This window comes from Rhinoderma darwinii, chromosome 4 (genome assembly GCF_050947455.1).
Source record: "Rhinoderma darwinii isolate aRhiDar2 chromosome 4, aRhiDar2.hap1, whole genome shotgun sequence".
Taxonomy (NCBI): Eukaryota; Metazoa; Chordata; class Amphibia; order Anura; family Rhinodermatidae; genus Rhinoderma; species Rhinoderma darwinii.
Window position 1 is genome coordinate 245,519,712 of NC_134690.1, and position 72,089 is coordinate 245,591,800.

Genomic DNA, 72,089 nt, shown 5'->3' on the forward strand with positions numbered 1-72,089 from the left:
GTGTATTGTATTGTAACGTAACTATATTCATATGTATGTTTAGGTAAGTCTGTGGTGGTATAACGTAGGATTGTGATACCGTGTTTATACTGTACTACGTATAGTGTGAGTATACTCAGTATATATTAACTTGTTATATGTATTGGGGTATAATGATACTATACTGTGATCAGTTACTGTGTTCTGTGTTTGGTGTGTTTGATATGTAAGTGTGATTATTGTTAGTAATAAATATTACTCTTTATTTACTATACAATTGTATTTATTGTACGTTCTTATTCCCTTGAGTAGCAGCAAAGCAAGTAGATTAACGTTAGTATAAGGAAAAGGGAGGGGAACTAGGCATAACCCTAGTGACCCTGAATATAAAGTAGGTAGCAATGGTGGGTGACACAAGCAAGTGAAATCCACCATTATACCAGCCCTTTAACAATTTGCGATTATTTTTTTTAATATTTCTATATTGCGCCATGTTGGCGCATTTGCACTTTCGTTTTTGTTAACTTGTTGAATAAAAATGTTTTAATCTAACAGAAACTTTGTCTGTGTTTTTGAAATTATAGTTAAACGGGAGTGTGAGGTTATTTTCTTAACACAGAGGAGTTTGGAGAACATACTCTTAAAATTTCTCTGTGGCGAGATAACCTAGTAGTAGCAAGCCACTCATAACCTGTTTGAATTTTTTTTTTGAAATAATTTTAATTATCGTGTGTTACTTGTGAAGTATTTAGAGACAGAAGGACTACTCAAAGTCCTTTACAAATACCATCATAGAAATATAAATTGCTATTTATGGTTACACAGAAGTTTAGACAGAGGAATTTGAGTCAATCCTCTGGATGAATATCCTGCAAATTCCTGTGTGTGACCATAAAACAATGTATGTGTCTATGGAATAGTTGACAGACTTTGGGACACACAGTTTAGTCGTTAAGAAAACACTTCACCAATATTATTTCTATGCACACAATTCTGAAATGGGGTATTGGTTTATCTATGCCCAAGTTTTCGATATTATGTCAACAAATAAAAAAAAATTAATCAAAATGTAGTCCACTATGGATTTTAATTCTAATATTTATTACATATAAAAATAAAATTACAAAATTTGGGCAGAAATAATTAAGCTCACAAGCCCATGTCAAGGGTCCCCATTATCTTGTGAGTCCCTAAACTAGCTAACAACATTAAACTAACTAAATAACTAATTGAACATATAGCAGAAAAGGTAATGACCCAAACATTACACGACCGAATCAGATGTGTTCCTGCTGCCAGGAAACAGAACCCTCCTGGCTCAAGAAATATTCTGCATACATGTCCCGAATTGCCAGGCCAGACGACCCTGGTCTTCCATTAGGCATGTGGTCGAAAGGTACATTAAGAGGGGGAAACTGATGCTCCATGTCTATGTCAAAGGTGGCATCGTGAATGCGGACGAAGTTGTGGAGCATGACACAGGCTTGGATAATCAAGTCCACATTCTCTGGATTTATCTGAATAGGAGAAAGAAACACCCTCCACTTGTTGGCAAGGATCCCAAAAGCGCATTCTACATAACGACGGGCCCTGGTGAGACGGTAATTGAAGATACGCCTTCGGGTGTCCAACCCTCGTCTGGGAAAAGGACGCATCACATGCCGTGAAAGTCCAAATCCCTCTTCTGCCACAATGACAAAGGGGACAGGTGGTCCAGAAGACCCGGGAAGGGGGCGTGCTTCAGGTAAGGGACAACTGGTTGTTAAGAAGCCACTGACCCATTCTGGAAGCCCTGAAAACGGCAGCATCCGCAGTGCTCCCATAGGCTCCAATATCCACAATCACAAACCGGTAATTGTTGTCAGCCAAGGCCAACAACACCACCGAGAAAAACTGCTTATATTTATAGAAACGCGAGCCAGAGTTCGGCGGTTTCTTAACACGGATGTGTTTTCCATCCAGTGCCTCTATACAGTTAGGAAACTGCGCAGCTTCCTGAAAACCATCAGCGATCTGTAGCCAGACTTCTTGGGAGGGTGCAGGCATCACAATGTCCTTGAGGGTAATCTAGATGAGCCAGCAGGTGGAACGGATGATCCCTGCTATGGTGGAAATTCCCAAAATGAATTCAAAGTGCAGGGAAGCAAAAGTGTTGCTGGAATCTGTTAGCAAAACCCCAAAAAAATACAAGGATATAAGCCGTTACAAAATACTGTCTGGTCTGTGAGGGGCACTTGGCGGACATTATACTGTGTGTGAGGCACTAAAGGGGCCATTACACTGCATGGTGTGCACTAAAGGGGACAATGTACTGTGAAGGGGGAGTAAAGGTAGCATTATAGCATGTGGTGGGCACTAAAGGGGCATTATGCTGTGGGGGACATTATAGTGTGTGGTGGCATTATGTGTGGCTTACTAAGGAAGACATTATACTGTGGAGAAGGGAAATAAGGGGCATTATTTACAGCAAGAATAGGGTTATTTGCTTACCTCAAAGTCACGATGAGTCATTCTTCTGCAGAAATAGAATGCCTCATTTTGGTCTCCTGGAGAGTGAGACCAGCCCGCAACAACTCCAGTAGACTGTCAAACGTAGGAATGGACATCCGGCAGAATGCGTGAAATTTCTCAGGGTGCTGTCGCAAATCCTGGTAAAGAGTGTGGAAGTGTCCCTTCCAGGAACGCTGAGACACAATGGGGTGAACCCAGTACCGCCGACGCTTCCACCTCGGTTCTTCCGTCAACATTTCCGATTGCTGTCCAAATGGCTAAGAAATCAGCCAAAGCTGCAGCGCACAGTTTAAAGGTTGTGAGGACATGTTAGCAACTCCAAAATAGTAGAGAAAAAGCGAGAAACCAATGCAATGAAGCTGAGGGATCAGACAAACGTCTCTATAATCTGAAAGAAAGTAAAAATGGTGACTGGCAATCATGTGACCTTCCTGGGTGTGTTTTTAGTGGGTTGGCTAAAAAAAAATTGACAAATCAAATGCATCCAATTTTAAAATGGACAGGGAAAAAAACGGATACAAAACAGGTCGAAATCTGCCGTTAAAAACTGCAACACGGCCCGGAACGGAATCGGAACGGATGCAAAACGGCTGGGAAAAACGTCCGTTTTTATTTGCCGACACTCGGACACTATCGTGTGAATAAGGCCTTAATCTAAAACGTAACATTTATTGGATTTGTTTAAAAAGATACAAAAAATAAATAAGCACCCTAGTGTGAAAGTGTTTAACCCCTTCCCTCTTTAGCCACTTTTGACCTTCCTGACAGAGCCTCATTTTTCAAATCTGACATGTTTCACTTTATGTGGTAATAACCTCGGAATGCTTTAACCTATCCAAGCGATTCTGAGATTGTTTTCTCGTGACACATTGGACTTTATGTTACTGGCAAAATTTGCTCGATACGTTCAGTATTTAAATGTGAAAAACACCAAAATGTAGCGAAAAATTGCAAAAATTTGCATTTTTCTAAATTTAAATGTAAGACAGGCAGTTATACCACACAAAATAGTCACTAATTAACATCCCCCATATGTCTACATTACATTGACATTGTTTTTTGAACATCCTTTTATTTTTCTATGTCGTTATAAGGCTTAGAACTTTAGCAGCAATTTCTCAAATTTTCAAGAAAATTTCAAAAGGCTATTTTTACAGGGGCCACTTCAGTTGTGAAGTGGCTTTTAGGGCCTTAAATATTAGAAACCTCCAAAAAGTCACCCCATTTTAAAAACTTCACCCCTCAAAGTATTCAAAACAGCATTTAGAAAGTTTCTTAACCCTTTAGACGTTTCACAGGAATTAAACCAAAGTGGAGGTAAAATTTACAAATAAATTTTTTTGTTGTTGCAGAAATTCATTTTTAATAAAAAAAAATTGTAACACAAAGTTTTACCAGAGAAACGCAACTCAATATTTATTGCCCAGGTTCTGCAGATTTAGGAAATATCCCACATGTGGCCCTAGTGTGCTAATGGACTGAAGCACCGTCCTCAAAAGCAAAAGAGTACCTATAGGATTTTGGGCATCCTTTTTATTAGAATATATTTTAGGCCTCATGTCGGGTATGAAGGGCTCTTGTGGTGCCAAAACAGTGGAAATCCCCCAAAAGTGACCCCATTTGGGAAACTACACCCCTTAAGGAAATTATCTAGGGGTATAGTGAGCATTTTGACCCTACAGGTTTATTGCAGAAATTATGGGAACTAGGCCGTGAAAATGGAAATCTACATTCTTTCAAAGAAAATGTAGGTTTAGCTAATTTTTTCTCATTTCCACAAAGACTAAAGGAGAAAAAGCACCACAAAATTTGTAAAGCAATTTCTCCCGAGTAAAACAATACCCCATATGTGGTAATAAACGGCTGTTTGGACACACGGCAGGGCTTAGAAGGGAAAGATCGCCATTTGGCTTTTGTAGCTCAAATTTAGCAGGAATGGTTTGCGGAGGCTATGTCACATTTCCAGAGCCCCTGAGAGGACAAAACAATGAAAACACCAAAAATTTGACTCCATTTAGGAAACTACACCCCTTGAGGAATTCATCTATGGGTGTAGTGATCATTTTGACCCCACAGGTGTTTCATAGAATTTATTAGAATTGGGCAGTGAAAATAAAAACAATCCTTTTTCTTCAATAAGACGTAGCTTTAGCGCAAAATTTTTCATTTTCTCAACAAATAAGGAAAAAAAAGAACCCCAACATTTGTAAAGCAACTTCTACGGAGTATGGAAATACCCCATATGTGGTCATAAACTGCTGTTTGGGCACATGGCAAGAAACAGAAGAGAAGGAGTGGCATTTGGCTTTTGGAGCACAGATTTTGCTGGATTGGTTTCTTGACACCATGTCGCTTTTGCAAAGCCCCTAAGGTACCAGTACAGTGGAAACTACCCAAAAGGGACTCCATTTCTGATGCTAAACCCCTTGTGGAATTAATCTAGGGGTAAAGTGAGCATTTTGACCCCACAGCTGTTTCATAAATTTTATGTGAATTGGGCAGTGAAAATAAAAAATATTTTTTTTCCAATAAGACGTAGATTTAGCGCAAAATTTTTCATTTTCTCAAAAAATAAAGCAGAAAAAGAACCCCAGCATTTATTAGACAATTTCTCCCGAGTATGGCAATACCTCATATGTGGTTATAAACTAATTTTTGGGCACACGGCAGGGCTCAGAAGGGAAGGAGTGCCATTTGGCTTTCGGAGTACAGATTTTGCTGGATTGGTTTCTGGTCTGGTCTATGTAGCATTTGCAAAACCCCTATGGGACCAAAACAGTGGAAACTCCCCAAAAGTGACACCCATTTTATAAACTACACCCCTCACAAGGTATTCACTTAGGGGTGTAGTGAGCATGTTAACCCCGCAGGTGTTTTGCATAAATTAGTGTGCACTCGATATTGCAGAGTGAAAATGGGATTTTTCAATAGATATGCCAATATGTAGTGCCCAGCTTGTACCACAATAACAAGACAGCTCTCTAATTATTATGCTGTGTTTCCCGGTTTTAGAATCACCCTACATGGGGCCCTAATCTTTTGCCTGGACATTTGACAGGGCTCAGAAGTGAGAGAATACCAATGCGAAATTAAGGCCTAATTTGGCGATTTACACAGAATTGGTTCACAATTGCAGAGGCTCAGATGGGAAATAATAAGGGAAACCCCCCAGAAGTGACCCCATTTTAGAAACTACACCCTCAAGGCATTTATTAACGGGTGTAGTGAGCATTTTCACCCCACAGGTCTTTTACATAAATAAATGCGCCTTGTATGGTGCAAAGTAAAAATGTAAATTTCCCCCAGATATACCAATTCAGTGCCAAGTATGTCGTGCCCAAGGGTTAAAAGGGTTCTCCCGGGTATGGCGGTGCCATATATGTGGAAGTAAACTGCTGTTTGGGCACACTGTAGGGCTCAGATGGGTGGGAGCGCCATTTGGCTTTTGAAGTGTAGATTTTGCTTGGTAATAGTTTTGTTTGAGTATTACTGGTGTTTCCGTTTATAATGTGGGGGCATATGTAAGCTAGGCAGAATATATCAGGGACATAGTCAGGTGGTATAATAATGGGGTAAACAATAAAATAATCCATAGATGTGTGTTAGGCTGTGGAGCAATCCTTTCTGCACAGTCCGGTGTCGCACTGATAAATGGTGATTTTACTTATTCCCCTTTTAGTCCACACTCCGCACCTTTGCAGTTTGGGAAATTTTGCTAGGAAGTGTTGTCCTGGTATAATACGGGCACCCTCGCTTCCAGCAGATATGTTTGGGCCCTCCCCTTCCTGGTTCCCTAATTCTAGGGCCCCGATAAATCGCCTCTTGAAACAGAAGAAATGTTCCCCTCGGAGCCTATACTAGCGCTTTGCACGGGACTCCGACTCTAGGGAAGCCCCAGACATCGCTGTCAATATGAGGACAGCGATGTCAGGGGATTTCCCAGAGTCCCGGAGCAGAGCCTATACTAGCGCTCTGCACAGGACTCCGGCTCTGGAGAAGCCCCAGACATCGCTGTCAATATGAGGACAGCGATGTCAGGGGATTCCCCATAGTCCCGGAGCAGAGCCTATACTAGCGCTCTCCACATTGGAATTAGGACTCTGGGGAAGCCCCAGACATCGCTGTCAATATGAGGACAGAGATGTCAGGGGATTCCCCAGAGTCCCGGAGCAGAGCCTATACTAGCAATCTGCCCAGGACTCCAGCTCTGGGGAAGCCCCAGAAATCGCTGTCCATATATGGACAGCGATGTCAGGGAATTCCAGAGAGACCCAGAGCAGAGCCTGTACTAGCGTCTCTGTGTCCCGCGGGACGCAGATGACAGCCCCAGGGGCCGCATGCTTGAGTCTCCTGGTCGAGACATTCTACTCAGAATTCATACTCCAGGGGAGTGTGACTACTTATCCATAAAAGCTTGAGATGGGAGATGACATGGGTTTCTATTGACCCTGACATGCAATATATTTGTACACGCCTATATTAATTGCTCCTCATATGTCATACTAGGTTTATACATACCCCCAGCGTCAGGCATTTCTATACCGCACCAGGCTGCACTCTTTGCGGTCCAATTCCCTGATGCCCGAGTGGTGTGCATGGGAGATTGTAACATGGTGCTGGACCCAGTGATGGATAGGTTACAGGCGTTGCAGAGTATAAATGCTGCCCCTCCTGAACACACGGCTTTACAGAAATTCCTAGATGAAGTGGGGTGGGTGGACTTATGGAGGAGTAGGTATGTTTCTGAGAGGCAATACTCCTGTTATACACCAGGGAAGGGAGCTTTGTCACGTATAGACTATATTTTTGACACACCATCGGTCTCTGTGGCAGTGGCAGATGTACGTTATGCTGTTAGAGGATTATCAGATCATTTTCCTTTATGCTTAGACATACAATACCCAGGTGCAGATTGTAGATCTGGGTGGAGAGTACACCTCTTTTGGCTTACCTTGATGAGGGATCAGGGTAGGATACCTGACCAATTGCACGTTTTTATAGGCTGTAATATTGGTACTGCCAACTCCCTTAAACAATATTATGAGTCTCTTTACAATCTTAGAGACCAGGAATCCGGGGAATGCTCTGGGCGAAGAGCGACATTAATTCACGACTTCCTAAAAAATCTCCAGCTACCTTCTCTCCGGGTTTCCCTAAAGGAATCTTTGTCTCAACCTTTCTCCTTGTCAGAACTAGAGGCAGCAATGACAGAAATAAAGACAGGGAAGAGCCCTGGACCAGATGTTTTACCAGCTTTATATTATAAGTCCTTTAAAAACCATATTATACAAAATATGCTCAGCACGTTCAATTCTTTAACCACTTCTACGGAATTCACTCCACAAACCTTAGAAGGCCATATCACGGTCCTTCCCAAAGAAGGTAAATATAGCACACACTGTGGTATTATCGCCCTATATCGCTTCTAAATGTTGGCGTAAAGTTGTACGCAAAACTTATAAAATATTTAGGCTTGAAAACCTCACCTTCGCCAGACACCTGGTTTTCTATCAGTTATATTCCTTTGCATAACAATATTTAGAAAATTATGGACAATTGGAAAATACCATACATCTCTTGGATGGGGAGATGCAATCTAATCAAGATGCTGATAATTCCTAAGTTGACATATATGCTTCAAACACTGCCCTTCTTCCTTCCACAAAGATTTTTCCAAAGGGCACATAGTAAAATGCTCAACTATATTTGGAATAAAAAAAGGTAATCGTCTGGCATTTAGGATTTTGACTCGCCCGAAATGTCTTGGTGGGCTCAATCTTACTAATGTTAGAACCTTTTATCAGGCCTTTCAACTGAACAAAGTTATAGATTGGCAGGACAACTTCCATCCCAAACTGTAACTACCTATCGAAGAGGAAATATGTGACTAACACAAAACCGGTTGCGATTTGCTACAGGGTTTGGGACTGTGTCCCACACTAACCTTATGACAAAGGCATCAATGGAAGTGTAGAAATCTCTATCACATAACCAAGAAATATATTCTTGCCCATCTCAATTGACTAAACTAGGAGATTTGTTGGGATTGAGAGATCTAAAGGGTAACAATAAATCTGTTACACAACATGACTTGAGAGGGAGGGTTGTGGGTGACCTACTGCAAGGAGGCCTGTTGCCATTTCTGACACAACTTCAGTTGTTATTTCCCCAGGCTCGCTTGACCCATTTACACTATATGCAGATACAATATGACTTCAAATTATTAGTGAAACGAGGAGACATTAATAGACCTCTGACATGGACCAAATCTTTACTCTCATCCAAACAGTTCATCCCAAAAACGACGTAAAAAATTTATAAGAAATTAGTTACTCTGGTTACAGAGGATCCTCTACCGTATATCAGATCCTGGGAAAAGGAATTTGATTTTAATCTCGTGCCTTCTGATATTCTACAAAGTTATAAAATCAGTTGTAGACCCTCTAGATGTATAAATCTAGAAGAAACAAGTTATAAACTTGTAAGTAGATGGTACAAAACACCAGTGGTACTTCATAGGATGGACAGCACAATACCGTCAGAGTGCTGGAGCTGCCATAGACACGTAGGTTCATATTTGTTGGGAATGCAATTTGCCAAAGTGTAGAACAGGTTCTTAAAACTCTCTGTCCACAAGCACCCTCCCTGTCACCGTCTATCATGTTCCTAAATATTTTGCAAGAAAACAAGTCCTTTTCCCATAGAACTTTATCGTCCCATCTACGATTAGCTGCTAAAGCTTTGATACCTTTACATTGGCGAAAAGAAGAGGCTCCCCCAATAGCACATTGGCTCAAAAGGATAGCCCACATTGCAAGGTTAGAGGAATTGAGCTTAATTGCTCAAAGGAATCTGAGAAAATATACTAAAGTTTGACTTCCTTGGCTCAATTTTCGTTCAGACCCTTCAGGCTATAGTAGCCATTTGCCTCCTTAATGCTTTTGGCTACAAAACACACCCTTCTAGATCTCATAATCCATTCCATATATTGGTTCTATAGAGTCCCTTTCAACACTCATAACATGCAGCTATATATTTTTAATAGATGTGTAAGTAATATTCCACCCTATTTTCATACTTCATATCTTGATTTTATATCTGGATGTTATATACTTGTAATCTAGTTGATTTGTTAAATGAATCAGTAATTTCTCTGATGAAAAAGAGAAGTACTGATTTGGTGGGTTGCTCCCTCTGCAGGAGCGGTGATGCGGTGGTAGTGGCCACCATGCGGTGCTGCAACCAATAGAGTAGGGACCCACTTTGAAAGAGATCGCCTTGAAGTGGCAAGTGAGCTTACACAGTTTGAACAAAATGTTAAAAAATAACCGCATGTTCATGTTTATAAATTATGCCCAGCGGCTCAGATCAACATATATATTGTGGATGTGCGGTCCATGTCTAGTTTCTCGCAATACTAATAAAGTTCTTCATGTCTGTTGCTTTTAAAAAAGTTATATTTTAATGAGGGTTAGACGGTGAGTTAGGCCAAAGGCACAAAGAGCGACAGCTTCACGCGGCTAAAATCATGCCCACATGCGGCGGCTACACAAATTTGCTGGCAATCGTGCAGCCATTCGATACTGAATGTTGCCATGGTTTTGGCCACGTACAGCTGCCTCTCGGTGTGTTCTCATCCTCAGCACTACAGTCAATTGCTGACATAAATACTGTTGATTATCAACCCATCCCTGATTTTTTTTATTTAGGTGTTGTTTGTCTTAGACTCTGCTTGACTCAGACTTTTAGCCAGAATTTTTATGCAACTTTTACACATAGCAGTTAAGCGCAGTTATGGAAGCAGTGTAGCATGCGAGCTATGCTGTTTCCTAACTTCCGACCATGAAGAAGAAAACAGCGTGTAAGTCCCATAGAACTGAATGGTAATCACGAGCTTCAGCCGCAACACAGAGAGGCAGAACGGGTTTTGGGGGCTCCGTTCTAGACATAGGTGCGGGTCCCAGAGGTGGGACCTGCATCTATCTGACATATCCTGTGGATATGTCATAAATGTCTCTAAAACCCTTTTTAAGTTAACTTGTGACCTGACGGACCAGCGGTCAGGTCACTTACAGGGCAGTGGGGAGGTACGCTTCACCAGCGCTCCTCAGACTGACACTCCCTCTGTTAATTGATTGGCCAGAACGGCTCACATGAGCAGCTGTGGCCAATCCATGAACAGTGGGCGTGTCATAGGCTCAGTCTAAGATGCGCTATGGGGGACGGACTGCAGAGTAAGACAGGAGGGCACCGCAGCGGGTCAGGTAAGTAAATTTCTAATGTAATGTACTGTTTTAAATTGTATCCGCGTCCTTAGGAAGTGGGTGCAATTGAAAGCGGCAGTGAGGCAAAGGATCCATCAGTTCCCTTCCTCATCATTTGCCGTTCTTCCGCTGTAGCAGGCCTGATCAGAAAAGAACGTGCCTGCATCAACGGAAACTTTATTCCTGAGCCCGCCGACGCTAGTAACTTCTAGCGCGGGGACTGCTTTCAATCTGAAGGAGTTCCCGCACTAGGCTTATAGTGGTGCACACACCGGAGATTCGCCAAAATTCTGGTGCATTTCGGTGATCCTGCACCACTTACAAGGCTCAGTAAACTAAGCAGTGACAGTTCTAAGCTATTATTGGTTAGTTTACATCACATGGTCCCATACTTTTAAAAGTAGGCCAATGAACTGAGGTAACCTGGGACCATGTGATATAAACTGACCAATGACAGCTCAGAGCTGTCACTGCTTAGTTAACTGTCACAGACCTAGAAAGGTAAGTATGATAATGGTTTTGCTTTTTTTTTTACTTATTAGTGTTACTAGTGTCTTTTGTGTGTTGTTTTACAAGTTCAGTTGGACAATGTCGGATTCGAGGGCTACTTCGATGATGGCGTTTTTAGTTTCAATAAATTGGTTAACGAGGGTTGTGTGTGGGGGGTTTTATTTCAATAAAATATTTTTCTGTGTGTCTGTGTTTATTTTAACTTTATTACTACTGCCTTAGTAATGGTGGAGGTCTGATTGACAGTGTCTACTACTAAGGCAGGGCTTAGTGTTAGCCGGTGAACAGGCTAGCACTAACCCCCCTTTATTAACCCGGTACCCACTGCCACCAGGAAAACCCGGGTACAATCCAGTACCCGACCATCTGCAGTGATGGTCTGCTACTGGGGTGACTGCAGGCTGGTATTATTAGGCTGAGAAAGCCCAAAAACAATGGGCCTGGTAATGCTAGGCTGCTGCTGCTATGTTGTACCTGGCTGGTTATGAAAAATGGGACCCCACGTCGTTTTTCTTTTTTTTTAAATAATTGAAGAAAACAACAAGCCCCCCCCCCCCCCCCATTTTTTATAACCATTCGAGTCAGTGCCGTAGTGAGACCGTTAGAATGGATTTGCTGTATGGAGGACCTCCCTATAACAACCACAGTCTATACTGAGAACATGAACCTCCCTATAACACCACAGTTTATACTGAGACCATGAACCTCCATATAACAATTACAGTCTATACTGAGACCATGAACCTCCATATAACAACTACAGTCTATACTGAGACCATGAACCTCCCTATAACAACTACAGTTTATTCTGAGACCATGAACCTCCCTATAACAACTAGTTTATTCTGAGACCATGAACCTCCCTATAACAACTACAGTCTATACTGAGAACATAAACCTCCATAAAACAATTACAGTTTATACTGAGACCATGAACCACTTGTGGGGGGTTTCCACTGTTTTGTCCCCTCAGGGGCTTTGTAAATGTGACATAGCCTCCGCAAACCATTCGTGCTAAATTTGAGCTCCAAAAGCCAAATAGCGCTCTTTCCCTTCTAAGTCCTGCCGTGTGTCCAAACAGCCGTTTATTACCACATATGGGGTATTGTTTTACTCGGGAGAAATTATTTTACAAATGTTGTGGTGCTTTTTCTCCTTTAGTCCTTGTGGAAATGAGAAAAACGTAGCTAAACCTAAATTTTCTTTGAAAAAATGTAGATTTTCATTTTCACGCCCTACTTCCAATAATTTCTGCAAAAAACCTGTGTGGTCAAAATGCTCACTATACCTCTAGATAATTTCCTCAATGGGTGTAGTTTCCAAAATGGGGTCACTTGTGGGGGGGTTTCCACTAAGAGCCCTTCAAACCTAACATGGTGCCTAAACCCTGGCACACGCCTCAATCCCGCTTTCTTCAGCGGTGCTTGAGATGTGCCGAACGACTGTGGAGAAAATCGCATTTGGATGCAGATTTCCTCCATTACAAATTTATGCTCAAAACTTACAACTCTGCCCTTCACCGCGCCAAACAAGTCTACTTCACTTCTCTCATCTCCACACTATCTAATAATCCAAAACGCCTCTTTGATACTTTTCACTCCCTCCTTAGTCCTAAAGTGCAGACGCCAATCACAGATCTCAGTGCTGAAGACCTGGCCAATTATTTTAAAGTTAAAATTGACAACATCCGCCATGATATTATCTCCCAGTCCCCTAGTAACATCGATCCCCTTCCCCCCCGCTCCCCCTCTTCTTCACTCTCAGCATTTGACCCAATAACTGAAGAAGAAGTCTCGAGGCTCCTCTCTTCTTCTCGTCCTACTACCTGCCCTAGTGATCCTGTCCCCTCACACCTCCTCCAGTCCCTCTCCCCACCTGTCACTGGTCACCTCACTAAAATATTTAACCTCTCTCTTTCCTCTGGTATCTTTCCCTCCGCTTTTAAACATGCCATTATAAACCTATTATTGAAAAAACCAACTCTTGACCCATCCAGCGCTGCCAACTACCGACCAGTCTCTAATCTGCCCTTCATCTCCAAACTCCTGGAACGCTTGGTCTACTCTCGCCTTATCCGCTATCTCTCTGCTAACTCCATTCTTGACCCCTTACAATCTGGTTTCCGCACTCTACACTCCACTGAAACTGCCCTTACTAAAGTCTCAAATGATCTCTTGGCGGCTAAATCGGATGGTAAATCCTCTCTCCTGATTCTTTTGGATCTCTCTGCAGCCTTTGACACTGTAGACCACAAACTCCTACTTAACATGATCCACTCTATTGGCCTCAAGGACGCGGCTCTCTCTTGGATTTCCTCCTATCTCTCTGACCGCTCATTCAGTGTGTCATTTGCTGGTTCCACTTCTTCTCCTCTTCCCCTTGATATCGGGGTTCCTCAGGGATCAGTCCTAGGTCCGCTGCTCTTTTCTCTCTACACAGCTCCTATTGGACAAACCATCAGCAGATTTGGCTTCCAGTACCATCTCTACGCTGATGACACCCAATTATATACCTCTTCCCGTGATATCACCCCGGATCTAATACAGAACACCAGTGATTGTCTGTCCGCTGTCTCTAACATCATGTCCTCTCTCTATCTGAAACTGAATCTTTCTAAAACTGAGCTCCTTGTGTTCCCACCATCTACTTACCTCCCTAAACCTGATGTCTCCATCTCTGTGTGTGGCACTATCATAACTCCTAAGCAGCACGCCCGCTGTCTCTGGGTTATTTTTGACTCAGATCTTTCCTTTACTCCTCACATACAATCACTTTCACGCTCCTGTCATTTTCACCTCAAAAACATCTCCAGAATCCGCTCTTTTCTTACGGAGGAAACTGCCAAAACTCTCATTGTTGCTCTGATTCACTCTCGTCTTGACTACTGTAACTCATTACTAGTCGGTCTTCCCCTAACTAAACTCTCCCCTCTCCAATCTATCCTCAATGCAGCAGCCAGGCTCATCTTTATGACCAACCGCTACACCAACGCCTCTAATCTGTGCCAGTCACTGCACTGGTTGCCCATCCCCTTCCGAATAAAATTCAAACTTATTACTCTCACCCACAAAGCTCTCCACAGTGCTGCACCTCCTTACATCTCCTCCCTCATCTCTGTCTACCACCCTACTCGGGCTCTACGTTCTGCCAACGACCTTAGATTAAAATCCTCCATAATCCGAACCTCCCACTCCCGTCTCCAGGATTTCTCTCGTGCTGCACCAGTCCTCTGGAATGTGCTACCCCAGACAATCAGATTAATTCCCAATATCCACAGTTTTAAACGTGCCCTGAAAACACATCTATTTAGACAGGCCTATAACATTCCCTAATCTGACTCCTTTCCATGGCCCTCCATTTAGATTAGTCATCAGAATAAGATTCCCTCACACTCCTTCTCTTCATGTCCGTCATACACGGATACTGGCTGGTGACCGGCTCATGCAGCTTTATGTTACCACCGCATGTGTATAAAAATGACCGGACCATTGTACAGAACAAACACGGTTACACTTTGTGTCTCCCTTATTTCCCCATAGATTGTAAGCTCTTGCGAGCAGGGTCCTCACTCCCCAGATTTGAATTGTAAATGAACTTTGTCACTATGTAATGTCTGATATTGTTTTTTTCATTTCCCCTCTAAATTGTAAAGTGCTGCGTAATATGTTGGCGCTATATAAATAAAGATTATTATTATTATTATTATTATTAAAATATATTCTAATAAAAAGGCCCAAAAATCCACTAAATGCTCCTTTGCTTCTGATGCCGGTGCTTCAGTCCAGTAGCACGCTAGGGCCACATGTTGGATATTTCCTAAAACGGCAGAATCTGGGCAAAAAATATTGAGTACTAGTAGCAAGGAAAAAGGGAAATGGGAGGAAACCTCCAGCTCACCAGCTTCACACTCCTGTGTCTGATATCGCCCGGATCAGCCGCGACGGCACACGGCAGGAAACTGTAGCAAAAAGAAGGAATGATCCAGCGATGTGTGATAAAGGTGGGGGAAACTCTGTTCCCACTTTATTGAAAAAATCAAATAACGATGGATAACACGAAATAACGAACAACACCAGGAGGGTGACAAGGTGGTGGAATTGGCACGATATGAAGCCTACGCGTTTCAAGCACTTGAAGTGCTCTTACTCATGGCTCGTAAGAGCACTTCAAGTGCTTGAAACGCGTAGGCTTCATATCGTGCCAATTCCACCACCTTGTCACCCTCCTGGTGTTGTTCGTTATTTCGTGTTATCCATCGTTATTTGATTTTTTCAATAAAGTGGGAACAGAGTTTCCCCCACCTTTATCACACATCGCTGGATCATTCCTTCTTTTTGCTACAAAAAATATTGAGTTGCATTTCTCTGGTAAAACTTTCTGTATTGCTAATTTTTTTTTATAAAAAAATTAATTTCTGCAAAAACAAATGAAATTTGTACATTTCACCTCTACTTTGCTTTAATTCCTGTAAAACGTCTAAAGGGTTTAGAAACTTTGAATACTTTGAGGAGTGAAGTTTCTAAAATGTGGTGACTTATTGGGGGTTTCTAATATATAATGCCGTCAAAGCCACTTCACAACTAAACTGGTCCCTAAGTTCTAAGCCTTGTACCATCCTAAAAAAATAAAAGAATGTTCAAAAAAGGATGCCAATCTAAAGCAGATATATGGGGGATGCAACAATTTTGTGTGGTATATCTGCCTGGTCTTGCAAGCAGATACATTTAAATTTAGAAAAATGCTCATTTTTGCAATTTTTCGCTAAATTTTGGTGTTTTTCACAATTAAATACTGAATGTATCGAGCAAATTTTGCCAGTAACATAAAGTACAATGTGTCACGAGAATATCAGAATCGCTTGGATAGGTAAAAGCATTCATAAGTTATTACCACATAAAGTGAAACCTGTCAGATGTGAAAAATGAGGCTCTGTCAGGAAGGTCAAAAGTGGCCAAAGAGGGAAGGGGTTAAATATGAATTTCTGCAAAAATGTTTTTTAATTCTTGTGAAACGCCTAAACAGTTAATAAACTTTCCAAATGCTGTTTTGAATACGTTGAGGGTGCAGTTTTTAAAATAGGGTGACTTATTGGGATTTGTATTGTATTGGCTCCTCAAAGCCACTTCACAACTTAACTGGTCCCTGAAAAAAAAAAAAAGGCTTTTGAAATTTTCTTGAATATGTGAGAAATTGCTGCTAAAGTTCTAAGCCTTGTAACATCCTAGAAAAATAAAAATATGTTCGAAAAAATTATGCAAACAAAGTAGACAAATGGGGGATGTGAACTAGTCACTATTTTGTATGCTATAACTATCTGTCTTAAAAGCAGATACATGTACATTTAGAAAAGCGCTAATTTTTGCACATTTTCTCCAAATTTTGGTGTTTTTCACAAATGTTGAATTTATCGACCACATTTTCTCACTAACATAAAGTACAATGTGTCACGAGAAAACAATCTGAGAATCGTTTGGATAGGTAAAAGCATTCCAAAGCTATTACCACATAAAGTGACACATCAGATTTGAAAAAACAGGCTGTGTCCTGAAAGGGTTAATTAAACCATAATTAAAAAAAGTTTATGAAAAAAATTATAATCATAAACATTGCTATAATGGCAGCAGAAATTGTCTACAGATATAAATGTAAGATGTATGGGTGACATGTTGTGCAGCACTATCTATAATGCGGCAGCTGCGACTGAGCTCCAGGACCCTCCCTGAGGAGACCCCACTCTAACCGCTCCTATACTCAGTCTACTAGAATGGAGTTTCTATAGGGAGCTCCTGTCGGCAACTCTATTCTAGTCAGTTCAGCAGTGACCGGTCTAGATTGGAGTTGTTCCGAGCAAGTCCGTCCCCCAGCAAGTCCAATGTAGTCACCTCACTAGTGACCCGTCTAGAATGGAGTTGCTATAGGAAGGCCCAACTCCATTGTAGACGCAACCATCAACTAACAGCCGCTCTGTAGCGCTGGTCATACTTAGCATATATCTCCTACTTCCGCCTAGTGAGACGGTAACATGACGACCTATCCCAGCTATTGTTTTACAAGGCTCACAGCAATCCCCAGCTGCTATTGGCTGAACACCACAGAGACAGATGATTGGCTGGGAGTGGCTGCTGGGCGTTAACGGGAAGTGATGTGAATAGATTAGTTCATCCGTTTTCTTCCGGGGCGCAGGTCCGTCACAGCGATTCACAACGGGTAGTACCGGGTCACACGGTACACCGGGAAGGTATGTGACGTCATCCTATGTCCATTACACCGACGTGTTGTTTCCCGCCTATGGTGTGTTGTCATTACGTGAGCATGATTCTAGAGCTCTGTGTTTACGTCATTGTGGCAGACAGAGCCAGTACTGACTGACTGACCAATGACAGACGTTAACTAATATGGACCATGTCAGGCTTCCCTCCGTGTACAACGTACGTATATACAGGATAGGCAGCTGGTCTGCGTTTTCTCCCTGTATATAGATGACCGGGTAATGGCAGACTGCTGTCTTCAGTGTTGTGGCTGGCCTGTGCTATGTAATGTATACGCTGAATATCATGTAATATGTATTGTTTCCATTGTTGCCCTCAGCTCTCTTAGGATTTCCTGCTCTATTCATTATTCATGTTTGTCTGTTCTGTGACCTCTCGGCTTGTGACGCTTCATAGCACTTCCTATTCCTAGGGGTATGTTCACACGTACAATAAAAAAAACGACTGAAAATTACAGAGCTGTTTTAAAGGGAAAACGGCCTCTGATTTTCAGGCATTTTTTAGAGGTGTTTTTCATCGTGTCAGTGGAAAAACACGCCTCGAGTGACACGCTCCCATTTATGCGGCATCTTTTTATGTGCCATTTTTTTAAAACCGCAGCGTGAAAATACAACTCGTCTGAACTAAATGCTGTATTTCCCATTGATTTCAATGGGAAGCTGTTTGAAGGCGTTTCGCTAGTGTTTTTCAAGGCGTATTTACACTTCGAAATACGCCTGAAAACCGTGTGTGAACATAGCCGAACTCTGCTGCCGATGGAGCCACATTCACTGGGCTGGAGCAAATCTGGTGAAAATGATTTTATATACCATAGAAGCTAAAAAGATCATATTGTAATCCCAGTCTGCCATTGATTTCAAAAGGAAAAGTTCAATATAAACTTTTATATAAGTTATTATTTATTAACTTATTTTTGTGTGTGTTTTTGGATCCTCATCTCTGTCCTAGGATGACTGTTATAAATGACTACCTTTACCTACAGCCTAGGGATATTGTGCATTCATTATGAAGTTCTCTGAAATGATCACCCCAAGTTTATTTTCTCAGTGGTTAAAACTTGTACCTCCAAGATATTTAGATTCTTTATCAAATCTTTCTTAATATTACAGATTTCTCCGAAACATCAGTTTTATTACGCACATTTGCATAATAAATAAAAAAAATAGTTCTTAATTTGCGGAATCACCCTGCTGACTTGTCTACTTTTAAAATTACTACAAGTTATCACCTATCCTGTGTATAGGTGATAAGTAATAGATCGGTGGGGGTCCGACCGCTGGGACCAATCACCAGAACGGGTGTCACTTGCAACCCAACCGCAATCCCGCTGCCAGGAGGAGCTGAAAGTTGCATTTGCCCTACCGCTTTATTCAGTCTGTCACTGATGGAAACTGCAGCGCGCACCAGTAGATGGGGTTCCCTGTTCTGGTGATTGTTGGTGGTCCTAGCACTTGGGCCCCAATCGATCTAGCATTTTTCATCTAGGTAAAAACAGATTAAAGGCTGGAATACCCCTTTAAGTGCGTTTGTGGCAGCGAAAACAAAGCAAAATCACCTTCATCAACTGTTTGAGGAAGCCCCTCGGTGAAGCGAGTATAAACCATATTCTATCTGTTTCTAGGAAAGCTGGGTGACTACTAATTTGGCCACCGTTGGGAAGAGTGGGCTAACCTTTGGAGACCCTCAAGCGCCCCGTCCCCTTTTATTGTTTACATAGTTTCATACTTCTAGTAGCAGCTGTGCCCAGTATTACAGCTCAGTCTCAGTCACTTGAATGGGACCAAGCTGTCCTGTGCTGTAATATCCGGCACAGCCGCTGCAAAAAGTACAGAGCTGTGCCTGGTAAACATTGAATGGGCGGCAGCTGATCGGTTGGGGTGCCAAGAGTCGGACTCTGACTCATCTAATATTACCTGAGGATGGGCCTCTTCAAACCTCCCGCAGGAGGTTGTCACCCAGGTTTTTTATTTGTCTAGTTATATAGGAGAGCAATTCTGATCGATGGAATAATATTTTTGAATCGCTGTATATGTAAGTGGATGTGCCATGCTGATGGACTCTGGTAGGTAGCATTAGATCACTGTATATGTAAATTGTAAAAATCTGAATTGTTACCCTACTGATCTGGTATACAGACCCTGTTCTAGCCCGTGTCAACCAGATATATTAAAAATTAAAACCATCAGTGCAATTGCAGCAGAGCACTCTACAACCCCTCAGCGGTTTTCTTCAACAGGCAGTCATGCTTCCGCAATGCACCCTCTGCTGGCATATGGCTTCGTACCAACCGCCTATTACTGGTTGCTGTATGTAGCTTCCTGCACCGGTCTCTATATACAGTCCGATATAGGAGTGGCACAAAGTCATTAGGACAGCCGCTGTTTGGTTTTTGGTTCTGTGACTGCACTGTGGAAGCAGCCGGCTGCCCGAATGAATAAAAAGCAGGGAGCCGTGGCGAGTTGGTGACAGGCTTTTGGCCTTCTGTGCAGTAAGAGATGGTGGAAAGCTTGATTTAAGCCCAGACAAGCCTCGCCTTTCCACTATACTGAAGACCTGAGTAACATGAGGTAGCCTGCCTGACAACCCCACTGAAAAGGCAGTGCATGTATCCCGATCAACCAGACATGACTCCGCTCAGAGCAGAATTAGGGAAATATGGCAGCGGTAAATCCATCACTCTTCATCTGTATGGTATTAATTAATTTTATATTTGAATAATAAATTTAGGTTAAGAAACTTAATACCGTTATAAACTAGTCCATTTTTATACTTTATTGTATGTCCCCTCATCTGCCTATACAGCGGCAGACCGTCCTTACTGGATTCTGTTACAGCATGTGCCTCCTTGACCTGTTGTATACTCCAAGCATCGCTTATAGGGAAGATTACCTCCATAATACAGCCTGCGATGGATCATTCCACAACCTTTCATGCTAATCCACCTTTGTGTAAAATTGGTCACACGAAGGTACAGTATGGGCCCATAGAATTCTATATGCAAATCTGTACAACTCGGAGCTGTAATAAGACCATGTATTTGAGCCTGTTTGGTTACATTGGTATAGTTCATTGACTCATACCTTTGCTGCACGCTACCTGGTCGGGGTCAGGACACTCCCTTCTCAGAATTACGATGAGAGCCTTTTTCAATTTTTGAGACCTCATGCACACGAAAGAACCTTGTACACGGAGCCTGTACAGAGGGGCATGGAGTCCCTGCAGCTTCCAACTACAGAGCTGTTGGCGCTCCATGTGTAAACAGGGCAGCGATCAGCAGATGAACGAGTAAACGCCAGATCATCTGCTGGTCGTATCTTTTTTAAAAAGTGAAATATCGCTGTCGGCAGCACCTCTCCCTGTCTAAACAGGGAGACGCGCTGCCGACATGATAACTTATGGGGACGAGCGATCAAAATAACGACCGCTCGTGTCCATACATAGCTCCATGTGACAGGAGCAAACGAGTGCCGATCAACGATGTCTCGATCAGCGCTCACTGCAGCGGCCCAATATCGGCAGGTGTAAAAGGCCCTTAAAGTGATTTGTCCACCCATTTTAACTTGTGCACCCTAAAAAAAAAATATACACTAAAATTGGTGCATCTTTTAGCTTGTATGGAAAAAAAATAGATAGATTTGGGCATCCTTTAGAAACGAATTGAAATGAATAGTAACCATTGAGAGATCCTTTCTTTGTGAGACGTTTAGTTAATGAATATCTAATAGATCTATGCCAGGTTATGACTACCCCTTTCATCTTCTGTCTGCGATGTCATTGTGAATGCTGGTTCTAAACTGAACCAAAAACAACCATTGTCTTCATAATATTGTATAGCAAAAATATTTCTCTCAAAGAAATGCCTGAACTATGCTACATATAGTGAGTTTAAAGAAAATGTCTTGATGATGTTTTTCATTGATATTTGGCTCATTTGGAGGTTGAAATGTCTTTCAAAATATTTTGTGAATAAGCAGAATGAAGTGAAATTCAAAAAATGAAAATTCAGCTTTTGACCAGTCCCATAGACCTCTTACCTGAATGGTACTATTTTGGGACATACCTAGTGTCTTCTGCTGGGCCGGAGCTGAAGCCTAGCGTCTACCACAACCGAGTAGCACTGGCATAATCCACTAGGCATGAGTCAAAAACGTTTTCTTTTTTTTTTGTTTTATAGGGGTTGATGTACTTTGGTGTTGCCTAACGTAAATTTTTCTGTTTTTGCATGGATATATTTTAACTGGTATTAACCAATCGAACTGCAAAATGTTGTTTTTATTATGGTCATTGTAACAAGAATTATTTGTAATTTTTTTTGTAATTAAAAAGCTGTTTACAATATTCTCTTTTCTCACAAAATAGGATGGCTGGTTGTGGTGAAATCTCCCACACTGCAAACATGTTGCCCTCAAATAAGAAGCTCGGAGAAGCTTGCTCTACTGGAGCTCCAAGCCTTGCGGTCCCTGAATGTGCTATATGCCTACAAACCTGTGTACACCCCGTCAGTCTCCCTTGCAAGCATATTTTCTGTTTCCTGTGTGTGAAAGGAGCTTCGTGGCTTGGAAGGCGTTGTGCTCTTTGTAGACAAGAGATCCCCGAGGACTTCCTAGACAAACCAACTTTACTGTCGCCTGAAGAACTAAAGTCTGCTAGCAGAGGAAATGGGGAGTATGCCTGGTACTATGAAGGAAGAAATGGTTGGTGGCAGTATGACGAGAGGACGAGCAGAGAGCTTGAAGACGCCTTCACTAAAGGCAAAAAGAATACCGAGATGCTTATCGCTGGCTTTCTTTATGTAGCCGACTTAGAGAACATGGTACAGTACAGACGAAATGAGCATGGACGACGTAGGAAGATGAAAAGGGATATTGTGGACATACCGAAAAAAGGTGTGGCTGGCTTAAGACTAGACTGTGATGCTGCTAATGTAAGTCCTGCAAGGGAAAGCTCAGCAGATGGTGCAGACAACATTGCAACACTTGGAGCTTCATCAGCCCCAACTGCTGTTTTACCGGTCATCCCTCACATAGTTATTGGTAACCAGACTGCAAATCCCACCCTTCCACAAACTGATGGCAACACTTCAATTGATGATGCATTCTCCCAACTACAGATCGGAGGAGATCAAGCAGCAGATAGAAATAACATTGGGGAAGGTGAGGAAGGACTGCCACAGCCTGCGAGTAGAGTGCCACCCACTGATGCCATGTCAGATGACCCTGAATCAGATGACAACAGCAGCCAGGGGATTCAACAGAATGTATTTCTTCAGCAGAGACACGTGGTAATAGGGGCTTCCGGGCCGCCACCAGACCGTCCAGCTGCAGCTAATGGCACCCAGATTACCATTGTAAGGTCTAGAAGGCCTGATGGACAGTGCACGGTGACAGAGGTCTAAGTAATGGAGAGAGTTCTTCTAATGAGCCATGTGAGATGTCACTGCTTTAGAATGGAGCTTAGATAGCAATGAAAATACTGAACCCTAACATAACCTGTATCTTGATTTATTTCAGTTTTACGCTGGAAGGGCTATTTATAAGTAGATAACTGAAGAGACTGAGGTGGTAGAACGTGAGTGCTGAATTGGCCTGCAGCGTTCTACATTGTATTTTGATAGTGGAGTTAAACTAGAAGGTATGGATCACTTAAAAAAGTGAGTTGAAGTATTCCTTCTGGTTTATTGCCTCTTAGAAATACAGATATTGGAGGGGGAGGGGTGTGAAGTAAGGAACCATGGGAATAAAGTGGAGGTGTTCAAGTCTATGACTTTTATATGTAAAACTTCCCTATAAAATAGTGTCTTTTTTTCTTTCTGTCCTAGTCTACACTGTCTTCTGCTTTCCAGTCTCTTATTAATGTGTTTTCTACATCTCTTTACTCTGGCGATTATTGCTTAGATCCATCTGAGAATGCTGGGATATATATAGCATGTAAGTGTAAATGATTGTAATGACTGGATCAGTATCTTACCCTTTTGTCTGTATAATTAACAAATGCTCATCTAGTTACAGCTTTAGGTGCACCATGTCATGGTCATTTATATAGTCCCTGTTCCCGTGTGTGTTTTTTTTGGAAGCCGAGTGAAAGTCCTTCCTTTTTTCCTTTACAGGACCTCAGACCTATTGCTTAGGAAAAACAAAGAATATAGATGTGAACATGGACTATGAATTTGGCAGTCCATATAAGTGCTGATAAGGAGTCAATTAGACCATTACAGGACTCGGTAGTAAGAACTTCCATAGACTTAAAAATGTGCTGCTGCTGGCACCTAGCTCTTTTAATAGAGGCATCGGGATTTGTCCAGCCCTGGTTTTCGCCCACCGTGTTCCCTATAATGGGTTGATGACAACGTGCAGATTGCAGGCCTTTATTAGCAGAAGAGCGGCTTTCTTTTGCCGTTCTGTCTTTAATGTATTACACGTGTGTGTTTGGTTTGTAATTGCTTCTGGTCTTAACAAGCTACAATTGCCCTCGCTCCGCCATCTTTAATAGAATTGGACAGAACAGGCATGCGTTCCATTAAATTTGCTACAAGGAATCGTTGCGTTTCATATTAGCAGAACACCATTTCCCTACAACCATGGTAGATGCTCACTTTGTCTCTTGTAGCTTGGCATGATCCCTGACTTGTCTCTGTATGATTGAATATTATTCCCAGCAAAGCCCCAGTATATTTCAGTTAACCCTAAAAGAATGTGAGGAACCATACAAAAAGCCCAGGAGAGGAGTAAGTGTATTTAATGATTATGTAGTTGTAAGTTTGAAGTAATGTGGTTTAATAAGCAAATGGCTTTCATTTTAGAACAACCTTCCAGCAGCATATGTATAAAGAGCTAATATTGTTTTGTTGACAATTTTTACACCTTTCTCTTTTAGACTTTACTGTCCAGTCTGTATTTAGAATTTTACCCCTCTCAAGTCGTCTTGTTTTTGTTACAAGATTTGTAATTTAATAAAGATTACATTTTATCAGCTACAATATGTGACTTCCGCATTCTGCTCATTTAGACCTACATGAAAATTCCTATAATCAGGATTAAAAGCACAAAGGTATGTAAAATGGACGTGGATAGAATTCTAAAATATAGTCTAGCCTATGCCGCTATCACTGTTTTGATTAGGAGTCTCATAATCTCCTCAGACGTCTTACATTTCCATTTATCTCGCAGTTCTATGCCCGACTATCAGAATTGTTATGTTAATCTCCATGAAACTATTTTCTGCCACTTTGTTCCCAAGAGTAAAGGCCCTTTTACACTGGCCAATTATCGTGTTCCCGATAGTTTCCCTGTATGAACAGTGCAACGATAAGACGACGAACGAACAAACGCTGATTGATCAGCTGATCGTATCATTTTAAATAGTGAAAATATTATCATTTTCGGCAGAACATCTCCCTGTGTAAACAGAGTTGCTCTGGCGACCTAATATATGGGGACGAGCGATCAGGGTAACGAGTGCTCCTCCACATACTAGCTCCTTGTGAAAGGAGCAAACGAGCGACTATCAACAAACTATCGTTGATCGGCACTCGTTTACACGGCCCAGGTCGTGCCATGTAAAAGTACTTTAAACGCCGATCAACAAGACAGCTCGTGGATCGCCACTCGTTTGCTCCTTTAACACAGAGCTAATCTAGGGACGAGCACTCGTTACTCCGATCGTTTGTCCCCATACATTATCATGTTGGCAGCGCTTATCCCTGTTTACTTAGGGAGATGTGCTGCCGACAATGATAACTATGCAATCAGCCGATGAATGATCGTCTGTTCGTTCATCGGCTGATCGTTGCCCTGTTTACACCGGGCAATTATTGGGAACAAGCAATCTATGAACCTTGGTTTGCCAGATAATTGGCCCATGTAGAAGGGCCTTAAGGATGACGTTCACTTTATGCTATTAGGATTGAAATATGCAATATTTTTGTATGCAGATTAAGTTGCACTGTATGCACGCAAACACCGAATTGTAGAGGAGAGCGAGAACAGTGGGTTAGGGATATAATAAAAAGGAGTAGAAAATAAGTCTCTTGGTCTGGAATACAATGTTCAACATGTGAATGACCCTCCAGAACCAACTTTGTTAGGTTTTCTTACATTAGAAGTTTATGATATAGGATTTGGATATACCATGAATGTCAATTTTTTTTTTTCAACAAGAAGTATGGGAGATGCAGAAACAACCAAGTAGGCAGTCTGCTATTTCCATTCATCAGAATGGGTCACATCTCTGGGATCTATTTTCTTGAGGGTCAGTGTGGATCCCAGTGATTGTGAAGGGGGGTGTCCAATCGGGCATTAGTGACGTAACTAATCGATATAGAACATTCCAACTGTACTTTTAGAGCGCTAAGCGTACCAAATGCAATGTGTTTCGATTATCTTGCATTACTGCTACGTTTACTTACAAATGTGATGTTATTAGCACACATATTGATCAAATTGTGTGAGCCCACCTTCCACGACAAGGCAATCGCTTTTACATTGGATCCCTAACCTAAAAATACACCTCATCTGGACCTAAGCCTACAGAATATACTTGGGATAGGTAGGAACCAGCTGTAGGGCTTGTCCACACGTAACCGAATTGCTGCAGAAAATTTCTGCAGCAATTCCGTTGAAAGTAGCAGACTTTCCGCTGTGGCAAAAACGCACCATTTCCTGCGTATTTACCTGCAGAAAATGGTGTGTATTCTGCGTTTCTCACCATGCTAAGTTTCTCCTTGTGAAAAACGCCGCAATTCAGTCCACTTTCTGCAACAGGAATTGACAAGCTGTGGTCTGGAAAATACGCACCACAGGTCAATTTCTGCTCTGAATATTTACGCAGCGTGTGGATGAGATTTGTTAAATCTCACCCACTTTCCTCTACTGTATTCTGCGTCTTTTTCATCCTCCATTCCAGATCGAAAATAGGCTGTAATTCCGCTACATGTGGATGAGTCCCTACTCATTTAAAACGCCCTTGGGCAGAAGTGCACAATCGAGATAAAGGCAGTCACCAACCCCCACATTTACTACACTAAAGTTGTACAGCAAATCCTAAAATGACAAATATGCAGGGTGTTTTTTTTTTTATTTTTGTTTTATTAAATCAAGTAATTTTTTTTATTTTCAGTAAAAACAAAACATTTGCGATACGGCATTGCAATACATACAAAACTCCCCCATAGTATGCATGCTCATGAATACATAATATCACATAAATCAGTATCAAATACATAAAATTCAATCTGCAAATCCAGTGCACATTTTGAAAAAGAATGAACAAAATCCCCCAAGGCCAATCAGAGTAGTCTACACCTCATATATTATATACCCGACTAGTGCGGTCTAGACTGCAGCCCAGCCGCAACAGCTGACGACCTCAGGCCCCTGCTTTCCACCCATGGAGACCATATTTTATCAAATGTATGCTTAACATTTCTAGCTATGTAAAGATGTTTTTCCATGCGTGTTAACCACGTGACTTTGTTACAGAATTCCGATCACGTATGTGGTTTATCATCCAGCCAATGTTGTGCAATAAGCTTCCTAGCCACATACAGCATACGAGCAACAGCCAGATTAACATGTTTAGAAATATCTTCCACATACCCTAGGACTCATACAAACGAAGTGAAATCTACCGGTGCAGGGTGTTTTTAATTAGTTAAGCTGGTTCCTACCTACCCCGAGCTGCAGACCGTACGTTAAGAAAAGTAAAAGAGCCCTACTGGCAACACATGCGCCATCCCCGGCTAGTATGAATCATCCACCAGATAAAGGCAGGTTTCAGGCCACATGCACACATTGCAGAACTCCTCCACAAGTAAATTGACCTGCGGTGCGTATTGTAATGTCTGCAGCATGTCGATTTATCTAGCTTTTCCGTCTCAAAATTTTGTCTAATAAGTTTATAAAAATGCCCCAAATTCCGCAGCATAAAAACTGCACCAAAATGTAAAAATCGCATTAAAAAAAAAAGCTCACCATTGAGTGCAGATTTTTTTCCTGCGTAATCTGGGTTTACCTGCAGGTTGATTTCAAATTATGCAACGTGTGCATATAGCCCCACAGTAACTATCATCGCACTTATGAGCATGTAACAATCGTAACAAACAGACTAATTTCTTCCTAGAACAGAGATAATAAAAATAGAAAATAAAGCATAGGCCTTTGAGATTTGCATAAATATATTAATGGGGTTGGCTAGGTTAGAAAACATTGCCATAACAGTCTGCAGGTTGTGTCTGGTTTTGCAGCTCTGCACCATAGAAGTGGGTCCAAACTCTAATACCACGAACAGCCTATGACCATGTGGGGCGCTGTTTTTGGAAGAAAGCAGCTACATTTTTTTTAATCTTGCACATTCCGCACAGACGATCAGCCTGTGAAAGCCCAGGTTGCTTTGATAGCGGCTTTCAGCTCGTCTGCATTGTTGGGTCTGGTGTCTCATCTTCCTCTTAACAATACCCTATAGATTCTCTTTGGGGTTTAGGTCAGGCGAGTTTGCCGGCCAATCAAGCACAGTGATACTGTGGTTAATAAACCAGGTATTGGTACTTTTGGCAGTGTGGGCAGGTGCCAAGTCCTGCTGGAAAATGAAATCAGCATCTCCATAAAGCTTGTCCGCAGAGGGAAGCATGAAGAGCTCTAAAATTTCCTGGTAGACGGCTGCGCTGACTCCAAACTAGATATAACACAGTGGACCAACACTGCTGCTCAGTGGTCCAAAGTCCTGTTTTCAGATGGAAGTAAATTTAGCATTTCATTTGGAAATCAAGGTCCCAGAGTCTGGAGGAAGAGTGGAGAGTCGTCAATTCAAGTTGCTTGCGGTCCAGTGTGAAGTTTCCACAGTCAGTGATGGTTTGGGGAGCCATGTCATCTGCTGGTGTTGGCCACTGTGTTATAATCAAGTCCGGAGTCAGCGCAGCCGTCTACCAGGAAACTTTAGAGCTCTTCATGCTTCCCTCTGCTGACAAGCTTTATGGAGGTGCTGATTTCATTTTCCAGCAGGACTTGGCACCTGCCCACATTGCCAAAAGTACCACTACCTGGTTTATAACCTCAGTATCCCTAATTGATTGGCCGGCAAACTCACCTGATCTAAACACCATAGAGAATCTATAGGGTATTGTCAAGAGGAAGATGAGACACCAGACCCAACAATGTAGACGAGCTGAAGGCCGCTATCAAAGCAACCTGGGCTTCCATAACACCTCAGCAGTGCCACAGGCTGATCGCCTCCATGCCACGCCGCATTGATAACACCTCAGCAGTGCCACAGACTGATCGCCTCCATGCCACACCGCATTGATGCAGTAATTCATGCAAAAGGAGCCCCGACCAAGTATTGAGGGCATATATTGTACAGACTTTTCAGTAGGCCAATATTTTGGTATTGGAAATAATTTTTGAATTTAGGTTTATATAATATTCTAATTTTCTGAGATACAAAATTTTGGGTTTTCATTAACTGTTACCACAATCATTAACATGAAAAGAAAATGCTGGAAATAGATCACTCTGTGTGTAATGAATCTATATAATATGAGTCACTTTGAGTTGAATTACTGAAATTAACTTTTTGATGATCTAATTCATTGAGAAGGACTAGTATATAGATTAGTATAGCACATCTTAATAACTGCTTGCAATAATGTAATTGTGAACAAAATATTAGTTCCCAAAGAGTAGATATTTTCATACAAATCTTTTAATAGGTTTACATATATTTAGATCATATGTCAATCAATTTATATAAACCTAAGGTCCCTTTCATCCTAAAAAAAAAAAAGATAGATAAATGAAGTTGTAGAGATTTTGTGGGTATTTGGGCCAAGAGAAACCATTAAAGTTGTAGAAAGATTTGCACTTTGCTGTAAATGCCACATTTTGATTGCACCCGCTGCTGACCCTTTGTGTTAATTGTGTTTGGCTCCTTTTAACAAGGCCTGTAAATTGGCAGGTCCCCCCCACACTGTTCCAAATATGTCCTTTTCCTTCCTCAGCGCGTCTTCAAATAAGTGTTCTCTCCCCGAGGCAACTAGTTTTTTGATGGCTCTAGTTATATCGGCTGGTCCTTTAGTATATGGCGTGATCCACGTCTTGACTTCTTCCAGTGCTCTGTCTGCAGCTGAAGATAAAATGTCATCAGTCAGTCCAATGCTTAAAGCATATTCTGGGTGAATCCGGAGCGCACCGCTCAATAATTTCAGAGCTTGTCTACTTCCAACGAGCTGAATTAATCTTGACGCTCCTCCCCACCCAGGAACCAGTCCCATATGCTTGTGGACAAATCTTATTTCACTTCCTTCAGTCATCAACCTGCAGGATGGAAAATACTATTTTCAGTATTGGTTTGTGAAAGTTCTGAGCACATTGTATTATATACATCGTGAGGAACATTGTAATTTCAAGAGGAAATTAGCACTTTGTCACTTTATAGTACGCTATAGAACCACTTCAAGTAAGATAGCACGGGTGAGCTTATTCACATTGCCATATGCTAAGGGATTGCTTGAACCTCTAAGGGCTTGTCCACACGTAGCGGAATTGCTGCAGAAAATTTCTGCAGCAATTCCGTTGAAAGTAGCATGCTTTTCGCTGCGGAAAAAACGCACCATTTCCTGTGTTTTTAACTGCAGAAAAAGGTGAAGATTTTGCACCGGTTTTTCTCAATACTGGAAGATGGTGACATCGCCTCAGAAAACCGCATCAATTCTGTCCACTTTCCGCAGAAGGCATTGACAAGCTGCAGTCCGAAAAATATGAACCGCAGGTCAATTTCTGCTCCGAATATTTATGCAGCGTGTGGATGAGATTTGTTAAAATCTCACCCACTTTGCTGCTACTGTATTCTGCTGCGTGTTTTCCGGGCGGGAACCATGCAGCAATTCAGCTATGTGTGGACGAGCACTTACACTGCTAAAACAGTGAAAGGGGTGACCAGGATTAGAAAAACACCTGTCGACATGTTGGGTGTAGTATTGTAGCTCATCCCCATTTACGTCAACGGAGCTTAGCTGCAATACCAGATAACCCATGGACGAGTGTGGTGTTGTTTCTAGAAAAAAAAACAGCCATGTTTTTCTAATCCTGTACATCCCCTTAACCCCTTAATGACCAGCTAAATTTTTCTGTTTTTGCCTCTCTTCAGCAGCCATAACTTTTTTTATTTTTTCATTGATGTGGCTGTATGAGGCCTTGTTTTATGCAAGAGAAATAGTATTTTTTTTCCCCCCACAGTTTGGGGTTAAAAAAATACAATTTTTACAGCAGGAATATAGGAAAAAGCGATTCTCTGAATAGTTTTTCTTGTTTATTTTTTATCCCGTTCACGTTTCACGCTAAATAACCCATTAGATTAATTCTTCAGGTTATTACGGTCGTGTAGATGCCTAATATGTGTAGGTTTTTTGTTTTTATTTAGTGTAGGGGCAATAAAATTTATTTTATGCAAAATAAAGACTCTTTTTTGGGACTTTTTTTTTTTTTTAATCCCATCAAGGAATAACTTTATTTGTAACTTTTTTTTTTTTTTACTTGTAATGTATTAGCATACTCCTGTATGCTAATACATTACACTGTGTCACTATGACACAGGCTGCTGATCGAGCAGCACATGGTGTGCCCGAACAGCAAGCAAACGGAACAGACAGCCCTGGGGTCCTTTGTAGGTCCCCAGGGCTGACTGTAGAGGGATTCCCCGGTGTTTGATCGCATCACTGGAATCCCGGTGATGCAATCAAAGAGAGGAATTCCCTTTGATCATGCCGCGGTCACGGACCGCGGTAATCAAAGTGTTAAACAGCTGGGGTCCGAATGTTTTCCGACCCCAGCTGTGTTCAGGAGGCTGCTCTAAGATCAGGAGCTGTTCGTTACAGCTCCTGCTTAGAGGATGTCCGCTCACACGAGCGCTCATCAGCCTGATCTACAGCGACGCCAAAAGACGTCTCTGTATATTAAGCACCAGCACCGTCAAGACAGTGGGCGGTCGGGAAGGAGTTAAAAAAAATAAATACTGAATACCTCCATTGACAACCACATTTGACTGTGGCTTTTTTTATTATCTAACTTTAGTGTTCTGGCATATCTCTCTCTATGACAATGTGTTATCCCTGTTCATAATATACAAAGGCATCTGGTAGGGAATACCTTTCAATCATTGTCAATGGGCAGCCCTGGGGTTTTACGCGTGAGTGAAGATGTAATTTACATATACATCAAGTTATATTAGGTAGCCAGCAAATACGACTAAATATAAACACTATATGGACAAAATCAAGCGCACAGCCATGCAATCCTTACAGACAAACATTGGTAATTGTATGGGTCGTACGGAAAAGCTCAGTGACTTTAAAACTGCCACTATTATAGAACACCAACTTTGCCACAAGTCACTTGGTTACATTTCTACATCTAGGATTAACCGCTCCTAGGAGTAGACCATTTAAAGTCACAAAACAGGACCGCTGAGTGCTGAATCGCATGGTGTGCAAAATCCGCTATCTGTGGTATTACTACTACCCCGTTCCAAACTGCCTCAGCACAAGAAGAACTGTGCATCAAGATCTTTTCAAAATTGGTCTCCATGGTCGAGCAGCAGCACACACCCAAGATCATCATGGACAATGCCAATCTTTGGCTGGAACATGTAAAGCGCGCCACCACTGGACTCTGAAGCAGCAGAATCTTGTTTTCTGGAGTGATGAATCACGGTTTAATTTCCTGGCAATCTGAAGGATAAATCTGGGTTTGGCGGATGTCAGGAGAACACTACATGGCAGAATGCATACTGGCTACTGTAAAATATGTGTAGGAATAATGTTCAGGTACTGCTTAGGCTAGGCCCCTTGTTTCCAGGGAAGGGTCATGTTAATAATTTAGCATACAAAGACATTTTAGACAATTATATGTCTCCAGCTTTGAGGCAACAGTTTGGGGAAGGCCTTTTACTGTTTTAGCGTTGAGAAACTTAAAGAGGCTCTGTCACCAGATTTTGCAACCCCTATCTGCTATTGCAGCAGATAGGCACTGCAATGTAGATTACAGTAAAGTTTTTATTTTTAAAAAAACGAGCATTTTTGGCCAAGTTATGACCATTTTTGTATTTATGCAAATGAGGCTTGCAAAAGTACAACTGGGCGTGTTGAAAAGTAAAAGTACATCGGGGCGTTTTTACTACTTTTACTAGCTGGGCGTTCGGACGAGAAGTATCATCCACTTCTCTTCAGAACGCCCAGCTTCTGGCAGATCACGCTGTGACGTCACTTCCCCAGGTCCTGCATCGTGTCAGACGAGCGAGGACACATCGGCACCAGAGGCTACAGTTGATTCTGCAGCAGCATCAGCGTTTGCAGGTAAGTAGCTACATCGACTTACCTGCAAACGCCGATGCTGCTGCAGGATCATCTGTAGCCTCTGGTGCCGATGTGTCCTCGCTCGTCCGACACGATGCAGGACCTGTGAGTGACGTCACAGCGTGATCTCTCGAGAACACGCTGTCTGCACTGCCAGAAGCTGGGCGTTCTGAAGAGAAGTGGATGATACTTCTCGTCAGAACGCCCAGCTAGTAAAAGAAGTAAAAACGGCCCGATGTACGCACATAATACACGCCCAGTTGTACTTTTACTGTAAACACGCCCAGTTGTACTTTTGCAAGCCTCATTTGCATAAATACAAAAATGGTCATAACTTGGCCAAAAATGCTAGTTTTTTTAAAAATAAAAACGTTACTGTAATCTACATTGCAGCGCCTATCTGCTGCAATAGCAGATAGGGGTTGCAAAATCTGGTGACAGCCTCTTTAACCCCTTCAGGACACAGCCTGTTTTGGCCTTCAGGACACAGCCAATTTTTTCAAATCTGACATGTTTCACTTTATGTGGTAATAACTTCGGAATGCTTTTACCTATCCAAGCGATTCTGAGACTGTTTTCTCGTGACACATTGGACTTTATGTTACTGGCAAAATTTGCTCGATACATTAAGTATTTAATTGTGAAAAACACCAAAATTTAGCGAAAAATTAGCATTTTTCTAAATTTATATGTATCTGCTTGTAAGACAGATGGTAATACCACACAAAATTGTTGCTAATTAACATCCCCCACATGTCTACTTTAGATTGGCATTGTTTTTTGAACATCCTTTTATTTTTCTATGACATCACAAGGCATAGAACTTTAGCAGCAATTTCTCACATTTTCAAGAAAACTTCAAAAGGCTATTTTTACAGGGGCCAGTTCAGTTGTGAAGTGGATTTTAGGGCCTTATATATTAGAAACTCTCGATAAGTCACCCCATTTTAAAAACTTCACCCCTCAAAGTATTCAAAACAGCATTTAGAAAGTTTCTTAACCCTTTAGATGTTTCACAGGAATTAAGGCAAAGTCGATGTGAAATTTTCAAATTTCTTTTTTTTTTTGCAGAAATTAATTTTTCATCTATTTTTTTTGCAACACAGAAAGTTTTACCAGAGAAACGCAACTCAATATCTATTGCCCAGATTCTGCAGTTTTTAGAAATACCCCACATGTGGCCCTAGTGCACCTATTGACTGCAGCACCAGCCTCAGAAGCAAAGGAGCACCTAGAGGATTTTGGGGCCTCCTTTTTTATTAGAAAATATTTTAGGCACCATGTCGGGTCTGAAAGGCTCTTGCTGCGCCAAAACAGTGGAAATCCCCCAAAAGTGACCCCATTTCGGAAACTATACCCCTTGAGGAAATTATCTAGGGGTATAGTGAGCATTTTGACCCCGCAGGTTTTTGGGAGAAATTATTGGAAGTAGGCCGTGAAAATGAAAATCTACATTCTTTCAAAGAAAATGTAGGTTTAGCAAATGTTTTCTAATTTCCACAAGGGCTAAAAGGAGAAAATGCACCACTACATTTGTAAAGCAATTTCTCCCGAGTAAAACAATACCCCACATGTGGTAATAAACGGTTGTTTGGACACACGGCAGGGCTTAGAAGGAAAAGAGCGACATTTGGTTTTTGCAGCTCAAATTTAGCAGGAATGGTTTGCGGAGACCACGTCGCATTTGCAAAGCCCCTAAGGGACCAAAACAGTGAAAACACCAAAAAAGTGACTCCATTTAGGAAACTACACCCCTTGAAGAATCCATCTAGGGGTGTAGTGAGCATTTTGAACCCACAGGGGTTTCATAGATTTTATTAGAATTGGGCAGTGAAGATAAAAAAAATCCTTTTTTTCCAATAAGACGTAGCTTTAGCTCAAAATGTTTCATTTTCTCAACAAATAAAGGAATAAAAAAAAAACAACATTTGTAAAGCAACTTCTCTGGAGTACGGCAATACCCCATTTGTGGTCATAAACTGCTGTTTGGGCACACGGCAAGGATCTGAAGAGAAGGAGCGCCATTTGGCTTTTGGAGCACAGATTTTGCTGGATTGGTTTCTTGACACCATGTCACTATTGCAAAGCTCCTAAGGTGTCAGTACAGTGGAAACTCCCCAAAAGTGATTCCATTCACAAAACAACACCCCTTGAGGAATTCATCTAGGAGTGTAGTGAGCATTTTGACCCCACAGGTGTTTCATAGATTTTATTAGAATTGGGCAGTGAAAATTAAAAAAAATCCTTTTTCTTCAATAAGACGTAGTTTTAGCTGAAAATGTTTCATTTTCTCAACAAATAAATGAAAAAAAGCACCACAACACTTGTAAAGCAACTTCTCCTGTGTATGGCAATTCCACATATGTGGTCATAAACTGCTGTTTGGGCACAGAGTAGGGCTCAGAAGGGAAGGAGCGCCATTTGGCTTTTGGAGTACAGATTTTGCTGGATTGGTTTCTGGGCGCTATGTCGCATTTGCAAAGTCCCTGTGGGACCAAAACAGTGGATCCCCCCCAGAAGTGACCCCATTTTGGAAACTACACCCCTCAAGTTATTCACTTAGGGGTGTAGTGAGCATATTAACACCACAGGTGATTGGCAGAAATTGGTGTGCACTCGATGTTGCAGAGTGAAAATTGGATTTTTTTCTATAGATATGCCAATATGTGGTGCCCAGCTTGTGCCACTGGAGACACACACCCCAAAAATTGTTAAAAGGGTTCTCCCGGGTATGGCGATGCCATATATGTGGAAGTAAACTGCTGTTTGGGCAAACTGTAGGGTTCAGAAGGGAGGTAGCGCCATTTGGCTTTTGGAGTGTGGATTTTGCTTGTAGTAGTCTTGTATTGAGTCTTACTGGTGTTTCCGTTTATAATGTGGGGGTACATGTAAGCCGGGCGGAGTATATAAAGGGCATAGTCAGGTGGTATAATAATGGGGTAAACAAAAACAATAAAATAATCCATAGATGTGTGTTACGCTGTGACACAATCCTTTCTGCACAGGCCGGTGTCGCACTGATAAACTGTGTCCTTTCTTATCCCCCTTTTGGTCCACACTCCGCACCTTTGCAGTTTGAGGAATTTTGCTGAGAAGTGTTGTCCTGGTATAATACGGGCACCCTCGCTTTCAGCAGATATGTTTGGGCCCTCCCCTTCCTGGTTCCCTAATTTTAGGGGCCTTGATAATTCGCCACTTGAAACAGAAGAAATGTTTCCCTCGGGCCGGCACAACTGCATATTTTTATTTCCTGGCTTATTGGAGCCTTAACTAATTTTATTTTTTCATAGACGTAGTGGTATGAGGGCTGTTTTTTTGGGCGGGACGAGCTGTAGCTTTTATTGGTACCATTTTGGGGTACATGCAACTTTTTGATCACGTTATCCTTTTTTTTTTGGGAGGCAAGGTGACCAAAAAACAGCAATTCTGACATTATTTTTTTAATTCTTTTTATACAGCGTTCACCACGCGTTATAAATTACACGTTACCTTTATTCTGCGGGTCAGTCCGATTCCGGTGATACCTAATTTATAGAACTTTTTTATGTTTTACAACTTTTTGCACAATAAAATAACCTTTGTAAAGAGAATGGATTTTTTCTGTCGCCAAGTTGTGAGAGCCATAACGGTTTTAATTTTTTCGTTGACGGAGCTGTATGAGGGCTTATTTTTAGCGAGACGAGTTATAGTTTTTATAGGTACCATTTTTGGGTACATGCGACTTTTTGATCACTTTTTATTTCAATTTTTGGAAGACAAAGTGACCAAAAAATAGCAATTATGTCAGTATTTTTTAGTTTTTTTTTTACGGCGTTCACTGTGCGGAATAAATAACATAATATTTTTATAGTTACGGTCGTTACGGTCGCAGCGATACCAAATATGTATGGCTTTATTATTTTTTTCAATAATAAATGACTTGATAAAGGAAAAAGGGCGATTGTGTTTTGTGTTATTATTTGAAACTTTTATTGTATTTTTACAACTTTTATTTTTACTTTTTTTACACTTTTCTTTAGTCCCACTAGGGGACTTGAAGGTCCAACTGTTTGTTTGATGTTCGAATACATTGCACTACCCATGTAGTGCAATGTATTAGAACTGTCAGTTGTTCACTGACAGCAAGCCGATCAGGCTCCGCCTCCAGGCGGGGCCTAATCGGCTAACGTAATGGCAGATAGGAAGCCTTTGTTAGGCTTCCATTTGCCATAGCAATCGCCCCCCCGCAACAATCGGCCCCCGCAATCGCGTAGCGGGGTGCCGATGTTGCTATAAGAACTTAAATGCGGCGGTCACTATTCACTGCCGCAATTAAGGGGTTAATCGGTTCGGATCACCGCTGTGATCCGACCCGATGTTTTCCCCCAGTACTAAGGCTGCTAGTAGCAGCCTGTACTGGGAGATGCCAGGCTGCGGGGAGCGTCTGTGTGCTCTGTTAGGAGAACACGTGGATTAACGGGCTGCAGGCACAACGACCAGCTTTGCAACCCGTTAATCTACGTGGGGTGGTCGTGAAGGGGTTAAAGGGCCTGCACACAGCCCTGACCTCAACCCCATCAAACACCTTTGGGATGAATTGGAACATTAAAATTGTCACAGATTCCCAGACACTTCAATATCTTGTGAAAAGATATTCACTCCCAAAAGAGTGGATACTGTTAAAGTCGCAAAAGGGACCCAACTCCATACATGGTTTTGGAATAGCTCATATAGGAGTGATGGTTAAGTCTCCATATACTGTTGGCTACATAATGTATATGTCTAAATGTTGGAAGGGGGTACAGCATACCTCCACTTAAAACCTAAATGTAGCTCTGCCTGAAGATCACAGATCACACTTACTATCCCACTCCTCCCAAGTCATAGTTCCAAAAGCAGTAGGTTGCAGGTTTCTTGCCTACAGAACTAATACAAAGGCCGGGTTCCCACATAGCGTAAACTCTTGTGAAATTTCCGCAACGGAATTGTGTGCGGAAATTAGTTACAGCAGCAGCCAAGTGGATGAGATTTAGAAAATCTCATGCCCACGGTATGGAAAAAAAACGCTGTGTAGGCATTAATAAATTGACCTGCGGTGCGGAATTTAATTCCGCAGCATGTCAATTTAGGCTGTGTTTTTGTTGATTTTATGTTGCGGGTTTTCCCAATTGAATTCAATGGAGATGCAAAGCCCGAAACAGAAAGCCAAGTGTTGTGACTTTAGCGTCATATTTTCAGCGATTACGCTGCAAAAATCTGAACCCCTGGAAAAAAAACAATCATACTTACTGAGAAAATCTGCAGCAGAATCTCTAGAAAAACACTGGTAAATCGGTCACAGGAATCCGCACCAAATAATGCGTTTGTCCTGCTCATATTGCTGCAGAAACGCTGCGTTTTACCTGTGGATTTAGTGTTAGAAATTGGTTATAGCAAAGTATATGTGCACCTGCAGATTACCAGCCGTTTTTACTGCGTTTCTGCTGCGTAAAACTATGTAAAATCCGCAACAACATAAATCGGTTGCAGAATTTATGCTCCCCATTGAAGTCTATGGGCCAAACACGCAGCATCCCCGCACAGAACGCGCAGCATGCTGCGGAATTGAAAAACGCACCGCAGAACACTTTCCACACAACTTTTGAGCGGGTTTTTTCTACAGCATGGGCATGAGATTTTCTAAATCTCATTCCCTTTGCCGCTACTGTAAATGCTGCTTAATCTCCGCACAGAATTCTGTTGTGTAAATTTAGCAGTTTGCGCTACGTGGGAACCCCGGCCTAAGATCACAGCGTATCTGACCTGGAACCTGCAGTAGATTCCGAACAAAAAAAAATAAAAAAAATCGCCGCAGAAAGCAACGCTTGAAAATTTTTTCCGTTACTCCCGTCCTTTTCTCTGCGCGTAGTCCGGCCTCCTACGATGAAGTTGCAGGCCATGTGACGATGCAGCCTGTAATTGGTTGCAGCAGTCACATGGGATAAAATGTCATCCCAGGAGGTCGGACTGCAGGAATGAGGAGGGCAAGTATGATTTTTTTTTTTGCTTCCCGTAGTTGCGAGTTTTGCAGCGTAATCGCTGCGAATATGCTGCAAAAGTCGAAACACTTTGCTTTCACTTGCGGGATTTGCATCCCCATTACATTCAATGGGGAAAACCCGCAACGGAAAATCAACTAAAACGCAGCATAAATTGACATGCTGCAGAATTTAATTCCACACCGCAGGTCAATTTATTAACGTTTACACTGCAGTTTTCTTCCGCAGCGTGGGCATGAGATTTTCTAAATCTCCTCCACTTTGCTGCTACTGTAAATGCTGCAGAATTTCCACACAGAATTCTGTTGCAGAAATTCTGCAGCGTTTACGCTATGTAGGAACCCGGCCTTTGTATTAGTTCTATAGGCAAGAACCCGGCCGTCAATCTGAGGAGGCAGAGCAGCAGTCTGAACCAATGGTAAGACAGGAGTTGTGTTTCAGACTACCTCAGACTCATGTAGGCACTGCAGCTAAGCTGAAGTCACAGATCACAGCTGTGCTAAAAAACAACCAAACAGGTAGCGGAGCTAAAAAAAAACAAACAACCAAACAGGAGCACTAAAAAAAATAAACAACACGTAAGCATCATCTGTATGTACTTTTTAGGCTCACAACTGGACACAATGGCTCCAGTCAAACCTTATTTTATATGTTTTGATTGGTGGAGTCCTTTGAGTTCCAAATATTAAATACCACAAAGCTATAGAGCTATTCTCACCTTACACATTTATGGAAAATCCACGGGATATGCTCAGCTGTTTTCCCAAACTCCCATAGGAACCAACGGAGAGAGCCTCGCACATGCGCGGCCAACAATTCCTTCATTCTCCACCTGGACGTGGCAACCGATTTACGAGGCTGGATAAATCTCGAGATAGGTGCTGGTCCTAGACTTTCAAGGTTGCTCTCATTCAATAGGATTTTTTATTCTTTACTCTGAAGGGAATAACAATCTGTCCTAGTCTTGTAATTGTCACACAGGTACAGGACTGAATAGTTACAGTACAGTTATCAGAGCTGTGTCTTAGGCATAATTTACACGAGCGTAATATACGCGCGTGCTTTTCACGCGTGTCGTGCTCACCTATATTAGGCTATGGGGCAGTGCAGACCGTGCGTGAATTTTGCGCAGCGCGAGTGCGTTGCGTAAAACACACGACATGTCCTTTCTTTGTGCGCTGTTCGCGCATCACGCACCCATTGAAGTCAATGGGTGCGTGAAAAGCACGCAGGTCGCACGGAAGCACTTCCGTGCGAACTGCGTGATTCGTGCAACAGCTGTCAAACTCTGAATGTAAACAGAAAAGCACCACGTGCTTTTCTGTTTACAAACATCCAAACGGAGTGTCATAATGATGGCGGCTGCGCGAAAATCACGCAGCCGCGCATCATACACTGATGACACATGCAGCTGTTAAGTGCCTTTTGCGCACGCAAAACGCCGCGTTTTTTGTGTGCGCAGAACGCACACGCTCGTGTAAATCAGGCCTTCTAGCGAGAAATGCACCCGTGTGATCATCACATGACCAGGACAGATTTTATCCACTGTGGAAGTAAACAACTAAGATGCCTATTGAATGACAGCAAGCAGAGATCTTGAAAACCGTGAGGGCTTGACAAAGCATATTAGAAATGTGTATAACTTTTCATTATGCAAAGAATAACATTTGGTAAAATCAAATATGTCTTAATATTTAACTAATTTTAGATAGTAAGCAGGGTCCTCTCTCCCTTTGTATTTGTTCTGAAACTCGGATTTGTGAAGTGTCACGGAATATGTTTGCGCTATATGAATACAATAAAAGAGTCAAAACAGCCTAAACTGTAAACTTGTCAATGTATTTGTATTAAGTAAATAAAAAAATACATCACAATACAGCAAACCAGGTAGAAACATTTGGTCAGATTTACACAACAGTAGCCCAAGAGCATGAAGCTAATTTGGCCTAGAGGTTGCTATAGTATAAAAAAAAAAAATGATTTTAGTCCCGTGTAATATGAAAAAGAAAATGGGAAAGGTTAGAGTACACAATAAGGTACACTGGCCTACCCTGGTAAATGGGCAAATGCTGCCCAACTAACGTACAATTAAAAATAATGAAATTACATTGGCGTCCAGTTGGCAAATTAAGTTTAATGTAGATGAATGTAAAGTTATGCATCTGGGTACGAACAACCTGCATGCATCATATGTCCTAGGGGGAGCTACACTGGCGGATTCACTTGTTGAGAAGGATCTGGGTGTTCTTGTAAATCAAAGACTAAATAACAGCATGCAATGTCAATCAGCTGCTTCAAAGGCCAGCAGGATATTGTCGTGCATTAAAAGAGGCATGGACTCGCGGGACAGGGATGTAATATTACCACTTTACAAAGCATTAGTGCAGCCTCATCTAGAATATGCAGTTCAGTTCTGGGCTCCAGTTCATAGAAAGGATGCCCTGGAGTTGGAAAATATACAAAGAAGAGCAACGAAGCTAATAAGGGGCATGGAGAATCTAAGTTATGAGGAAAGATTAAAAGAATTAAACCTATTTAGCCTTGAGAAAAGACGACTAAAGGGGGACATGATTAACTTATATAAATATATTAATGGCACATACAAAAAATATGGTGAAATCCTGTTCCATGTAAAACCCCCTCAAAAAACAAGGGGGCACTCCCTCCGTCTGGAGGAAAAAAGGTTCACCCTGCAGAGGCGACAAGGCTTCTTTACTGTGAGAACTGTGAAACTGTGGAATAGTCTACCGCAGGAGCTGGTCACAGCAGGGACAGTAGATGGCTTTAAAAAAGGCTTAGATCATTTCCTAGAACAAACAAATATTAGCTCCTATGTGTAGAAATTTTTCCCTTCCCTTTTCCCTTCCCTTGGTTGAACTTGATGGACATGTGTCTTTTTTCAACCGTACGAACTATGTGACATTGAAGGTGTGAAGGATGGTTTATTTGCTTATATTCTCTGTATGAAATTACATTGTGAATTATCAAGCAGGATGCCGAATTACTAAGATATGTATTATGTGAAAGTGATGATAATGTTTAAATGATTTAGTTTCGTGCAGCAGCCATCTTGTCTGGAGTTCCCATCTTGGTTCTTTTGTAGTGAATAGGAAAGTCATTGTTTCTTTAATACAAGTAATGTTGATTTCGTATGTTTTATCTTTGACCTTGGTTCCCATGCGAAGCTTGCAGAGAAGGAACATGGAGTGAGAAGGGAGGGCCAAAATTTTTGTGTGAAGAGAGTCTCCCCCATCTCCACGAGAATATTCTATCCAAGAGAGATAAGGCCACCTGCAAACCTGATGTGTGAAGAATTATAATGATGTATCTGGGATGTATCTTATTGTATGCTTTTTACTGAATAATAAATATTGTTACATTGTCTCTGATTGGTTAACCTCAAGCCTACACCCCTTCTGAATTTCAGTATTATAGTTTGAGCTTGGAAATAAATCCTTCAGAGGAGCATTTTGAGCATATCAGCAGCGTCCGTGTGTTTTCTTCTCCTCTCTCGATATATATCTGTGAAATATCCTAATTAGGATACTGAATAATGGGGCCTGGCCTGGGAGTCTGTTTGGACTCGTATAAATTTCAGTCTAATATATTTTGAGCCATTGATTTCCACGACAAAAGCATCAGAGCAAATCAATTTCAGGCTCCTCTGCATGAGGACATGATTATTAGAGCCACGGCTGATTTCTACATTTCAACCGAATAGACAAAAATACTCTATGAAGTACAAATACAACGTTATTGGTATAAAAGAAAATCTATAGGTGACTGGACACGGATCTGATTATAATGTGACAATCACGATTCAGGACATACACTATATGGACAAAAGTAATGGGACACCTACACATTACACCTACAGGAGCTTTTATGACATCCCATTCGAAATCCATAGGCATTAATATGGAGTTTTTCCCCACTTTGAAGCTAAAACATCTTCCACTCTTCTGGGAACGCTTTCTACAAGATTTTGGGAATTTATGAGGTCAGACATTGATGTTGGATGAGGGGGCCTGGCTCGCAATCTCTGTTCTACTCCATCACAAAGGTGTTAGATGGGGTTCAGATCAGGGCTTTGTGTGGGTCAGTCAAGTTCTTTCACACCAAATGCACCCAACCATATCTTTAAGGACCTTGCTCTGTGCCCTGGGGCACAGTCATGCTGGAACAGAAAAGGGACTTCCCCAAACGGTTCCCACAAAGTTGGAAGCATACAATTGTACAAAATGTCTTGGTATGCTGAAGCATTAAGATTTCCCTTTACTGAAAGTAAGGGGCCTAGGCGAATACTTGAAAAACCACACCATAGCATTATTCCTCATTTACAGTTGGCACAATGCAGTCTGGCAGATAACGTTCTCCTGGGATTTGCCAAAACCGGATTTGTCCATCAGACTGCCAGTTAGAAAAGCGTGATTCATCACTCCACGCTCCAGTGATGGCGTGCTTTACACCCATTTAATCCGATGCTTGGCATTGTGCTTGGTGATATATGGCTTGCGTGCAGCTGCTCGGCCATGAAAACTTGGGTTTTTGAGCCTTTTCCTGGTATCCATCTTAAAGGGGTATTTGAGAGGAGTATTTTGAGCTACTATCTGTCTTAACCACATTGTGCCCATAACAATATATTCACATGTGGCACATTTGTTGCAGAAATATCTGTAACTGAAAATCAGTTCCATACATCAGGATGGGGTTGTTTCTGCAGCATCTGCATGGATTTCTACAAACCCCTTTCAGATGCATGGGACAGTCGCAGAAATTTCTGCAACAAATCTGCCGCATATGAATATACCCGAACAGAGCTAGCCACAGTGCCTATACACTTACCTCCTCTATGCTCCAGGTCCCTTAAAGTTAAATGTTAGGAAGTTACATGTGAACAACCAATCAGTGATAAACTTACATGTAACTTATTTCTGTAGTACCTAATTGTAGCCTGAGGGGCAGAAACAACTTATTGCTGATTATTTTGGACTGTTATCCCCTAGGGGCCCCACGACGCAACTGTACGTCCTGGTGGCCAGTGTCTTAGCGCACAAGGAATTCAAAAAGATTTTTTGCCTACCGGCAAATAAAGCCCTGTTTTCCAACTATCAAATGAAAATAATAAAGTATTTATTAAATTTGCAACAATGACAGACTACATAAAATTAAAAGTTAAGGTCCATTGCTAACTACGATCAGCTTAGTGAAAAGTATAGGACTGGGTCTTTGACGGGTGAAGAGCTAACGGCTGCAGCAGACAGCACTCAACCCCACAGTCAGATTCTAGAGAGTCAGCAGGACATGTATTAAAATTGAGGTAGAAGCCCCCCCGACGTGTTTCGCTACGATGTAGCGTCTTCAGGGGTATCGGGGCCAATGACAGTGCGCGGCGAAATAACCCTGGTTATATGTGCACCAGGAGTAGCTCCACATGTTGCCTTGATTGGCCGATAGCCAATCATAGAAGGAGCAGAGGACCGTGCCCCCTACTCAATAATAGACAGCAGGCGCTACCAATTACCGGCTTGTATAAAGCGGCCAATGAAAGTATGATTAAGCGCGCGAGGACACACAGTTACTGCGCTTTTCCCGATTCACACTGTCGGCGACATTGTGCACCGGGAGGCCAGCTGTCCCTGACAGCTGACACTCCACTGTTGTCAATCAGAGAATTTTAGGGGTTTCTAGCACATCGGCAGACCTCTCAATAAAATCGCGAGGTTTGCTGATCGCTAGCATGGCGACCGGAGGCCAAATAATGGCCTCCGTGTCTGCCATGTACGAAATCCTATCAGGACCAGCCTCAGAGTGACAGGAAGTCACGGTGTCGTTCCCGATGCTTTACAAATGTTGGGGTGCATTTTTCTTCTTTATTCCTTGTAAATATTAAAAATTTCTATGTTTTTTCAGAAAAAAGTAGATTTTTCATTTTCACAGACGAACTCCAATAAATATAGCAAAATACCTGTGGGGTCAAAAAGCTAACTATATGCCTACATAAATTCCTTGAGGGGTGTAGTTTCCAAAATGGGGTCATTTTTGGGGAGTTTCAACTGTTTTGGCACCACAAGACCTCTTCAAACCTGACATGGTGCCTAATATATAATCTAAAATAAAGCAAGCCCCAAAATCCACTAGGTGCTCTTTTGCTTCTGAGGCTGGTCTTTCGGTCCATTAGGACACCAGAGCCACATGTGGAATATTTCTAAAAACTGCCGAATCTGGGCAATAAATATTGATTACTTAAAACCTTTTCTGTTATAGATAAAAAAATGTATTACAAATGAATTTCGGCAACAAAAAAAAATGAAATTTGTTAAGAAACTTTATGGATGCTGTTTTGAATACTTTGAGGGGTGCAGTTTTTTAAATGGGGTGATTTATTGGGGGATTCTGATATATAAGGCCCTCAAAACCACTTCAGAACTAAACTGGTACCTGTAAAAATGACCTTTTGAAATTTTCTTGAGAATGTGAGAAATTGCTGCTAAAGTTCTAAGCCTTGTAACGTCCTAGAAAAATAAAAGGACGTTCAAAAAACGATGCAAAACATAAAGTAGACATATGGGAAACGAAAAAAGGGAATGTGTCACGAATTAAACCTTTTTTTAAGTGTCGTTACTTATTTCGATTATATTTTTTTGCTGTATTTTTTTTTTCTTCCATATGGTGGAAACTATTAAAAATTAAATAATAATTTGACATGTTTTCCTATGTTGGCCTCCAGGGGGAGCACTTCCCAGAATTACAGCAAGGTGAATAAGGCAAAGCAACCTGACTCACAGCTGCTGTAAATGTGGGAGGGAATCTCACCCCCCACCCCACTGCTAGAGGGAACCCCAAAGGCGCTACCTACAGGGAGAGGGGCTGTGTGGCACTACCTGGGAGGAGGGGGCTGTGTGGCACTACCTTGAAGGAGTGGGCTGTGTGGCACTACCTTGAAGGAGTGGGCTGTGTGACACTAACTGGGGGGAGGGACTGTGTGCCACTACCAGGAAGGGGGGGCTGTGTGGCACAACCTGGGAGGAGGGGGCTGTGTGGCTCTATCTACAGAGGGCACTTAATTTATGGGGGTACAAACTGGGGGCCTAACTTCTATATGGGGCATAAACAGGGCCTAACGTCTATATGGGTGCACAAAGTGACGTTTTCTGCCATTTTAATGCTACCGTGAGTTCCCCCGCAAAGTGGCCTACTAAGTCTGTGCCGCCCCGGTTTAGGAGTATATGGGTAATTAGTTCATGGCGAGGTATTTAAGACCTCAGGCAAACACTAGACGCCACCCCCTGACGAAACCTTGGTGAAACGTACGTCGGGTCTGTGGTGGTGTCCTGGAACTGGTCCTCTTCGGCATGGGTTATCTGGACGTTATACTGTGTGCGTACTGTGTTAATAGGGGATATTTGTATTTATTACATGGGGGATAATTGTGCTATATATGTACAGGTGTATAGTACTCAAATATGTACCTTCCACTATTATTAGCTGATTTACATGGTTTTCCCCAGGCTTATCCATATATATATATATATATATATATATATATGCGCGCCGTATGTAAGGGGCCTTTCTGCACATCCAGGTCACTTTTTCTGTTTCTATCTTCTTTTTTTGTGAAGGTTTTGTTGGTTTTATTTATGTAGAGTTTATAATATATGATCAAATAAAGATTTTTTGTATATTTATAAACATGCTGTGGTCGTGTTTTTCTGTATAGGTTTTGATTTAATTATTTTGCACGGACCAAATTTATTTATTTGGGTTTTTGGTCCTATAGCTCATATTTAATATTAACACAGCAAATAGTACAAAATAAAATATTTTTAAAATAAACCTACCTGAAATCACAGGCCGTACATAGCTCAGATCCTCCCCCAATTGCTTTGCCTTGAACTAGGGCTACACTAATGAGCGGTAACCTTCAATAAAATATTAATTTATGTAAATATAAAATACATTATTACACAAAATAGAATGAAAAACTAGTTTCAGTAGTTTTATACTAGACACAGATGTGCCAATATTGCACAAACGAGTCAATTAATGTATAGGGGTCAATTTTCAGCAACAATACAGTCATGCATAGCTACAGTCAGTTCTGGGGGGAGGGGTTAACGTTTTGCTTTGTTTTACAACAGATCCACATGAAAAAGATGAGTTATAACATAACTATATCAGTAAGAATTAGCCTTTTCATTTATTTTTTAGAATATTCAAATTTTAATGACCCATTAAAGTCAAAGTAGTAAAACAAAAAAATCTGCTTTAAGAAAAAAAAGTGATTCATTGATGGTTCTATTATGTGCCTAAACATTTTCGGTGGAAAGGACATTGATTTTAGAAAAATAATCTGCACAGTGATTGTATATTACTCGTCTAGCAGATGACATTTAAAGGGGTTTTCCAGGCACGGACAGCTGATGACCTATTCACAGGAAAGGTCATTAGTATATGATCGGTGGGGGTCCAACACCCGGAGCCCACACCGATCAGCTGCTCTGGCTGGCTCTGGGCACCGGATGTCCATGCTGGAGGCAGATGGCTCTGGTCACGGAATAGCACACAAGCTGCAGTACTGCTCCAATTCAAATGAATAGGAGCTGAGTTGCTGTTCTGTAGCACGGCCGCTATACAGTGTACTGAGCCATCTGTTTCCGGCTCTGAATACTGCATACCCTGGCTAACATCTGGCGCCCGGAGGCAGCAGATCGGTGCAGGGTCCGGGTGTCAGACCCCCACCGATCATATACTGATAACCTATCTGGTGGATAGGTCATCAGTTGTCCGTGCCTGGACAACCCCTTCAACTCTTACCTTCATATTAATCTGAAGGGAATCAGAATGCACAAGATCACTCCAAATGATACTGATTGTTTAGGGGCCACTGAAAGATAAGGCTTCCATTACACTTCACTGACCAGCTTTCCAACTAGCAGTGCTACATAGTGGGAACTCTCGGCACCCACTGAGTTAAGCCTTTAAAATTTACTTTTACTTAAAGAGGCTCTGACACCAGATTATCAAATCCCTATCTCCTATTGCATGTGATCGGCGCTGCAATGTAGATAACAGTAACGTTTTTTGTTTTTTTTAAAAACGATCATTTTTGGCCAAGTTATGAGCAATTTTATATTTATGCAAATGAGCCTTTCTAATGGACAACTGGGCATGTTTTCTCTTATTTCCAACTGGGCGTGTATTGTGTGTGTAACATCTGGGCATGTTTACTTGTTTTACTAGCTGGGCGTTGTGAATAGAAGTGTATGATGCTGACATATGATGCTGACATACACTTCTATTCACAACACCCAGCTAGTAAAACAAGTAAACACGCCCAGATGTTACACACACAATACACGCCCAGTTGGAAATAAGAGAAAACACGCCCAGTTGTCCATTAGAATGGCTCATTTGCATAAATATAAAATTGCTCATAACTTGGCCAAAAATGATCGTTTTTAAAAAAAACAAAAAACGTTACTGTTATCTACATTGCAGCGCCGATCACATGCAATAGGAGATAGGGATTTGAGAATCTGGTGACAGAGCCTCTTTTATGTGCACTTGTCTCTTCACAGGTTCAGTAAGAAGCAAGGCCTGAATATGTCTGTATAGATGTGTACATAGGTGAACTTTTACAGCCATTCTACTTCTATTATACACACAAAGAAGGAAAGTACCTCTGCAGCCTTGTCAATGTGTTCTGCATAAACATGCACATCATCAACCCATCCTGTGGATACAACAAAAAGATAAGGAACATGGAAACGTTATGAAAGAATATTCTAATGAGAGTAAAAATGAATTAGCATTATGAATGAATGATCGGAAATGTTATTTGTACACAGATTACCTTTGGATTGGAGATAGCTTTAACAGTATTCAGGTCTCCTCCAGAACAGAATGTGTTCTCAGCACCATAAACAATGAGACCTTTCCCTTCATTCCAGTTTTCCAGATCACTAATTCGTTCCTCTAATTCTAACATCATTATTCCTGTGATACAATTTCAAAGTTTGTTATGTTATTCTGATCCAAATCTTGGCACTAAAACAATTGTGCACAAACTAATGTGAAAAAATTATACAGTTCAAAATGCATATTTACATAGAGCAGCACTTTCTAGAATACGATAGATAGATAGATAGATAGATAGATAGATAGATAGATAGATAGATAGATAGATAGATAGATAGATAGATAGATAGATAGATAGATAGATAGATAGATAGATATCAGACCTAGGGCTGGGCGATTAATCAAATTAATTCGCCCTCAAGGTCTCTGATGATTTTGTTTTTTTACAGAATTGTTGAATCGATTCTTTAGTGGCACCATCGCGCCATGCTACAGAAGGAAGCTCCGCTCTGCCTCATCACCTGCCCCATCTGACAAGCTGCACCCCGTTCTGTCCCTGCTACCCCACGGAACTGCTGTTCTGTACAAAATAATACACTACGGAACAGCAGTTCCATGGGGACGCAGGGACTCCTAGTATTTAGCCACACCACCCTGTAGATAATACCCCACTTGTAGATAGCACCAGAACCCCACTGTAGATAGCACCCCCACTTGCAGATCGCACCCACCTTGTAGTGGCACTATGAGACGATAAGTGGGCCCTGTGCCACTATCTACATGGGCACCGTGGTGTTTTAAGGGGATTGGGACAAAAAAAAACCCTTGAAGAAATCCATTTGGAAACACTGATGCAAAATGGTCATGAAAAACTGACAATTGATCAGTCTTTAATAGCCATATTTTTTTCATTACTGTGTGAGTGTAGCCTAAATGATTATGATGCCAGGAGTCCCTTTCACATGTACCATGGTCGAGCCGGGAAATCCGGCTGAGACACGGACCGTTTTTCACGGTCTAATCACGGTCGTGTGAATACGGCCTTAATGTAATTTATTTAAAACCCCGGTACTGCACAGGGTCCTGCTCAGACCTCAGACACTATAATGTAATCTCCCCCCCCCCCCCAGAGTGCCCGCTCGCCGCTATCTACCTGGCCCTGCTGCAATTTACACTGCCCCCGCCTGCAATGTCGGAGACCGGCTGAGTTGGTGACGGGCAGAGAGGGATGTTAGTGCACGCAGCACATCATTGATGATAGATTCTGTTAACCTGTTCCCTGCCGGGGAACACAGAAGTTCTAATCAATTAGATAGACAATTCTCCAATTGTATTTCTGATAAAAAAGTATTTGCAGAGGGTAAAAGTTGTGAAGTTACGTACAATTATAGAAACATATGTTAAAAAGTTATTTATATAAGGAAAATTATTTATTAAATTATCTCTTGGTATTATTGTTAAATAAACAGGAAAAAATAATAAAATCGAGATTCAAATCAAAAATCACCCACAGCATAGAAAAAAATCTAGATTCAATTTTTTAGCAAAATTGCCCAGCCCTAATCAGATCTGACAAAATCTTAGCCAGGTCTATGAGCCAGCTGCGACACGCTGTAGGGCCAGTAACAGCACCGCTGTCCCCTCCTACTCCTTTCTAGTACACTAGTCACATCAGCCCCCCCCCCCATTCCCCAGTAGTCACAGCAGCCGCATCCTACTCCCCAAATACTCCCAGTAGCCCCACTATTTCCCCAGTAGTCACAGAGGCTTCGCCATTTTTTCAATAATCACAGCAGCCCCCCTACTTCCCTAGTACTCACAGTCGCTCCTCCACTTCCTACAACTAGACTTACACCAACTCACCTTCCCAGTAGTCACAGCAGAACCTCAAACTAGCCTTGGTCTCTGATAACATATGACAGCCTTTGTGTGCTTTCTCTGTTTCTGTTTGGAGTAGAGCTTTATGTCAGTGGCAGCAGCCAGCTCCATGCACTTGGTAACGGATGGAAGTATCCGCTGTCCAGCCCTTAGATAGGAGACCATCTTGCAATCACTGACAACCACAACATGAAAATATATGTTTATTATGTCAGGTTACTGACGTGCATGTGGGCGATCATACCTGAAAGTGCATTCTTCCGGGACGGATTATTTACGCACAGCTCTGCTATTCCATTTTCTCCTTTGCAGAGTTTTATTGACCCTCCTGAGAACTGAGCCAGCTTACTCTTTATTTCTGTTTCATTAAATCCATGGCTACTGTTATATAGACTTCTGTATAGACACCATCTTGCTTCTGCTCTTTTCATAGCACATCTCCATATCGTAAGTGCCATGTCTAGAAATGGAAGATAGATTATACTAAATATGGCACAAATCAGCATATAAACAATATTATGTAAAGTGAAAACCTCAACAAGCAGTAGTCATTATACTGTATATAGATAAGATATTGGGGGGGTTGGTCATGTGTCCTTTTTGTTTTGTGTAAGAAAGAGTATCAGCGATATAAACATAAAAGGGTGTATTCAGACTTTGCGGTTGAGGTCCGGTTAAAATTGCATCTAAAACACTGCATGTGGTTTTGCAACATTTTTCGATGCGGTAAAACCGAATGTGCTTTTTTCATGTGGTTTAAACTGCAACATCTGAATACACCCCTATGATGCATGAAGAGGATGTCATACATAAGACCACTTAGAACGGATATATGCTGTTGTATATTTACAAAACTTTGTGGCAAAGTATTTAAAGCCCTTTATGACGCAGCCTGTTTTGACCTTGTGGCAAAGCCGATTTTTTTTCAAATCTGACATGTGTTACTTTATGTGGTAATAACTTGGGAATGCTTTTACCTATCCAAGCGATTCTGAGACTGTTTTCTCGTAACATATTGTACTTTATGTTAGTGAAAAAATTTGGTCAATAAATTCAATATTTATTAGTGAAATACACCAAAATGTAGAAAAAAATTAGCATTTTTTCTAAATGTAAATGGGTCTGCTTGTAAAACAGATAGTAATACCACACAAAATAGTCACTAGTTAACATTTCACATGTCTACTTTAGGTTTGCTTCCTTTTTTGAACGTCCTTTTATTTTTAATACGTATCTTGTGCATGTGGCCTTTAACCTATTAAAGGCAAGAAGTTCCGTCGGGCACCGTTAAAGGGAAGGTGTCATGATTTATTTTTTTTGTAATTATATTGCTTTTAATATAATGTAAACAAAAATTGTATTTATTTGTGTTCTCATGTTCTACTTCTTACTTTTACTTCTCTATGGGGGCTGCCATTTCTTTTTTCATCTCTGTATGTGTCAATTAACGACACATACAGAGATGTTATACGGCACATACATCCCCATAGAGAATGCGAATGGGAGCCGTTTCATTCTTAGAAGCGTGTGCCATCTGTGTGTGAACGGCGCATGCGCCGCTCCCACAAAGACCAAAACAAATCTCATTCGTAGAGCGAAATCCGGCGCCATTTTCATGTGGAACGGAAGCAACTGCCGGACACTAAGATGACGTCTTCCGGCCGAGGCTTCCAGCCATATGTTCAACGAAGGCGCAAGGAAGAGTAGCGTAGGCGGCAAGAACATTGGTAGACCAGCAGAAGCGGGGGCAGGAGCAGGTAATTCATGTTTGTGTATGATGTGCGACCGTGTGATACTGTCTGCTGAGCTGTAGAACCTCCTACACTTTGCAGTCGCTCAGAAAATGGCGGCACACAGTGTAGGAGGTTTGAAGACATTCAAACCCCTCCCTCTCCTGGCACTAGCCAGAAGAAGGGAGGGGGGATTGTGTGAGGACACTAGAGGAGAGTGTGTCCACCCCAAATTTGGCCTATAAATCAATGAGGTTGCTTTACCACAGTGACCATGCTGCATTTTTGGGAACTGCTCCCTCTAGTGGCCAGCACATGGAAACGTTATAAATTAGACTCTAATTTATAATGTTTCCTGACTTGTGAAAAAATTAAAACAATGTGTAATCACTTATATACTAATTGTTTAACTGAAAAAAAATAAAAAAATTCTAGCGACACATTCCCTTTAATGCAACAGGTCCAGCACTTCCATTTTTTCAGGTATTCTGCTCCTATGACAGAGCAGAACGGAAAACCGAAAGCAGGTGTGAACAGAGCCTTAAACGATGACAAAACACTGACCCAAAACAAAGTTATGAAAAAACCCAATATATCAATCAACAAACACAAACATCGGACAACACATTCCATATTTCATATCAGTAAGAAGGTAATATATATGTAATATTTTCTACATAGAAAAATGATAACAAGGAGCCACCATTATAATACTAACAACAAGCATGTCCCACACACTCACCTAACTGTAAATGATAGATTAGTAACGTCTGTGTGTTCTCCAGCAGGACCTTGGAACATAGCACCACGTGACCATTACAGTTTTAGTAGGCTACATAGATTAGTAACGTCTGTGTGTTCTCCAGCAGGACCTTGGAACATAGCACCACGTGACCATTACAGTTTTAGTAGGCTACAGGACCTTTGATGACGTCACCATCATGTGATCAGTCTTGTGAGGGAGGAATTACACGGTGTTCTGTGAAGAAGCTAATGGCTGCTGTTCTGTGCTTCACTGTGGAGTCGTATTAGAAAAGAGTATGAGGGATGCAATTATTACCAAAGGAAGGTTTTTACCAGTGTTCAGCAAAACTTCAAGCTGACAGATATTATCTGCGCCCTGGATGTGCTGGGACTTGTGGTTCCCTCTTCTAATGAACTCCAAGCTATAATTCCCCCTCCGTGAATAAATGGTATTGCCTGCAGTCTAGTCATGCTGGGACTTGTAGTTCACTTGTTATGCACCTCTGACTAAAATATATACTAGGACTTGTAGTTGTCACTGTTTGCAATGTACATAGCTCCCAAAATCTACACCAAACGCCGTTGATAAAACAGCAGATTATCTGTAGCCAAACATATTGGGGGAGATTTATAATATATAGCATAACATAATCATGGCTTAAAATGTATCATATCAAAATAGCACACTGACATGATACATTTGGTGCAACTTGCTAGACATGTTAGCCATTTTTCTTTACCCTCTTGTGGAAGTCAATGGCTCAAAATATATTACAGACACTCACGCCAGGAACTTTATCCAGCATCGTAATCACAGATTACATATGGATATCGTAGAGGAATAAAAACACACAGACATTGCTTGTGTGGTCAAAAATACTCCTCTGAGGTTTATTGCCAAACTCAATAACAATAATATCATTCAAAAGGGGTGTAGGCTTGAGGTTAACCAATCAGAGGCAATGTGACAATGCTCAGCCAATAGCATACCATGAGAATATTTCAAATGCATTATTATAATTCTTCAATATCGTAGCACCTGGTCTATTTCTATTGGCAAGAATATAATCTAATTCTTATTAGTTATTCTTTCCCATGAGGCCACATCAGTGTCCATTTTATTCTCATCTCACTCATTTCTTTGTTATGAATAGTGTGTTCATACAATTGCAACTCGGCCAAGGTCAAACACACAGTTCTCCGTATAACTTTAGATAACAACTCAGAGAAACATATAGTTAGCTGAAGAACAAAATCAGCATTATTATACTTGTCTTATGATTTAAAGCAACAGATGACTTTTATTCACTAAATGGATTCTGTAAGACACAAGTATATGAACAATATCTCTGTATAATTCGGCCTCCTGCTTGATAATTCACAATGTAATTTAATACAGAGAATATAAGCAAATGGACCATCCATCACAAGCCCAAACCACCTCATGGCTGGCATACTTTAGATATGTATTTTGCACCAACTAATGGAGCCCACTATTAATACATCACAATACATACATTGGTAGAATTTACGACTCTTCTTAAAGAGGCTCTGTCACCAGATTTTGCAACCCCTATCTGCTATTGCAGCAGATCGGCGCTGCAATGTAGATTACAGTAATGTTTTTATTTTTAAAAAACGAGCATTTTTGGCCAAGTTATGACCATTTTTGTATTTATGCAAATGAGGCTTGCAAAAGTACAACTGGGCGTGTTGAAAAGTAAAAGTACAACTGGGCGTGTATTATGTGCGTACATCGGGGTGTGTTTACTTCTTTTACTAGCTGGGCGTTCTGACGAGAAGTATCATCCACTTCTCTTCAGAACGCCCAGCTTCTGGCAGTGCAGACACAGCCGTGTTCTCGAGAGATCACGCTGTGACGTCACTCACAGGTCCTGCATCGTGTCAGACGAGCGAGGACACCGACACCAGAGGCTACAGATGATTCTGCAGCAGCATCGGCATTTGCAGGTAAGTCGATGTAGCTACTTACCTGCAAACACTGATGCTGCTGCAGAATCAACTGTAGCCTCTGGTGCCGATGTGTCCTCGCTCGTCTGACACGATGCAGGACCTGGGGCAGGAAGTGACGTCACAGCGTGATCTGCCAGAAGCTGGGCGTTCTGAAGAGAAGTGGATGATACTTCTCGTCAGAACGCCCAGCTACCGTGTTTCCCCGATAGTAAGACACCCCCGATTGTAAGACGTATCGGGGGTTTCAGGGGGGTCGGCTAATATAAGCCTTACCCCGAAAGTAAGACATATGTCTTACTTTCGGGGAAACACGGGGGTATTGCCGCCTCCTGCCCACTTCCACTCCCACTTAACGCCGAAGGACGGATATATCCGTCCTCAGCAGCTGCTAGTTCGCGCAGGAGGACGGATATATCCGTCCTGTGATGGCGCGGGTACTGAGACTGTACCCACGCGATCAGCGGCAGGAGCACGGCTGTTATACACAGCCTGGCTCCTGCTGCAACTGCCGGAATCGAAGCGCGTGCCGATTCCGGCAGTTTAACCCATTAAATGCCGCTGTCAATAGTGACAGCGGCATTTAATGTGTTTGACAGAGGGGGGAGCTCCCTCTGTCACCCGATCGGCGCCCCCGCAAACAAATCGCGGGTCGCCGTCGGGTTTCCATGACAGCCGGGGGTCTAACAAAGACCCCCAGGTCTGCCTTCAGCATCTGCCTGTTAGGCGATGTCGGAGGCATGACCTAATAGGTTGCCTGTCAGTTTTACACTGACAGGCAATAATGCTTCGGTATACTAAGTATACCAAAGCATTATATATGCGATCGGCACATCGCATAGTGAAGTCCCCTGGTGGGACTAAAAAAAAAAATGTAAAACAGTTAAATAAAGTTTGTGAAAAAAAACTAAAACATTTTTTTTCCAATATAAGACATACCACGAAAGTAAGACATAGTGGGGCTTTTGGGGATAAAAAGAAAGTAAGACACTGTCTTACTTTCGGGGAAACACGGTAGTAAAAGAAGTAAAAACGCCCCGATGTACGCACATAATACACGCCCAGTTGTACTTTTACTTTTCAACACGCCCAGTTGTACTTTTGCAAGCCTCATTTGCATAACTACAAAAATGGTCATAACTTGGCCAAAAATGCTCGTTTTAAAAAAATAAAAACGTTACTGTAATCTACATTGCAGCGCCGATCTGCTGCAATAGCAGATAGGGGTTGCAAAATCTGGTGACAGCCTCTTTAAGTCACGCCACTTTTTCTAGATAGTATGCAGGGGCAGCATAGTATGCAGACAGGCCTGTACTCCTAGTAGACAAAACGGGATAAACAAAGTTTGGGCCATTTGGCTAATAGTAGTGGTAAACTAATACATCAAACTAATATCTTTGAGTCCACTGTATTCATGAATGGATTGGTCCCCCCACCCTTCAGGCCGGTGATTGATGCATATACATCATCCTGTCAGTCACTGCAGAAAAGGGTGGTGGAACCCTTCCCTCATTAATAACCAGACTCATAACTATGAGTCTAATGTATTCTTTCAGAGATCCCATTAGCCTAATGGTACAAAAAATGTTTGTGTCGTTTTGGCTACTAGGTGTACGGACCTTACATAGGCCAGCATATTAGGCTAAAAGATCCACTTTAATGTATACAATGTACTCTACAATTTTGGCGCAATTTCCACCAGAATTCTGGCACATATTGCTTAACCCCTTAACGACGGCGTATAGTCTTTTTTACGTCGGCTGTTCAGGATAGTTCTTCTAAAGCACCGCCTCTTCACGTCGTCACTTCAGAAGTGGTTTATCAGCATCGGGCGGGGTGTTTATGAAGCCGAGCTGTTACTAACAGCCTCGGGCTTCATGGCAACGATCGGAGACCACTGGCAGTGGTCTCCGATCATGTTTAACCCCTCAGATGCAGCGGTCAATAGCGACCGCTGCATCTGAGGGGTTTTAGAGGGAGGGGGCTCAGAGGCATGGCCTAACAGATACCTGTCGTTTTAGGGTATGTTCACACGGCCAAATTTCGGACGTATACGAGGCGTATTATGCCTCGTTTTACGTCTGAAAATACGTCTCGAATACGTCGGCAAACATCTGCCCATTCATTTGAATGGGTTTGCCGACGTACTGTGCAGACGACCTGTTATTTACGCGTCGTCGTTTGACAGCTGTCAAACGACGACTCGTAAAAATACAGCCTCGTCAAAAGAAGTGCAGGACACTTCTTTCAGACGTTTTTGGAGCTGTTTTCTCATAGACTCCAATGAAAACAGCTCCAAAAACGGACGTAAAAAACGCCGCGAAAACGGCGCGAAAAACGCCGCGAAAAATGCGAGTTGGTTAAAAAACGTCTGAAAAGCAGGGTCTGTTTTCCCTTGAAAACAGCTCTGGATTTTCAGACGTTTTGGTTGACTACGTGTGAACATACCCTCACACTAACAGGCAGTAATACACTGCAATACAGACGTATTGTAGTGTATTATAATAGCGATCAAATGATCTCATAGTGAAGTCCCCTAGTGGGACTAAAAAAAAAGTTTAACAAAGTTTGTAATAAATAAATAAAAAAGTCCCATGAAAAAAAAATTAAAAACCCAATTTTTCCCCTTACAAAATACTTTATTATGAAAAAAAGTTACACATATTTGGTATTGCTACGTCCATAATGACCCCAACTATAAAGCTGTTACATTATTTTACCCGCACAGTGAAGGCCGTAAAAAATGAAATAAAAAACAATGCCAGAATTGCTGTTTTATGTTCATCGTAGCTTCAAAAATTTTTTATGAAAAGTGATCAGAAAGTTGCATGTACTCGAAAATGGTACCAATAAAAACTACAAGTTGTCCTGCAAAAACAAGCCATCATACAGCTATGTCAGCAGAAAAATAAAAAAGTTATGGCTCTTAAAATATGGCGACACAAAAACAAATAATTTTGAAAAAAAAGTGTTTTTACTGTGTAAAAGTAGTAAAACATAGAAAAACGAGATAAATTTGGTATTGCCGCAATCGAAACGACCCGCTTAATAAAGTTATTGTGTTATTTATACCACACGTTAAACAGTAAATTTAAGACAAAAAAATATTGTGGAAAAATGTCAGGGTTTTTTTCCTATTACCCCACCAAAAGTTGATAAAAGGCTGCAATACCTGTGAATCGCCACTACATGTGTCGATAAGTCACAGTGAGCAGGTACAAATGAAGGGGAAGCAGTGCTCGTACGAGCACTGCACCCCCTTCAAAACAGCTGATCAGCGGGGGTCCAGGAAGTCGGACCCCAACACATCAGCTATTGATAGCCCCTCCTGAGGATAGGCCATCAATGTTTTGGGACTGGAAAATCCCTTTAACAAGACACAAGCCTTCAAGAGCTACTGTAAATGATATCTAAACATATCCACATCTCAACGTTTCCAATGTGCATCCGGCGTTCACCCTTGCAACCCTTCACATCGGTAGAAGTCTACAGATTTTGGTGTTCTGCTTTTGTCTAGAAGAAATTCTTAACCACTCACGTATACTTGAAGATATGGAGATATTATCTGCAGCCTGGATATGCTGGACTTCGTATTTCCCTCATTTTATAAGCCCCTAGATATGTCGCTTGGTATTCCTGAATAAGAAAAATGTTCTCCAGCCTGGACTAGTTTTCTTCTCTTATAAGCTCCTATTCAAATACTAAACAAAGCCCATAAAGGGTGGTGCTGTTTTCTGGGGAAAAAAGTAGATTGTTTTTCTCTCTGGCTTCGGAAAAACCCGGATACAAAAAAGGCAAAGGGTGTATGTGCTGCAAAAACCGTGATATAACCACAACTTGTGACCATTCCCTAAAAGCAAAAGTCTTTCCTTTGCTTTCTCACCGTAGGATACACTTGTTTTGTCAAAATAAATAATCAATTAGCCAACAAAACATAAACAAATGCAAAAAAAACATTTAAAAAAGTTAACCTAATGAAACTAAACTTGCTTATTTTTTATTTTCTCATTCAAATGTATTAATTACCTCTAATATGCCAATATAACAGCTCTAATCTTCTGGTATACCGCTTAAACACTGTTTGCAGAGACGGTATTTAAAGTTCCTGGGCCCTATTGCAAAAACCTATAACAGGGCCCCCAGCCTACAAAGTGCCATTTATTATTTGGTGTCTTCTTATGTGGCGGATGGGGCTTCAGGTTTCCTCGGACACCAGGGCCCAGGTGTGACTTCTACTTCTGCACCCCATGTTAGTATGCCCCTGACTACTTGTTTACATTGGGACTGAAATCAAGATTCTCTGCTTTATTAAGGAACAATACATATGTTATACATTAAAAAAAAGTCTGCTGTCCATGTCCCCCTGGCATCTAGGCAGATCAACCCGAATATGCTTTGCCTATGCTTTAATTGGAACTTAAAAAGGAGTTTTCCGGTCTTGAAAAATTGTGTCCAAATGGTTTAACTGCAGTTAGTCCCTTACTAATGTACTGTCTGTAGCTGAAATACCTCTGTAATACAGTCTCACATGAATTCACATGACTATGCTCCTGGTTTTTATCTCCTGCTTGTGTGACTTGGCCCACACTGGTTAATCTGCCCTTTTCTATCCCTGAAGTACAGGTTGTCAGTACTTCTGAGCTATGGTGGCATTAGCTGGTGACCATTCAGATTGTTATAACCTCGTAAAAAAAAACTTTAACCCATCAGTGACTGCCAATACGCCTTTTTACAGCGGTCGCTAACGGGCCGTATTTCTCAGTAGCGTCTTTTTACAGTTTTGTGAATGAGACTGTCCCTGGTTATCCCATGCCAGTGTCATGTAAATAATGCTTAGGTGAGACCTTAAAGGGGTTGTCCCAAGTTGACTCAAATTTTTTTTTTTATACATTCTAAGCAGGAAATGAATTTTAAAACATTTGGTGTTAAAAAAAATTTAAAATTCATTTCCTAAGTGCCTTTTTTTTACACTTGATAACTCAGCAAGTGCTGGTTATCTTTTCTAAAAAGGGGCGTGAGCGGCTCGATGTCAATCAAGCCGCTCCGCTCTGCAGTGTGCGCGCTCCCGATGTTGCTAGATACTGTAGTTCTAGCAACATCGGGAGAATGTTCGTCTCAAGCGGGCATGGTAAGCCCGATTGAGACGAATTTACCGTGAATGTACTGTACACTACACTACACTACATTCACCCCGTTTCGGCAAGCCACTTTTCCCTCCCCCACCCTGTCACTACATTTTTGTACCCGCCGCATCGGTGCTGCATCAGCACCCGGCGAACAACTAAAAATATATAAAATAAAATAATAATCACCTAAGACGTTCTAACGGCGCTCTGAACGGTCCCGTCACTTGCCATCTTCCTTCTTCTTGGCGCCGCTCGCATTCATAGTAACAATGCGTTGTGGCGCAGATGACGTAATCATATCAGGCCCACGTGATTACTTCATCTGCGCCCACCGCTCTGTTATTGTGAATGGGAGAAGAAAAGTGACGGGACCGTTCAGCTCTTCGTGGGAACGTCTTAGGTGAGTTTATTTTTGTATGTATGTTGTTATGTATGTATGTATGTATGTATGTATGTATATGTTTTCTTGTATCTATGTTGTCATGTTTGTATGTGTATATGTGCATGTATGTGTATATGTGCATGTATGTTTGCATGTATGTATGTTTTCATGTATGTATGTTTGCAAGTATGTATGTTTGCATGTATGTATGTTTGCATGTATGTATGTATGTTTGCATATATGTATGTTTGCTTGTATGTATGTATGTTTGCTTGTATGTATGTTTGCATATTTGTATGTGTATATGTGCATGTATGTGTATATGTGCATGTGTTTTTGCTTGTATGTATGTATGTATGTTTGCTTGTATGTTTGCTTGTATGTTTGCTTGTATGTATGTTTGCTTGTATGTTTGCTTGTATGTATGTTTGCTTGTATGTATGTTTGCTTGTATGTATGTATGTTTTCATGTATGTATGTTTGCATGTATGTATGTTTGCATGTATGTATGTTTGCTTGTATGTATGTTTGCTTGTATGTTTGCTTGTATGTATGTTTGCATGTATGTATGTTTGCATATACGTATGTTTGCTTGTATGTTTGCTTGTATGTATGTTTGCTTGTATGTATGTATGTATGTTTGCATGTTTGTATGTGTATATGTGCATGTATGTGTATATGTGCATGTATGTTTGCTTGTATGTATGTTTGCTTGTATGTATGTATGCTTGCTTGCTTGTATGTATGTATGTTTGCATGTATGTATGTTTGCTTGTATGTATGTTTGCTTGTATGTATGTTTGCTTGTTTGTATGTATGTATGTTTGTATGTATGTGCATGTATGTGTATATGTGCATGTATGTTTGCATGTATGTATGTTTGCATGTATGTATGTTTTCATGTATGTATGTTTTCATGTATGTTTGCATGTATGTATGTTTTCTTGTATGTATGTTTTCTTGTATGTATGTTGTCATGTTTGTATGTTTTCATGTATGTGTTTTCATGTATGTATGTTGTCATGTTTGTATGTGTATATGTGCATGTATGTTTGCATGTATGTATGTTTTCATGTATGTGTTTGCATGTATGTATGTATGTATGTTGTCATGTCAAACATATGTCTCATGGGACTATACAGTCTATGGGTTAAGTCGCCAGCAAGTGCGGTTACATTTATTCGACTCCCCAGTAATGATAGAAACTCCAAATATCAGATAAAGCACAAGAGAAAGAAAGAGTCAGAAACTATCAATAAATATAAATGCCAAATGGCATAGAAAAATATATATTTTATTGGACAATACAAGTAACACAATTAAAAATAGACTACAAATCAAAAAAGACTGTATATCTCCAAAAGTATGGGAGAGGAACATGGGTCATAAAGGTAAAACAATACAAACAGCAGTTTATGTCAGTAGTTGTTAGTTTGTAGCAGTGGTTCTAAACAATTTGCAAACGATAGATACAGAAAAAGCAAAGGTTAATTATAACCATACACAATAACGGTACATATCAGCAAAAAGCGATTGGTCTAGTAACAGGCATGAAAAAGATAAGGAACCTAATAGTTAGGCATAGAGAAACTCAGTACGACCAAACCTGCTGTCTAAATAGACATAAGTGTTTAGCAACTAAACCTATCGCAAGTTTAGAATAGTAAATGTATCAATCAATGATCGTATGTTTAAAGATTGCAAAGGAAGCACCGCTAGTACTGACCCATATCGTTCCAGGAATATGGTGACTCCCAGAAGTGGAGAGACCCCAACGCGCGTTTCGCGTGGATGGCTTTTTCAAGGGGTATGTTCCTAATCATTTAGATTACGCCTCTTATGCTGTAAGTCACAAGGTCAGCTGAGCTCATCAGCCAATAGAGGAGTGACTTCCGCCGTGCGCGTCCAAAGAAAAGGCATCGCGATACTTAAACCCCGGGCCGTCAAGACACGACCACGCATGCGCGGCTCCGGAAACCGCGCACGCGCAGACGCGTACAATGAACAATCCAGGCAAGTCCCGGCGATGACAGAACTGACACACACGGATGAAGAACAGAATAAGGTAGGGAAAAGGGGACTCAATCTAGCACTAAAAAGATAATTAGGCCACTCTAAGTGCCGTTTATCTTATACGCGGACAAGTTTAATGGGACTGTCACACTAACTCAAATATCGGAAAAAATCCATCAAATGAATAGATCATTCAGACATACGAGAAGCAGATATCATAATTAAGTCAATCCATGTCACGATAATATAATCAGTACTAGAGTAAATGAACATTCCTGCAGAAAGATTTAATAATAAGATAATACTAAAGAAAAACATGAAAGTATAAAAAATAAATAAATAAAAATAAATATAAAAATAAATATAAAGATAAATATAAAATAAAAATAATAATGAAATATTACAAATTATAAGCTAAACATATGAAAAAATCTCATAATAAATGAGATAAGAAATATATATAAAAATATATAGAGTGATTATTAATATAAGTGACAGTTATAGAAATAAAATATATAATCATGGGTATCAAAACCAAACAAAAATAAGATGCTTGCTAACAAAAATTTATTTATAGCAGCAATTAATGAGATACCAAAGTTATATACAAATAAATATAAAGAGTGAATTACAGGGAATATAATAGTAATAATAATAAATAAACAGGTAAGTTTTTCTACTTCAGAAAAATAATTCGTACATGATACAATACAGGAGATGTCACATAGCAAAATATGTTATCAAAAAGCGGATATACATTACTAACATATCAACACCGTATAGATTAAATATAAAATATAAAATATTGGAGAGTCTCTTAAGCCCAAATTCAATCCCTCAGAATCCCGGAAGGCACACTCGCAGATGGTCTAAGGCATACATGATCAGCAACAGAGGAAATGACTAAATAGAACAAAAACATATATTAATAGACATACAGTTAAAAACAATTAAAAATACATATAGGCAGAGAATTCATAGAAATGACACAAAACTTAGTGTCTCATTCAAACCAACAGGGGCCATAGTACCTAAAGTGACTATCCACTTACATTCCCTCTGGGCTAGCAGTTTCTTGATGTCTCCGCCTCGAATCCCAGAGAGAACTCTATCAATACCCCATGCCTTAAATGATTTGGGATCACAGGCATGGTGTATTTTAAAATGCTTAGGGATGGTCTTGAGGAGTGTGAGGTCATCCACATCTCTTGCAGCCACAATGTCACGCACGTGTTCACGTATTCTGACACGTAGTTGTCTTGACGTTAGGCCCACGTATACTTTTTGACAGGCACAAGTGGCGTAGTAAATGACATTCATTGTACTACAAGAGATGTAGTGTCTGATCTCAAATTCCCTGTTATCAATCATTGATACAAATTTAGTTGTACGGACCAGATTCTTACAGGACAGGCAGTCACCACAAGGGTAACAACCATGTCTAGGGGTGCTTGATGTAAATGGGTTGCACTGTCTTGGTACATAGTGACTTCTTACCAGCATATCCTTCAAGTTCATACTTCGTCGAGCTGTCATAAGGGGTTTGTTGGAAAGGTTGCCTGCCAACACGGGTTCTAACTGCAGAATTGGCCAGTGTTTCTCTAGCACGGATCTCATCATATGCCACTGGTTATTGTATGTAGTGATGTATCGAATTTTGATGTCATCACTTTTCTTTTTTCCCAAGGAATGTAAAATTGAGTTCCGGCTCGTAGATTGCGCCCGTCTATAGCCCTTCTTAATACTTCTATGGCTATACCCCCTGTCCAAAAATCTTTCTTTTAAATCAGTAGCTTGTTTCTCAAAGTTTGCTTCAGATGAGCAAATACGTCGCATTCTCAGGAATTGACCAGTAGGGACGGCACCAATCGTCGACCGGCTGTGGGCAGAGGAGGCATGGAGTAAGGAATTAACCGACGTCTTTTTCCTAAAGACATCGGTTTGGAGACAGCCTGTAGAGTCAACCTCAATGCTAATGTCCAAAAAATCAACCCTATGTTGATCATATACATAGGTCAATTTTATGTTCATGTCATTAACATTAAGACATTGCATAAAGTGTATAAGCTGCGTCTCTGTCCCCTGCCAAACAAATAGAACATCATCAATGTATCTCATCCAGGACAGCACATGGTCGTCGGCGTGGGCGCCGTCATCATGGAAAACCTGCCTCTCCCAAAACCCGAGAAACAGGTTTGCGTATGACGGCGCACACGCCGCCCCCATGGCCGTACCTTGTTTTTGTACGTAGAATACATCCTTAAAGACAAAGAAGTTATGTGTCAGGATGTATTCCAGTAATTCCACAACCAGTCGACAAGTGGGGCCGTCCCAACTGCTCGTCCCCAGAAAAAAACGTACCGCATTTAAACCATCAGTATGTCGTATGCTGGTGTACAGCGACTCAATGTCCGCTGTCACCAGGATCATATCAGCATCTAAATTGATGCCATCAATTCTTTTTAAAACATCTGATGTGTCTTTGACGTGAGATGGTAAACTTTCTACCAATGGTTTTAGATAATGATCAATGAACCTACAGATGGGATCGCACAGTCCTCCTATCCCTGACACTATAGGACGTCCCGGGGGGTCTGTCATATCTTTGTGAACCTTGGGCAGGAAATATAGAGTTGGAATTTTTGGATATTGTGTCATTAGTCCAGAAAATATGTTTTTCGGAATAATTCCCTGCTCATGGGCCATCGTGAGAATCTTGCATAACTCTACTGAAAAAGTTCCCAATGGGTTATAAGTAAGTTTAAGATAGGTATTTTTATCTCTAAGTTGTCTATATGCTTCCTTTTCATATTTCTCAATAGGCCAGATCACGATGTTCCCACCCTTGTCCGCCGCCTTGAATACCACATCCTCGTATCCTTTTAGTTCTTCTAAAGCATCGCGTTGTTTTTTAGTTAAATTGTCAAATTTCCTGTTTGACGAGATGCATTTAAAGTCGTTTATTACCATCTTAGTAAAAATCTCGACTTGTGGGCATATGGACAAGGGTGGGAACCTCAATGATCTGGGTATAATTGATTTTGGGAACCTACCTTGGTCAGAAGAAATTTGCTCTTGTAACAGATCCTCAAGGGCCTTAAGTGCTTCTTTCTCCAGAGCACTATTCAGTCCCACATCTACTCCAGATCTACTATGTAACTTTTTAAGGATTAATTTTCGTGAGAATAGATATAGATCCTTTATAGCTGCAAAGAAGTTAAAGGAATTACAGGGTGAGAATGTCAGTCCCTTACTCAGTACATCACGTTGTGTCTCCGAGAGGGAATGCTCAGATAAATTAATCACCTCTAATGTATTCCTTGGTTTCTTCCCCTGTTGGTATGTCTGGTTGTCCTTACGCCTTGCCACCTGTCTCTCCCTGTTTCTACGAGGGTAGATGGTTTCTTGAGGGGTGGTTATCTCATCATTGCGTTTTAATCTTCCAAGATTATCACTGGATATCACAGATGAGAAAGATGTAGACCTCGATCTACTGAAAGATCTAGATCGCCCATTGCGCCATCTGTACATCTTCCCTTGCTGAGAGTCATTGTTGTCTCTCTGAAATTTAGAGGATTTAACAGAAAGAATTTCCTGCTCCCACTTTGAAAAGTCCCTATCAAGGTCATCATTTAGTTTCTCAAGTTCTGTGTTGGAGAGGTCATTTTTCAAATTAGTTTGCAATTCTTCAATTTCTTTTTCCAGATCACATAAAGTGACCTGGTTTGCCTGGGACAGTAGGTGCATAAAGCCTCTAGAGCAATCAGAAGCAAACCCCTCCCATTTAGTTTTGAAAATCTCATCCTCAATCGGAAAGGAGGGAAAGATTTGGACCCGTAGGCCCCGTGGTATTAGGCCCTTGGAAAGATATCTCTCCAAGAATGCCCTATTCCACCAAGTTTTGGTTCTCCTTTTGTGTAAATCTTTGAACCTCATAATAGATTCCTTGTGATCTCTGCCATTAGTAGTTAAAAATAGATTTGAGTCATCTTTAAAAACCTCATTTAACTGTGAGATCCAGGACTGATCTCGTGTCCTGAAATCCATTTTTGGCCCAGAGCCAGCAGCTGTGAGAAATACACAGAAACACAATAATGTCAAACATATGTCTCATGGGACTATACAGTCTATGGGTTAAGTCGCCAGCAAGTGCGGTTACATTTATTCGACTCCCCAGTAATGATAGAAACTCCAAATATCAGATAAAGCACAAGAGAAAGAAAGAGTCAGAAACTATCAATAAATATAAATGCCAAATGGCATAGAAAAATATATATTTTATTGGACAATACAAGTAACACGATTAAAAATAGACTACAAATCAAAAAAGACTGTATATCTCCAAAAGTATGGGAGAGGAACATGGGTCATAAAGGTAAAACAATACAAACAGCAGTTTATGTCAGTAGTTGTTAGTTTGTAGCAGTGGTTCTAAACAATTTGCAAACGATAGATACAGAAAAAGCAAAGGTTAATTATAACCATACACAATAACGGTACATATCAGCAAAAAGCGATTGGTCTAGTAACAGGCATGAAAAAGATAAGGAACCTAATAGTTAGGCATAGAGAAACTCAGTACGACCAAACCTGCTGTCTAAATAGACATAAGTGTTTAGCAACTAAACCTATCGCAAGTTTAGAATAGTAAATGTATCAATCAATGATCGTATGTTTAAAGATTGCAAAGGAAGCACCGCTAGTACTGACCCATATCGTTCCAGGAATATGGTGACTCCCAGAAGTGGAGAGACCCCAACGCGCGTTTCGCGTGGATGGCTTTTTCAAGGGGTATGTTCCTAATCATTTAGATTACGCCTCTTATGCTGTAAGTCACAAGGTCAGCTGAGCTCATCAGCCAATAGAGGAGTGACTTCCGCCGTGCGCGTCCAAAGAAAAGGCATCGCGATACTTAAACCCCGGGCCGTCAAGACACGACCACGCATGCGCGGCTCCGGAAACCGCGCACGCGCAGACGCGTACAATGAACAATCCAGGCAAGTCCCGGCGATGACAGAACTGACACACACACGGATGAAGAACAGAATAAGGTAGGGAAAAGGGGACTCAATCTAGCACTAAAAAGATAATTAGGCCACTCTAAGTGCCGTTTATCTTATACGCGGACAAGTTTAATGGGACTGTCACACTAACTCAAATATCGGAAAAAATCCATCAAATGAATAGATCATTCAGACATACGAGAAGCAGATATCATAATTAAGTCAATCCATGTCACGATAATATAATCAGTACTAGAGTAAATGAACATTCCTGCAGAAAGATTTAATAATAAGATAATACTAAAGAAAAACATGAAAGTATAAAAAATAAATAAATAAAAATAAAAATAAATATAAAAATAAATATAAAAATAAATATAAAATAAAAATAATAATGAAATATTACAAATTATAAGCTAAACATATGAAAAAATCTCATAATAAATGAGATAAGAAATATATATAAAAATATATAGAGTGATTATTAATATAAGTGACAGTTATAGAAATAAAATATATAATCATGGGTATCAAAACCAAACAAAAATAAGATGCTTGCTAACAAAAATTTATTTATAGCAGCAATTAATGAGATACCAAAGTTATATACAAATAAATATAAAGAGTGAATTACAGGGAATATAATAGTAATAATAATAAATAAACAGGTAAGTTTTTCTACTTCAGAAAAATAATTCGTACATAATACAATACAGGAGATGTCACATAGCAAAATATGTTATCAAAAAGCGGATATACATTACTAACATATCAACACCGTATAGATTAAATATAAAATATAAAATATTGGAGAGTCTCTTAAGCCCAAATTCAATCCCTCAGAATCCCGGAAGGCACACTCGCAGATGGTCTAAGGCATACATGATCAGCAACAGAGGAAATGACTAAATAGAACAAAAACATATATTAATAGACATACAGTTAAAAACAAATAAAAATACATATAGGCAGAGAATTCATAGAAATGACACAAAACTTAGTGTCTCATTCAAACCAACAGGGGCCATAGTACCTAAAGTGACTATCCACTTACATTCCCTCTGGGCTAGCAGTTTCTTGATGTCTCCGCCTCGAATCCCAGAGAGAACTCTATCAATACCCCATGCCTTAAATGATTTGGGATCACAGGCATGGTGTATTTTAAAATGCTTAGGGATGGTCTTGAGGAGTGTGAGGTCATCCACATCTCTTGCAGCCACAATGTCACGCACGTGTTCACGTATTCTGACACGTAGTTGTCTTGACGTTAGGCCCACGTATACTTTTTGACAGGCACAAGTGGCGTAGTAAATGACATTCATTGTACTACAAGAGATGTAGTGTCTGATCTCAAATTCCCTGTTATCAATCATTGATACAAATTTAGTTGTACGGACCAGATTCTTACAGGACAGGCAGTCACCACAAGGGTAACAACCATGTCTAGGGGTGCTTGATGTAAATGGGTTGCACTGTCTTGGTACATAGTGACTTCTTACCAGCATATCCTTCAAGTTCATACTTCGTCGAGCTGTCATAAGGGGTTTGTTGGAAAGGTTGCCTGCCAACACGGGTTCTAACTGCAGAATTGGCCAGTGTTTCTCTAGCACGGATCTCATCATATGCCACTGGTTATTGTATGTAGTGATGTATCGAATTTTGATGTCATCACTTTTCTTTTTTCCCAAGGAATGTAAAATTGAGTTCCGGCTCGTAGATTGCGCCCGTCTATAGCCCTTCTTAATACTTCTATGGCTATACCCCCTGTCCAAAAATCTTTCTTTTAAATCAGTAGCTTGTTTCTCAAAGTTTGCTTCAGATGAGCAAATACGTCGCATTCTCAGGAATTGACCAGTAGGGACGGCACCAATCGTCGACCGGCTGTGGGCAGAGGAGGCATGGAGTAAGGAATTAACCGACGTCTTTTTCCTAAAGACATCGGTTTGGAGACAGCCTGTAGAGTCAACCTCAATGCTAATGTCCAAAAAATCAACCCTATGTTGATCATATACATAGGTCAATTTTATGTTCATGTCATTAACATTAAGACATTGCATAAAGTGTATAAGCTGCGTCTCTGTCCCCTGCCAAACAAATAGAACATCATCAATGTATCTCATCCAGGACAGCACATGGTCGTCGGCGTGGGCGCCGTCATCATGGAAAACCTGCCTCTCCCAAAACCCGAGAAACAGGTTTGCGTATGACGGCGCACACGCCGCCCCCATGGCCGTACCTTGTTTTTGTACGTAGAATACATCCTTAAAGACAAAGAAGTTATGTGTCAGGATGTATTCCAGTAATTCCACAACCAGTCGACAAGTGGGGCCGTCCCAACTGCTCGTCCCCAGAAAAAAACGTACCGCATTTAAACCATCAGTATGTCGTATGCTGGTGTACAGCGACTCAATGTCCGCTGTCACCAGGATCATATCAGCATCTAAATTGATGCCATCAATTCTTTTTAAAACATCTGATGTGTCTTTGACGTGAGATGGTAAACTTTCTACCAATGGTTTTAGATAATGATCAATGAACCTACAGATGGGATCGCACAGTCCTCCTATCCCTGACACTATAGGACGTCCCGGGGGGTCTGTCATATCTTTGTGAACCTTGGGCAGGAAATATAGAGTTGGAATTTTTGGATATTGTGTCATTAGTCCAGAAAATATGTTTTTCGGAATAATTCCCTGCTCATGGGCCATCGTGAGAATCTTGCATAACTCTACTGAAAAAGTTCCCAATGGGTTATAAGTAAGTTTAAGATAGGTATTTTTATCTCTAAGTTGTCTATATGCTTCCTTTTCATATTTCTCAATAGGCCAGATCACGATGTTCCCACCCTTGTCCGCCGCCTTGAATACCACATCCTCGTATCCTTTTAGTTCTTCTAAAGCATCGCGTTGTTTTTTAGTTAAATTGTCAAATTTCCTGTTTGACGAGATGCATTTAAAGTCGTTTATTACCATCTTAGTAAAAATCTCGACTTGTGGGCATATGGACAAGGGTGGGAACCTCAATGATCTGGGTATAATTGATTTTGGGAACCTACCTTGGTCAGAAGAAATTTGCTCTTGTAACAGATCCTCAAGGGCCTTAAGTGCTTCTTTCTCCAGAGCACTATTCAGTCCCACATCTACTCCAGATCTACTATGTAACTTTTTAAGGATTAATTTTCGTGAGAATAGATATAGATCCTTTATAGCTGCAAAGAAGTTAAAGGAATTACAGGGTGAGAATGTCAGTCCCTTACTCAGTACATCACGTTGTGTCTCCGAGAGGGAATGCTCAGATAAATTAATCACCTCTAATGTATTCCTTGGTTTCTTCCCCTGTTGGTATGTCTGGTTGTCCTTACGCCTTGCCACCTGTCTCTCCCTGTTTCTACGAGGGTAGATGGTTTCTTGAGGGGTGGTTATCTCATCATTGCGTTTTAATCTTCCAAGATTATCACTGGATATCACAGATGAGAAAGATGTAGACCTCGATCTACTGAAAGATCTAGATCGCCCATTGCGCCATCTGTACATCTTCCCTTGCTGAGAGTCATTGTTGTCTCTCTGAAATTTAGAGGATTTAACAGAAAGAATTTCCTGCTCCCACTTTGAAAAGTCCCTATCAAGGTCATCATTTAGTTTCTCAAGTTCTGTGTTGGAGAGGTCATTTTTCAAATTAGTTTGCAATTCTTCAATTTCTTTTTCCAGATCACATAAAGTGACCTGGTTTGCCTGGGACAGTAGGTGCATAAAGCCTCTAGAGCAATCAGAAGCAAACCCCTCCCATTTAGTTTTGAAAATCTCATCCTCAATCGGAAAGGAGGGAAAGATTTGGACCCGTAGGCCCCGTGGTATTAGGCCCTTGGAAAGATATCTCTCCAAGAATGCCCTATTCCACCAAGTTTTGGTTCTCCTTTTGTGTAAATCTTTGAACCTCATAATAGATTCCTTGTGATCTCTGCCATTAGTAGTTAAAAATAGATTTGAGTCATCTTTAAAAACCTCATTTAACTGTGAGATCCAGGACTGATCTCGTGTCCTGAAATCCATTTTTGGCCCAGAGCCAGCAGCTGTGAGAAATACACAGAAACACAATAATGTCAAACATATGTCTCATGGGACTATACAGTCTATGGGTTAAGTCGCCAGCAAGTGCGGTTACATTTATTCGACTCCCCAGTAATGATAGAAACTCCAAATATCAGATAAAGCACAAGAGAAAGAAAGTCAGAAACTATCAATAAATATAAATGCCAAATGGCATAGAAAAATATATATTTTATTGGACAATACAAGTAACACGATTAAAAATAGACTACAAATCAAAAAAGACTGTATATCTCCAAAAGTATGGGAGAGGAACATGGGTCATAAAGGTAAAACAATACAAACAGCAGTTTATGTCAGTAGTTGTTAGTTTGTAGCAGTGGTTCTAAACAATTTGCAAACGATAGATACAGAAAAAGCAAAGGTTAATTATAACCATACATGT

At 41.1% G+C, this 72,089-nt stretch overlaps 2 protein-coding genes across 3 annotated transcripts; one reads left to right on the forward strand and one right to left on the reverse strand.

The window, feature by feature from the left end:
- Window positions 1–17,385: 17,385 nt before the first annotated feature.
- RNF146 (ring finger protein 146) lies at window positions 17,386–24,501 on the forward strand. Of its 2 annotated transcripts, none has more exons than XM_075862341.1 (2): window positions 17,386–17,502; window positions 21,893–24,501. In XM_075862341.1, the coding sequence occupies exon 2, from the start codon at window positions 21,894–21,896 to the stop codon at window positions 22,926–22,928; it is 1,035 nt and encodes a 344-aa protein (XP_075718456.1). In that variant the 5' UTR covers window positions 17,386–17,502; window position 21,893; the 3' UTR covers window positions 22,929–24,501. The 2 variants fall into 2 exon arrangements, with proteins under 2 accessions (XP_075718456.1, XP_075718455.1); XM_075862340.1 differs by lacking the exon at window positions 17,386–17,502 and adding an exon at window positions 17,591–17,692.
- A 4,152-nt stretch (window positions 24,502–28,653) lies between these two features.
- On the reverse strand, window positions 28,654–53,175 carry ECHDC1 (ethylmalonyl-CoA decarboxylase 1). The gene is made up of 6 exons (XM_075864258.1): window positions 53,102–53,175; window positions 50,874–51,089; window positions 48,747–48,889; window positions 48,574–48,626; window positions 46,732–46,812; window positions 28,654–29,838 (listed from the first exon to the last, which is right to left on the reverse strand). The coding sequence occupies exons 2-6, from the start codon at window positions 51,085–51,087 to the stop codon at window positions 29,436–29,438; spliced, it is 894 nt and encodes a 297-aa protein (XP_075720373.1). The 5' UTR covers window positions 51,088–51,089; window positions 53,102–53,175; the 3' UTR covers window positions 28,654–29,435.
- Between the last annotated feature and the right edge of the window lie 18,914 nt (window positions 53,176–72,089).

Excerpts from the sequence above, each read along its gene's own strand:
- ECHDC1 (XM_075864258.1), bottom strand. The coding sequence starts at position 51,087 with ATGGCACTTACGATATGGAGATGTGCTATGAAAAGAGCAGAAGCAAGA. Across the intron at positions 48,627-48,746 it reads AAGCTATCTCCAATCCAAAG|GATGGGTTGATGATGTGCAT; the intron begins GTAATCTGTGTA and ends TTGTATCCACAG. Across the intron at positions 46,813-48,573 it reads ACATTGACAAGGCTGCAGAG|GTTACCGCTCATTAGTGTAG; the intron begins GTACTTTCCTTC and ends ATTTTATTGAAG.
- RNF146 (XM_075862340.1), top strand. The coding sequence starts at position 17,667 with ATGTCAGGCTTCCCTCCGTGTACAAC. Across the intron at positions 17,693-21,892 it reads GGCTTCCCTCCGTGTACAAC|GATGGCTGGTTGTGGTGAAA; the intron begins GTACGTATATAC and ends CTCACAAAATAG.